General features: G+C 34.0%; 3 protein-coding genes across 3 annotated transcripts; 2 read left to right on the top strand and 1 right to left on the bottom strand.

Annotated features, from left to right (window-relative positions):
• The first annotated feature begins 21,323 nt into the window (after positions 1-21,323).
• LOC149957328 (uncharacterized) lies at positions 21,324-65,939 on the top strand. The gene is made up of 9 exons (XM_090166971.1): positions 21,324-21,338; positions 21,401-21,709; positions 44,255-44,313; positions 55,362-55,422; positions 55,489-55,671; positions 57,582-57,753; positions 60,506-60,726; positions 61,782-62,092; positions 65,693-65,939. Exons 1-9 carry the CDS (start codon positions 21,324-21,326, stop codon positions 65,937-65,939), a joined length of 1,578 nt encoding a protein of 525 aa, XP_090023097.1.
• On the top strand, positions 52,872-54,157 carry LOC149957329 (uncharacterized). Its single transcript, XM_090165249.1, has 3 exons — positions 52,872-52,935; positions 53,219-53,438; positions 53,997-54,157. Exons 1-3 carry the CDS (start codon positions 52,933-52,935, stop codon positions 54,155-54,157), a joined length of 384 nt encoding a protein of 127 aa, XP_090021375.1. The 5' UTR covers positions 52,872-52,932.
• Positions 65,940-71,048: 5,109 nt separating the features above from the next.
• LOC149957327 (zinc finger MYM-type protein 1-like) lies at positions 71,049-71,981 on the bottom strand. The gene has a single exon (XM_090166970.1). It carries the CDS (start codon positions 71,979-71,981, stop codon positions 71,049-71,051), a length of 933 nt encoding a protein of 310 aa, XP_090023096.1.
• Between the last annotated feature and the right edge of the window lie 108 nt (positions 71,982-72,089).

The following is a 72,089-nucleotide window of genomic DNA, read 5'->3' as shown; positions in this document are numbered from 1 at the left end:
ATTACATTTGCTTGAAAGAAAAGTATATACAATATCTGCTCTAGCTGAATTTTTATAAAAGTTATTTCGAACATACCTAACGAGTAGTTCACATTTTAACTTTTGAACCATTCTGAACCCTTTCTTCATATTTAATCTGATATGAAACCTTAGCTTGAAAAATAACGATGTTGCTCTGTTGTAAAAAGAATTGTAGTGCACTACTGTTTAGTAATCAACTATAAAAATAATTGTAGTACACTACTGTTTAGTAATCAAATATTAATATAATTGTAGTACACTACTGTTTAGTAATCAAATATTAATATAATTGTAGTACACTACTGTTTAGTATTCAGCCCTAAAAATAATTGTAGTACTCTACAGTTTAGTATTATCCTAGATGGTCGTGTAAATCCAAGATTTCATTTATTTATATGTATAACGCAATGATTAGTAAGTTCCTTAAACGATTTGTACTCAAATTAAACATTAAAATTATTATTTATTAGAAAAAGTAATTTTTTCAGCATTTGAAATATAAATGAAAAACAAAATATTGAGAGGAACAGAGATAATCGAAAAAATTATTACTTACTAGTTGCTTAGAAATTTTGCCATTAAGAACTTGATATGATAAATTTTCTTTGAAAAAATACTAAAATAAATGAAATTGATTATTGATTAAGTAAGATTGAGTTTTTATATTATATTTATAATATTAAATGTATTTATATATTAATTTCGTTTGCGAAATTTACTAATAGACTCAAAATCGTTTACAATTGTTATTTGTTCTCACGCGATAACTTATTATTTCTACAAAACGAAGAGATGTTAGTAATACATTAACTGATACACCTTTTTAATTATAGTTTTTAGTGTAATATAACCTTAGACTAATAAATGTTATCACATTTATAAGTCTATGATATAACATCCCTGTCAACAGACCACACCGAATAAATTGTATAAATATTAATAAATATTTGATTTTTTTTTAAATTGTTCCAATTGGTGAAACAAACAGCATCTATATCAGTTGCTTTGACAAAGACCTTCGGGTTGAAATCTCAGTGTGTAAAGTATTGGGTTTTTTTATACACCCCAATAAAGTTAATTAGATCCATGCGTGTTTCACTTAATTTTCAAATACAAATTTTAGTTAGTTATTTATTCCATGGATATTTTAAAAAAATTCTCAATTTATAGCAGCTATATTATATTATGTTTCCTTCGTTCGTCAACGTCATTCTGAAAGGACGTTCCCTATGATTTTAAATTCTTCACGTGCGCCGGTTGAGCTTTATTTAGAGTCATTCTGATGTTTGGTCTAAAAGTTTGGTATGAATTCTCAAAGTGTGTGCTGTCCGATTTTTTTTATTAAAAAATCGTGAACTTAAACATTTAAAAAAATTAAATTTTGGAAAATAGCGGTAAAGCACCCTCCCGCGTAAAATCAGCGTGCAATACTAAATCAAAGGTAGCTGTGTTGAAAACTCGGCAAGGAGGTCTCGGAAGAGTACAGATTAAGATTCTGTAAATACCTTGGCCTCGCCGCTTAAGCTCCATGAAATGTATCTTTGTATTTTTTGCCTTGAATTGGCGGGCAATAGCGTGCCGAAAGCTAACTTAGTAGGACTCGGAAGAGTTAGAATATATTTTTATCGTGCCTTTGACTTTACTATTCGTGGTTGCTCAGATTTTGGTAGATCTGGTAGTATGTATAAAATAAAACTCTGAAGCGTTATTCTGAATTATTCATACTGTTAAAAATAAAGGTCTTATTTTAGACCTCTAAAGTGCTTAAAACATTTTCCAATATTTAAGACCATTCAGGGTCTTATCATAGAACATATTTAAACCCTCTGCTCCTAAAATTCAGTCCTTTTGTGGAGTGTTTAAGTACATATTTTACACTCTTTTATCCATTTTACTTCATAAACAGTAAGAAGTTAATCCTTTTTAACTTTATTTTCAGTCCTTTATAGGGCCTTATTTAATACTTTTTTTATTATTATTCAATGGAACTCAATAGATTAACGATTATCATGGCCAGATTAAGCTGGTTTTCGCTAGGGGAAAATAGTCGTTGAACGAAGGGATTTGATCACGTAAAGTATCATGTAATACTTTCAGTTTTTGATATACACGTAGCAAGAATTCTGTGGTGCCGATATTTGGGTTATAATAGTTTGAAGCCAAATCAATATCCCCTATATTTAAATCTGTTATCAATTTTTTAAAGACTTAACCTTAGTTAAATATTCCTGGTGATTGGAATTTCTCCGCATTATGTTATTTTAAAGAAAATATAACAAAAATAAATAACGTAGTATTCAAATACTAGTCTCGAAATTGGTCCATATCATTTTTTCTTCGTTAAAGGGAATTAAATGGGTATTCAAAAGGACTAAATGTTAGAACATAACATTTTTATACCTTTACCACCAGGACTGGAAAAGGTTTATTCTTAGGGCTCGTTCCCTTTCAATACCCCAAAAGGTATCGTATTAAACATGAAAGAGTGAAATGGGTCTAAAATAATTGATTAGACCGTTTTCAGTAATCAAATGGTTTGAAATAAATTAAAAGTCCAATTTTGGTTGTTTTATAAAACTTTATTTTTAACAGTGCGGAATGATAAAAGTAGCCCTGCATTGTTTTATTCGAAAATTTATCCAGTTTGCTTGAAATTAAGACACTAAAAATGGCCTATGCAAGGGCAATATACTGATAATGAACGACGGGAGAGATAACATCATATGAGCGGAGATTTAAACACCCTCACACAAGGGAGAAGTGGTATTCATTTCGCGGGTAACGCCGTCTGCTTTAAATATGCCCTCCAGAAAAGAAGGCTGTTACCGGTACGAAATCCTTCCACAATAACGAACAATAAAGCTCAGGCTCAAAATCCCGAAAGCGTTGGAATATAATTACCAGAACCAGTGTACCCAGCTCATGGCGAACTATTCGTAGCGTTTCTCAGAGGCGTACCGAGGTTATATAGCACCCAGTTAAAAATTTTAAAAATGGCGCCCCCCTAAATAAACAAAAATACGTAAAGAGACGAGTGTTTTTGGTGCCCCCTACGTGAAAGACAGCTTGGTGCCTGGTTCAAAATGTAACCCCTGAACCCGGGTCATTACGACTCAGACGATTTTCACTAAAAACGTTGTTGTAAAGAATATTTCTGACTAATATGAGTAAACAAATACTATAATGCTAGAGCATAACCAAAGTTGGTCGGAAAAAAATTTACTTTATTTAACCAATTCTTGGTCTATTATAACTTGTTCGCGTTTTTTAATGTTCACCAGTTTTGCCAGCTTGGATATACATCATATTATCTGACTGTTAATAATCCTGGCCTGGAGGGTCATCCCGTTCTCCGTGGAGTATTACTTTGGCCATTCGGAATCATTTGCACTGTCATAAATTCATTTTATTCCGCTAATTCGAGTCAAGCGAAAACTCATGGATTATAAGAAAATTATTCTTAACTATGTAAAAAGTTTAAATGATAAAAAACTAATGTACGAGATTTTAGTCTTATTGTAACTATATTAAAATGGGTTTATTTTTTGCTCTGACTGGTAATTTTTCTCAAAAAAACAAGATTTACGAAATTCTTCGGTATTATATCTCGTATGAAATTCTTAAAATCCGAATTTTCAGAAAACTTTTCATGTTTTTGAAATATATTTTTTTTTCTCGGAAAGGTGCTAGACAAAATTTTCCAATGCGAGAAATGAAGAGCACTATCGGTAATGTACAATGAAAAAAATCCATGAAAAACACCAATGTTTCATGAAGATACGAAGGGATGAAAAAACAAGTTGTCCATATGGGGCGATATCCAGTTTTGTGCGCAAATGTTTGAATTGTTTTTTCGTACAATAACATCAGAAAATGTACATGTAAGGTTCAATGATATCTCCGTTGGCCACGATGAATGTTTCGGCACGATGGAGCATCTCTCGAGACGAGCCGGTGATTATATCGAGGGAGAAGTGGGAAGGCTGCAATAATTCGTTTTTCGTAAATCATCTATGCTCGCACCGAGCATCTCGTAAACTCTTTCTTTGATGAAACCCCATAAGTGAAAGGCCATCGGCGTTAGGTCTGGAGACCTCGGAGGCCCTCGAACAGGACCGTTTCAACCAATCCAACACTGAGGGAACTAATTGTTAAGATGCTCCACAACACATCGAGGTTGATAGTGTGGTGCCCCGTCATCTTGGTCCCATAATTGTCTGTAAGTTTCCAACAGAATGTCGTTTAATGCATCTGCTACTTCGTTCTGCAAGAACGACAAGAAATTTTGTCCATTAATACGATTCGAAATTAAAAATGGGCTGGTAACTTTATCTCCGACCAAACTCGTCCAAACATTCAGCCAATATTTTTGTTGGTGATGGTAAGAGAAATCCCATCACTCCACATGTGGTTGTTTTGGCTATTGAAAAGGCAATCTCTCTCAAAGTAAAACTTGTTGGTCACCAGAAGATGAGTGATGAAATTTGGGTCATCATTTGACATGTTATTAGCCAGTGGCAGATATCATATCATCGTTCCATATCTCCTACGTGCAGAGCTTGGTAGAGGGTAGCTCGTTACGGACGAAAGCTGTTATCGTAAAGAGGTCTCCAACGTAGCTCCTTGATAACCTAAGATCATCGCTTGCACCTCTATTACTTGCTCGAGGGTACGCAGCATATTAGGCTAGAACGATTTATTCCATGTTGAGGTTTTGATGACCTTGTCCTCGGAACCTGGGATTAATGATTCCGTAGTTGTCGAAGTCTTAAACAGCTTCGAGAACGATGTTACGGCTTGGTATTCAGTCAGTATAACGAATACTCAACCCTCGTAAAATAACTCAACCATAAAGCGCACTGCTCACGATAATAAAGTGGCATAGTTGTTGATTAGACCCAATAAATTTTAGAGAATAGTTTATAACTAAAATAATTCGTTTTAAATAGTACCTGATAATCAACCTTTGCGCAAAAGCAACAAAAAATGATTTATTAGTAGGCTTTTTTACATTTGGATAAATCACATGCACAAACCTATTTTAAGACATTTATTTAACTTTGAGCACCAGACTGGCTATTGCCCCATATGGACAGCTTGTTTTTTCATCTTCGTGAAACAATTTTCTTTTTCAATTTATCGACAGTGCTCTACAATTTTATCATTGAAATTTTTATCTAGTACCTTCCCGCCAAAAAACAATTTTTCATAACACCTTAAAAATTTCGTAATTCTAACTCTCGTAAGTTTTGACAAAAATGTCCATTCATTCTCATGCTGAAGACCGCCCGTAGTGTGGTACATTCTGCTAGTGTTTTACATCGGTTAACATTGCTATAGCGATCACACCATGTTTTTTGATGATAATTTGATTGAAAGTTTTGGTAATCGAAAAACCATCATAGCATTGAAATTCGATTTCATCGAAATGGGCCTAAACTTCAATCTATAATATTTTTTAATAATTTAAAACTATCGATTCACTTGAAACGTTGGCATTCCGAATATACAGGGTGTCTCAATTTGCTCGATCACGCCATTTTTCTCAAAATGTATTTATGCTAGTGTTCTGAAATTTTCAGGGTGTATTTGTTAGGTATGGAAGGCTTTGGTTACTAAATTTCAGAAAAACGAACGATTTGGTGGCGTTTTGGAAAATTTATTTTTTCACCGGTAGGTGTCACGCAAAATGTTTCAATAGGAAAGTTGTAGGGCATAGTCGAAAGTGAAAAAATTAATTTTGGTTCGGTTGAAAAAGACCTATTTTTCACTGAGTTTGGAGGTCGGGGGAAAAAACAATATGTACTAGCAGGCAATAGCCTTTAAAACAATCGTACATAATCACAACACACATGTACATTTATTTTAGGGAACTTATGCTTTCAGCTTTGTAGTTAATAATCAGATCTGCAAAAAGTTATTGTTAAAGAAAATTATTACGTTCAACACCTAATTAGACAAAGTAGACAAAGACCGCGTTTTCCATTTCGACGTGGTTACGAGTAAGATCATCAAACAAAGATTTGTAGAACAAAAATTACGCTTATTTTTCTTTTGTTGTTTTTAACGTGAAATATCAATTGTCCGAGTAGTATTTAAAGCGTTTACATTTCAAAGTTAAAACATTATCTCAGCTTGGCCGATTGTTGTCCAGTATGCCTCTTTACACTCGAGATCAGCGCGCTCATATGCTAGAATTATTTTACGGAGAAGGTCGTCGTAATGCTACTCTAGTAAGTCAGTTATTTAGACGAAGATTTCCCAATTGCAAACCAAGTCATACGACGGTTCTTAGAGTGGTCCACGACTTCGACAACTGGGGTAATATCAATCCGAGGTTTCGTGGTCGTGGTCTCCAGGACATCGACATGGAAAACACCATACTAGTCTACTTCGTCGCCTATCCTCGAGCGAGCGTCAGGACTGCCAGCTTTGACTTAGGGTTGGATCGAAACTACGTTTGGAGAACACTCAAAAGACACCATTTTCATCCATATCGAGCGAAACTTCACCAAGGACTGCATGACGGTGATAGACAGCGCCGACTCGACTTCTGCAATTGGTTTTGCCTCATGGCTAACGCACACCAGGATTTTCACGATCAACTACTGATGTCCGACGAATGTTCATTCGGAAGAGATGGGCCTTTCAACCGTCAAAACCAACATATGTGGGACTACGAGAATCCACACTGGCCATTTCCTCACCGCCACCAAGGTCAGTTTCTCTTAAATGTGTGGGCTGGTCTGTTAGGTGACAGAATTATTGGCCCGTTCTTCCTGCCAAATCGTCTGAACGGTCAAAACTACTTGGAGTTCCTTCATAATGAAATATCCAACGTGTTGGACGACATTCCCCTGGCCGAGTACAGACGCATCTGGTTCCAGCAAGATGGGGCGCCACCTCACCAATATCGTGACGTGGTTGCTTATCTAAACAACGAGTTTCCTGGAAGATGGATCGGAAGAACTGGTAATGTTCGTTGGCCCGCAAGATCCCCTGATCTATCACCACTCGACTTTTTTCTTTGGGGATTCATAAAGGACTACGTATACCAAACACCTGTGACGAGCGTTGAAGATTTACGACAAAGAATTATCGAAGCATGTCGCCGGGTGACTCCAGAAATGGTTCGGGGAGCATTTCGCAATATGCAACATCGTGCATATTTGTGCATTGCATCAGAAGGTGGCATTTTTGAAAACATTTTGTAGAAGTCACTAAAAAACATTTGTCACTTGGGCTAATTATTATTTGTTTATTTTTCGAAATCTTATAACTGAAATGCATGTTACCTACAATTCGTTAAAGGCTATTGCCTGCTAGTACAACTTGTTTTTCCCCCGACCTCCAAACTCAGTAAAAAATAGGTCTTTTTAACCGAACCAAAATTATTTTTACACTTTCGACTATGCCCTACAACTTTTCTATTGAGACATTTTGCGTGACACCTACCGGTGAAAAAATAAATTTTCCAAAACGGCACAAAATCGTTCGATTTTTCTAAAATTTAGTAACCAAAGCCTTCCATACCTAACAAATAAACGCTGAAAATTTCCGAACCCTAGCATAAATATATTTTGAGAAAAATGGCCTAATCGAGCAAATTGAGACACCCTGTCCACTCTATGATTATTACTCTTTTTATTTTACTTAGAATGTAATCCTTTCTATGTCACCGTCGTGAAGTTGTAGAATGTGTTATTCTTTATTTTCGGGAAGGAGCTAAACAGCAGCAATTATATTAGAAAGAAGAAAACAACCCTTTTTAAAAACCTTTTCAACTTCCGCCCCACATTTTCTATTAAACATAATCCCCCGAAAACCTTTCTACTTACAAATAATTAGCTAGGCTTATACCCAAAGTATACCACTATACAGGGTCTTTTTTTTTGCTCGGAAAAGTGTTTTTTTTTTCAAAAACTATTTATAGTACCGATTTCAAATTTGGAAGGTCAATTCTCTATACCGGGGGACATCAGTTTGAGAAATTTGAGCGTTTTCGGTAATGTTTTTCACCAATTTTGAAAAATTATTTTTCGACCACTAGGTGCGAGATAAAAAATTTCTATTATAAAGTTGTAGGCCGTCATCGAAAACCCTTAAAAATTGTTCACTCGACGAAAAACAATTTATTTATCAGTGAAAATTCGAGCTTGAAAAATTTACAAGTTGGTGAAGCCAAATTACGATTGTTTGAAACGATAATTGAAACCGAATTACCTAATCCAGTTGAAACTTTGGTTAAAAAAACGACCGGATTTAAAAAACACGAGGCTATAGGTCAATCCTAAACATGCATTGGGTATTTAAAGGAAAACTTTGGGAGATTATTATCAGTGTTTGATAATATTTCGAACAATGCCTCGTTATTCAGTAGCTGAGCGTACCGAGATAGTTGCCATTTACTATGGAGAAGCAGCGCAAAACCTTAGAAGAGTGACTGAAATCTTCGCAGAAAGACATCCAAATGGAGCACCATCTGTAAATACAGTAAGACGAGCAATTCACGATTTCAATCAATTTGGTAACTTGCAACCTAGGTTTCGCGGATTGGGTCAACCGGATTTAGACTTCGAGAACAATGTACTCGCGTACTTTGTGGCATATCCTCGTCACAGTTGCGCTAACGCCGCTGATTTGGGTTGTTCTGCAAATCGTGTGTGGAAAATTCTTCGTAAGAATCGCTATCACCCATACAGAGCTACGCTCCACCAAGGACTAATTGACGGAGACCATCAAAGACGTTATGAATTTAGCAACTGGTTACTAAATGCTGTCCAAGAAGATAGACAATTTTTGCGCCATGTTTTGTTCTCCGACGAAGCGTCATTTTCTAGAGATGGGCCCTTTAATCATCAAAACAGCCATCTTTGGTCTGACATCAACCCACATTGGGGTTTTGAATATCATCACCAGGTTCAATTTGAACGGGTCAATGTTTGGGTTGGACTTGTTGGAAACCGTTTGATTGGTCCCTTTTTTCTGCCGACGAACCTCAACGGCCAAAGGTATTTACATTTTCTACAGAACGAACTGAGTGACGCAATCGACGACCTTCCATTGGCTGAAAGACGTCAGTTGTGGTTTCAGCAAGATGGCGCCCCTCCGCATTTTTCCCGGCAAGTAACTGAGCACCTCAACAACGAGTTTCCTGAAAGGTGGATAGGGAGAAATGGTCCAGTGCATTGGCCAGCAAGGTCACCTGACCTAACACCGCTGGATTATTTTCTCTGGGGATTCGTTAAAGCAAAGGTATACGCCACGCCCATTGAAACTAGGGAGGAACTCATTAGACGAATAATCAGTGCTTGCCGAGACGTCACACCAGAAATGGTAGAGAAAGCGTTTGAGAACTTAATTGTCCGCGCACAAACCTGTGTTGCAGCCAATGGTGATATTATTGAAAATGTTTTGTAAAAATTTATGTGAATAAAATATCTGCATTTAAAAACCAAACGTGTACATTTTTTCAAGTGTGAAAACTCTACTACGTTTGTATTAGACTTGTTCCCTTTTCAATTATCGTTTCAAACAATCGTAATTTGGCTTCACCAACTTGTAAATTTTTCAAGCTCGAATTTTCACTGATAAATAAGTTGTTTTTCGTCGAGTGAACAATTTTTAAGGGTTTTCGATGACGGCCTACAACTTTATAATTGAAATTTTTTATCTCGCACCTAGTGGTCGAAAAATAATATTTCAAAATTGGTGAAAAACATTACCGAAAACGCTCAAATTTCTCAAACTGATGTCCCCCGGTATAGAGAATTGACCTTCCAAATTTGAAATCGGTACTATAAATAGTTTTTGAAAAAAAAACACTTTTCCGAGCAAAAAAAAAGACCCTGTATAAGGTCTAAATCAGCGAGCGACCTTCAATACCATTGTTTCAGGTGATCAGGTTTCAATATAATGCTGGTTGCTGGCAAGTCCTTATCACGCGAGTAACATATTACTGTGAATTTCAAAATATTTTAATAAAAACCGGAAACTAATATCAATTACCCAATATCTTAACCTATATTTTGGAAGATCTCCGTGTATTCTAAACTATTTTAAGAAATAAACCCACCTTTTATAGGTAAAGTCTATAAAGGAACAAACCTTTCCCAATGGAGATTCAATCATAAGTCCTTCACACGAACTTTTCCAGTCCATCTAAACCTTTTTCCTTTAATATCCTTATATTCCACGATTACTTTTCGTCCAAATACATTAAACAAACCATTAGTATCATTTTCGCTTTTGCGCATAAAAACCTCATTTGATTATTTTATCGGCTGGTCCTTTTCTTCGATCGAATGAACTTCGATCCGTTAGACCCCCATTCGATCAATCGGTCTTCGGCCCATAAGTTATATCCCTTCAGATAAAAACAACAAGTCTTGTGAATGCAGATCATAAACTTAACAGTTTGTGTTAAGAAAATATTACACTTTAAATACTTTTTATTTATTGGTGCTTTAGAAAAAATATAAATTTATAAACCCTATAGCGAAGTACGAAATATGGAATATCAAAATATTCACAATTAAAATTACCTCTGATTTTCTTCTCGCTATTGACCATAAAGTGTAAATATGCGTTCATTCTCTTCTTATTAATGTTTATCCTGGATTGATATATTGATTGAGGTTAACGGTAATAGTTAGTTTAGGAAGCTGTTGGCTCGCGTGGCTTCCAGGGCTTCCCACCACCCTGCTACACATTGTAACCCGGCTACCTAAATTAATGGCTTCAAAAGTGGCTTGATGACTTAGGCCTAAGGTGGTGCCTTGGGTATTAGCCTAGCTGATTATTATTATTATTATTATTATTATTATTATTATTATTATTAATTAATTTCCTTCTCACTCTTCTTTGTATAGATCTTAGTAACTAATTTCATATATCTCACTTATGTTAGTCCCCAATACTGGCTAGTTTGCGTTAACTCAAAGGTTTACCTAGGCAACAACAGGTGGCGTATTCAAACGCTCACCCCGGAGAAGGAGACCTACCGCGTTTAAGAAGAGGAAAACAGAGAATTTGGGTCAAGCGTTAGAGGAATAGGTCACTGATAATTTTGGTTCAAGTATTTCTGGTATATTTTATTTATTAACGCATCAATCACGTAGAATATGTAAAAATATGATACTCAAACTTTTGGGACTTGGCATAAGTCTTTGCATTAACTTCTTTGTGAGCAATTTTATGAAATTCTAGGCATTTTCCAATTTTAGATATTCAACGTTTAATAATAATAATTATAATCAGCTTGACTATTACTCAAGGCACCAACCTAGAACCCAGTCATCTCCCGACATTTTAAATCAGGTGGCCGATTCGTAAAAGAACCTGTTTTTCTTTCAAAATACCAAGTATAAATCAAACCGAAAACAAATATTAATATAGCCGCGTTCACACTAGACACTTTGGAACCGTTTTTAAACAGTTTCGAAAGCTAAAATTGAACATTTTCGGTGTCAACTGTATTAATAGTCGTACGATAAATACATTCGACACAAAAATTTTACAATTTGTACTTTCGAAACCGTTTTAAAACGGTTCCAAAGTGTCTAGTATGAACGCGGTTATTGTATATAAATGTTTATATTTCGTAATCTATAAGTAAGAAAATTACAGGTAATATTGTATTAATATAAGTTATTTTTGTACTTACACCAATATGGACTATTACAAACGTGCATTTCATTCGCATTGAAAAATACACGGGCATATTGTTTCAACAAACATGGTCTCTGAAACAACGAAACTTTATTGGAAATATCGATTTATTTCTATTTCAGCCCTTCTAGATACCGGTCGTTCGATGGACTACTTTCTTTCTACTAACTGGATAGGCTGACCTCGACGCGGCTCTGGAAGCTAGTTCAGTTGATAGCAAAATTCTCAAAAAACCTCTGAAGACACGCCATCAAAAATATCACAAACAAATTGGGGTGGCCACTTTAACCTCAAATCAATTGCCATTTTGTCGTAAAAAAACATAAAATTTATAAAAACGTGATTTGAAAATTGAAATGAATAAAAAACACTTAAACCTTAAATCAATTGTCATTTCGTCATAAATGGACGCGAGTAAAGTCATTACGTCCCGTCAATTGTTGTTTTCAAAAACATAAAATTTATGAAAAAAATAAATTTGAAAAATAAAAATCAAAGCGACAATAACGATCTGGAGACTTAATCAGACACTTTCGCATCAGCATACGGATTTGGCGGTTTTTTGAAATTTACTTGGTCTTTTAAATTTTCCTTTCATGGCTTTTTAGGAATTTGTTTACATTGGCGAGGTGTTGGAGTCTAAGGAGAGCGCATGTGGTCTTAAACACAAAAACAAGTCGTTAAGACCCCTAAAATATTTGATACCGATCCCTCGCGATGGTCCGAGTATTCTGCAGCGATCGAGTCATAAACCGACCGTGGGGTATAATAGCTTAAACTTTTTTAAATGACTATTGATTAAACGTCTCTAACTTAACGCATAAAATATTTAAATAAGTAGCCTGTTTGTTATGGTTTCGTTTTAAATTCGTGTAATAAGCATAGAGAAATAGCGCACTATTACATTTCTTAATCTACTAAAACACCATTCTAGTAGGTTTTTCATTAATACTACGGCGTACGGTGAGATCTATGTGTTGTTTTAATATTTCAAAATTTTTATGCTGCAATTTGAGATTTTAAGGCCGCGATTTCTCTAATATTTATACATTTTAACCTTCTTTTAGTATTTTTTATTGCATGATTATTGTTTTTCTAGATTAAACAAAAAAATCCCCAAGAAAGGTCTTACAGACTTGCTTGACTTTTGCCATTAGGTACCGAGAAGTGAATTGTGAAAATTTAGCTTCAATGTTTTATTCACTGAAAATTAAATTAAATTTTAATGGTACAATTTTACCGTGGTAACAATTATGGTTTTTAAAATTTACGTGTTTTTCACTTTTCAAATAGTTTTGTTTTACAATAAGCCTTGGTTGATCTGTCAAATGACTGTTTGTGACGATTTCTAATGTCCCATTACCTGGCAGTTTCAAAGATAAGTAACGACTCGTGGAGATGGTCGGTCATTAGACTACCATTAGGGTTGAAAAGTGTCAAATGATAAGTATACACTAAGAATGTCTAAGACACCATTGCCAAAAGCGCTGGAATTGCGTCTGAAAAAATGGCTGGCACTTCAACTTCGTAAAATATAACATGAGCGGCGTATTTCAATTCTATGTCTATTTGGATGCGGTGCTTTGCTTAAGCTTATGAAAAAAGTATGTATTATTTCCTGTTCATGCTTATAGAAATTATGATACTTTTGTCATTGTGATTGTTTCTTCATTTTGTTGGGTTTAGTTAATATAAATCCCAGTTTTTATTTTACTTACCGCTGGGTAACACTTCTTTTCCCCCATTCAAATCCATAAATGTGCCATTACTGCAGCCAATTCTTGTACCGCAAAAACAGTTCATTGTGCAAACAGCACCAGGCACCCAACAAGAACAGCCATGCCTTTTAGTGCTAAAACAATTATTTACACATTGAGTACGCCCTAAAAATTGCGATGAAATCATCGCACTGACGCGTCTTCAACTGATTTCCTATTTCCTTTAAAACAAATCCGTCACCAGTATGGTGCTAGTTAAAGTGTTTTCTCTTTGTGACCCAGTCCAAAGCACATTTGCCCCCGCTTATAGCCAATGTCACGGGCTGAGTTTTATCCCCGGATGTTTCCTCCAAAACGAAACCAAAAGTGGACAAAAAACCTCTGAACCCGCGCAAACACGTAGAGCCAACGAAAGGCGACCTTTCTGATGCGTGAATCTCGTCATCATAGCTTCCACAGGTTGGATACCTTCTTTCCTCCAAGGGTCAAGTCTCATTTTTCGCGCCGAACGATACCCTTCCGCATCTGTATTTCAAAAATTACTACACCTATATTACTTCTATACCTCTAAACTGTGTGCAAGTCTCAGCTCTGTCAGGTAAACAGGGGGCGCAATAGCCCCCCTTTTTCTATTTTGGGCGTGATATTTGTAATTGATTTACTTTTAAATTCTGTTTCACTTTTCTTATTTAGGTTTAGTTACTAACATAACAAAAATTAAAACAATTGTTTTGTCGTTTCTTCAAAGTTTTATTATTTATTTAATAAATTTATAATTCTCAACATTAATTTCATTTTATTATCGTCACGACGACCCGAGTCATCCGGCCTTTGACGGCGACGCCCATGTTCATGTTGACATCCATTTCGAGGTCGTTTTGATGTCAATTTATATATCAAACGATAAGAAATCACGTAGCCTCAACAGCTTTTGTATTTGTTTGCCTACCTATGTCGACTAATGGTGTATGGACTTGCCGGTCGAACTAATATTACGGCCTGGGCCGTCTTGTTCTTTAAATGGTAGCTACAATAATAAGTAATACTTCTATTTGAGGAATTGAAAATAATTTCTAACGAAATACTAAATCGATGAATTAAAATTAACTGTAGATATACGGGTTCTTAGTTTCAAAGTCATACCAAGCTACAATAAGTTTTGCGTAGGTGTAGTTTTCTACAATATCTTTCTTTCTTTCATCTTAACGTTAAACAAGTTGGCAAGCCAAAATATACCTCTCCTCGGAAGAATTGTCCCTAGTTGTATTAATTTATCGAGATGACCCTTAATGATATATCTCCACAATTCAGAGTTATTTACTGAAAACGTAATCCTGGATCGATCCCACCCGGTATAAAATTTTAATTTTAATCAAAATAATTGAGACGAAACAACAGAGTTTAATTTATTCGGAATATTATAAACTAAGTAGTTACAACAGTGAGTTAGACGTACTAAAACAATGTACAATTGAGTTTAACCCTCTTAACAGTACAAATTTATCAATTAATACGAAGCAAATTTCAATGAAAGAAATATCTACGGAGGGTATTTGCTATTAGGTTTCTCACTTACGCAATACTTGAGGCATCTTTAACGCTAATTTTATTTCAACACTCGCCCATGATGAAGATAACCTCGGTAAAACCGATACCCTTTCTTAGTTCTTCTTTAGATAAACCCTCGTCTCCTGCCATCTAATATTCAAAATTTACTAACTCTTATTTAAAAAGCACTACACCAAATTCAATAAAACAAACCTCGTGGCATAAAACAATACCTTAATAACAACAAAAAAACCTACTTTAAACCATTTCACACAAAGAACAATAATTTAATGCTAACAATACCGCCCAAAAGCTCAACACAATCAACAAATTAAAATACAAAAGCCCAATCGACCAAATTTCGGAGCCAAAATTACCAAAAGAAAAATAAATAATAATAACCCAATCAGACTTCAGAGCAAAAATAATTCATAGAAAAATTTATAATAATAACCCAATCAATCAGACTTAAGAGCAAAAATAACAAATAGGAAAATATAAAATAACTCAATCGATCAGGCTTCAGAGCAAAAATAACCTATTAAAATATTTAATATTAACCCAATCGATCAGCCTTCAAAACAAAAATACTTAATAGAAAATATATAATATTAACTCCATCGATCAGGCTTCAAAGAAAAAATAACCGGAATAAAAATATAACGCAATCAAACAACAAATTCCTTCAAAAATTTAGAAACCAAACAAAAGAAAATTTAATTATAGCAAGAAGTGCGACACCTTACCATTAACAAACAGGAATTTTTGACGTTATTATTATGAAACCGGATAAGCTAAATAACACGACGTACACACTGTAAAGGTTTCTCCAAAACTGGACGTTTTCGTGGAAAAAAATAACCTCAAACAAGATTTGACCTTTAAATTTTCATACGTAAAATATTTAGACTTTAACAAGTTCACAAAAATTAAAAAACAAAGTTCAATAAAAAATATACACAGATATTGTATTCATCCGTTTAGTAAAAAACCCCGCCTTATCATAATGGTTCCTTTACTTTACTATTTTCCCTAAGGAAGTCAATGACTCGGCGTGAACTATCCGCATGGTAACAAAGCGACCCGAGTACAATTCCTGATCACGATAAAATTTTACATTAACATACTAAAATATTTAATTAAATATAAGATTAATATAATTTATAAATATTAAATTAAATATAAGATTAATATAATTTATAAATATTCAATTAAATATAAGATTAATATAATTTATAAATTATTAAATTAAATATAAGATTGATATAATTTATAAATATTTAATTATATATAAGATTGATATAATTTATAAATATTGAATTAAATATAAGATTAATATAATTTATAAATATTTAATTAAATATAAGATTAATATAATTTATAAATATTTAATTAAATATAAGATTAATATAATTTATAAATATTTAATTAAATATAAGATTAATATAATTTATAAATATTTAATTAAATATAAGTTTAATATAATTCATAAATATTTAATTAAATATAAGATTAATATTGAATAGAATAGAATAGAATAGAATTACTTTATTGTGTAATAAATCAGTTATAAAAAACCAGCTAGTTATTACACATTGTCGGTGTTACGTTACATATTAAGTTAAAATACCGCCATAAAATACAAACATAGATAGCAAAGAAGAAAAAAAACAAAAACAGATCCAGAATAAATTGTTTAACAAATATTTACAATCAAATTAACATTTTCCAAATTTACCGAATTATTTGACAAAGATCTTTGTAAAAAAATATCATTGCCCAAGCCATATTTATTATAATTGGACATCATTCTTTCCATAACCAAAGGGGTATTTGTACATGAATAAAATGGCTTCCGATTGCGAGAGTTATGCATACTACAATTAAAAGTTAAAAAATTTTAAATTTCAGGACAATCGATTTTTTTTGGATTAATCTATGTACAAATTTTATGTCTGATTTGATTAAACTAATTTTGATTGTATCGATGATTGGTTTTTTCGAGTTTGAAAAATTATTATTGCAAAGGTAAATAAACTTATGTAAAACTTTTTCTAATTTTAAAATATTGGAAGCGCAGGTGTTACTAAAAACTACGGAACAGTAAAGAATTGAGGACATCACTAATGATTTAAATAGAGTTAAAAAACAAACGCGTGAATTTAATTGTCGTGAAAGTCTAAAGGAAATTCCGAGATGTTTCTGGCGTTTTAAGATTATTTGTTCAACATGGTGTGTAAATAATAATTTGCTATCAAAATAAAAACCCAAGTCTTTAAAATTTTAGAATTTACTTGGTAATTATAAAGAAATCGATCAGTTTTTCTTGAATACGTCATTACTACCGTTTTATCTTCGTTCATAGGTAAATTATTATCAAGGAACCAAACATTTAACCTGTTCAAGTCATCTTGAAGTTTATAACAATCCAATGGCGAAATTATTTCATTGATAAGTTTGTGATCGTCAGCCAACTGCAGGAGTTTACAATTTTCGACTACAGATGGCAGGTCAGCAATATAAATATTAAAAAGTGAGGGCCCAAGTGACGACCCTTGAGGGACACCACAAAGGACCGGGTACGAGTTCCTGGAAATTTCTCCATTGCATTTAAAAAAGTTCGAGCGGTTTGCGAGATAGCCCTTAAACCAAGATAACAAGGTTCCAGAAATTCCATAAGCGGATAAATATATTTTATAAATATTTAATTAAATATAAGATTAATATAATTTATAAATTTTTAATTAAATATAAGATTAATATAATTTATAAATATTTAATTAAATATAAGATTAATATAATTTATAAATATTTAATTAAATATAAGATTAATATAATTTATAAACATTTAATTAAATAAAAGATTAATATAATTTATAATTTTTTTATTAAATATAAGATTAATATAATTTATAAATATTTAATTAAATATAAGATTAATATAATTTATAAATATTTAATTAAATATTAGATTAATATAATTTATAAATATTTTATTAAATAGAAGATTAATATAATTTATAAATATTTAATAAAATATAAGATTAATATAATTCATAAATATTTAATTAAATATAAGATTAATATAATTCATAAATATTTAATTAAATATAAGATTAATATATTCGAGCGCGAGCAAAAGGAGGATTTCAAATCTCTCCAAAAACAACCGACAATAGTTTTTAAAAATAGGCCCAAAAATTCACAAAACTACCTCTATGAAAATAAAAATAAATACACAAATATTTCACCGATAGAGGTATATGAGGTATTCAATGTTGACAATATATATTCGGAGTGCGTTTAATAGTGTATAATTTTGCACGTTTCCCGTGCCACGTATGTTTATTATTTGATTGACATTTGTGTTTTAAAATATTTCTAGGCACCTGTATATTGTGTCTTAAATGTTTTAATTAGTTCCGTATTATCTTATTAGAGTTATATAATTTCTCCAGACAGTCATTTTGGTGAATACTGAATTTGTCTTTATTGGCGTGACAATAATTTGCCAGTGTGTTGCTGTAGCGATCACCTTTCGCTAAATTTCGCTGTCTTAAATATTTATATGGCGCCTTCAAAAGATCATTGCTTGAAATACAAAAAGCACTTCTTTGGTAGACAATCTAGTGCTCCTTGTGCCATCTGTAAGCGCCGAATTCATAAAGGTTGCGCTACGCAATTTAATAACGCACAATTTGAAGCATTATGGGATGGTATTAATCCAGAAACAAGCAAATACACTTGCGTTGCTTGTAATACTAAAATGAAGAAATCAGAAAAGAAATCTACGCAGTCGAACACTCCTTCGGGGTCGCTTTCCTGTACCAACAATTTTTGCGATACTCCAAACATAAGCGTTAACCTTGACTCAAGCCAGGCAACGTCTTCGAGACAAACAGCGTCACCCATGGGAGACATCGTGGACATACTTATCGAGTTTTTCACAGTTGACAGCTTATCGCGCACCAAAGGCTCTATTATCGACTGCGTCAACTCAAATGTTACTCTTCTTTTCGACATTGTCAGGGACCTACAAGGTACTGTTTCCACCCTTGAAAAGGAAAACGCTGACATTAAACTTCAACAGGAGCAAATGTATCATGAGAACACGCAGCTTCGTTCTGATGTTAACCATTTACAAGAACACATTGGACTAAATCCCACTGCTTCTTCAATCGTTCCTAGTTCTGCCACATCGGTAAAACAACCATATTCTTATAAGGTTTCGACAAATCAAAATAAACCCCTCAGAAATCCTAGTGGTAGAGATACCCTGGAAATAATGTCTCCAAATACACTATCACGTTCAAATAAATATGTTGCGGACCGTTCGCCAGTGGCTCCTTCGATACCACACGGCAATAAGGTCGTTAGAGAAAGCTTTAATGGGACCAAGAGCCAGTCAAAATGAAAGACTGTCGTAAGGCATGTGAAACCTCGAAGGAAAGCCCTTTTTTTTTACTAGGCTTTCTCCAGACCTAACGGACACTGACCTTCAGGAAATTCTTAATCAAGACACAAATTTGAAAACATTCAAGAGTGTGAAATTGAAAACCAAATTCAATAGTTACTCGTCTTTTCACGTTAGTTCGGAAAAATCGGAGTTCCCTGAACTCTTCGACCCTGATATCTGGCCAGCCGATTGTCTCATCATGGAGTTTCGAGGAAAACTGCACGATGATCAAAGATTTGACTTCCAACCTGAACCCATAAATGACTAGGAGACTTCAAATAGGATATCAAAATACTCGAGGACTTAAAACTAAATGCGAAATTTTTAACACAAATATAAGTTTATCTAGTTTAGATGTCGTCTGCTTAACTGAAACCTGGTTTAATGACACACATTTTGATCTTGATTATTTTCCAAGTACCTATTCTATATTCCGTTCGGACAGATTAAGAGTTACTGCCAATGATATTCGAGGAGGCGGAGCCCTAATCGCAGTTAAAAATTCTTTCACGGTAATTAGACGGACAGATTTGGAAATAATACCAGAATGTGTTTTCGTGGAAATCAAAATTAACTCCGTAAAGTCACTTTTGATTGGTAATATTTACTTCTCACCTGGATGCAGCGCAGAATTATTCGACAACCTAAGCAAACATTGGCAAATTAACGCACTAAATTTACAAAATGATATTTTAATTTTGGGTGACTTTAACCTTCCCAAAGTTGACTGGCTGGATTATGATGTATCTCTTTGCTCATTTTATAACCAGAAAAAAGCAAGGTGTGTTTTTGATATTTGTTACGCCAGTAACCTTCGTCAAATTAATAGCATAGTAAACCACTTTGGAAACACTTTGGACTTGTGTCTGACAAATATGGATTCCCCCATTATTTCTCCCTTTCTGACCCCCTTGTTTCTATTGATAAATTTCATCCCCCCTTATTAGTTGAGATTCCCTTAATTTTTGATAAATCGGTCCCTTTAGACTATAAATATTTTAATTACAGTAAAGGCAGTTATTCTAGTTTATACAAATATCTGCGCGATTATGATTGGTCCGACTTTTATACACAAGCTAATGTCGATACTTGCGTAGATTTACTAACTAAATCTATCGAAACTGCTATGAATTTATTTATCCCCAAAAAGAAACGAAAAACCTTTAAAAATTTCCCAGATTGGTATTCAACTGAATTGATTAATGTTTTAAAGCGTAAGAAATACTACCACAACAAATTTAAGCGAACAGGCTGCGTTTCAGACCGTTTACAATTTTGTCAATTACGATCTACTTCAAAACATTTATTAAATAGAGACAAACAAAACATGAATTATAATTTATGTGAAAGTGCCTTAAAACATCCGAAAATGTTCTGGAGGTACGTCAACCGTAACATTAATAAAAAGCCTATGGCCATCAGGTTAAAGCGCGATGATAAGTTTGTTACCAGTCCCTATGAACTGGCTGAAACTTTCCTTGATAATTTTAGTAACATCACCGTTGATCATGTAGATTTAAACCAACCTTTTAAGTATGATACTTCAAACTCCTATTCGGACACCTTCAGCAATTTATATATTACCGAAAAAATGATTCAAGAAGCCATCTTGAAATTAAAACTAACATTTTCTACCGGAAACGACAATATTCCACCGTTTATTGTTAATGGCTGTGGTGACATTTTTATTCCATTACTTCAGCATATTTATAACCTTTCAATTAAGACAAAAACATTTCCGGCTTTTTGGAAGATTGTACTAGTTATCCCCATTTTTAAAAACGGTTTTGCTGGCGATGCTAAAAATTATCGGCCGATCTCTCTGCTTTGCGTGTTCGCTAAGATATTCGATAGTATCATGCACACAAATTTGTCAAATTGGTTCAATAATTTTCCCAATGATGGTCAACATGGTTTCTCGAAAGGTAAAAGCGTTGAAACAAATCATATCTCGTTTATAAATAACATTGTATCAAATTTTAATCAGAAAAAACAGGTAGATGTGATATTTCTAGATCTAGCGATAGCCTTTGATAGAGTATCACATAACTTTCTCATCAAAAAACTTCATCGCTTTGGCCTTCATGGTGACCTTTTGGAATGGCTTAAATATTACCTGGCTAACAGGATAAATGTTCTAAGGTGCAATGGAGTGACTACGAACGTTACTTACCCTGCCACCTGTGGTGTACCGCAGGGTTCTTCGCTAGGTCCATTGCTCTTTAACATTTATATTTATGACCTACAGTTCAAACTTTCTAACCCCAACATTTATCAGTTTGCTGACGATAATAAGGTATGTCGGACCATTCATAATTTGGCGGATTGTCAGCTACTACAACACGATCTAAACATAATTTCCAAATGGTGTCTTAAGAATAATTTACCAATTAATCCGGCCAAATCTGTAGTTATATCATTTAGTAGAAAAACATCGCATATAAGGTACACTTATAAAATAAATGTTGACATCATTAATAGAAAAAGTAGCGTACGTGACCTAGGTGTAATTTTAGATCAGGGCCTTTATTTCAAAGAGCATATTCAAAACACTGTAAGCTCGTGCAGGCGTCTATTAGGCGTCATCCTTAAAATTAGCAAAAATTTAAATTCTAGTCGGCATTTCATATTATTATATCAAAGCTTAATTCGATCGAGAGCTATGTACGGATCAATTACTTGGGGTGGCTGTAGTGAATACCTTTTAAATAACATTGAAAGTATTCAAAGAAAATTTATTGATAATTTATATTTCTATTTCCTAAAACATAAATGTCGTTATAATTACCAAAATATTCTCAAAGACATTGGTTTACCTACGCTTTATAAATCGCGAGAGAAATCAGAACTAATATTTTTGTATAAACTCCTTCAAAATTACTTACCATGTTCCAATATTTTATCAGAAATCAATATATGTGTACCTAACTATAACACTAGAAATTATACGATGTTTAAAACGAATATTAGCGAATTACACCCATTAAATCGGATACTAAAAACCGCCAATAAATTTGGTCAAGTAATTGATTTTTTCGATTGCAAATTGAAAGATTTGAGAAATTTGTAAATGTTCTTCAATTTTGTGTTCCCTAACTGAATTCGACTTTGTATCGTTAATTTACTCATATTCCAAGGAAAATATTTTTTACATATACCAAATTGTTTAATTAAGAGAGTACTCCATGTTACTTTTCAACTTTCTGAATACATTTTTGTAGTGTGTGTATCAACTTGCTGATACAATTGTATTGTTTTGGTACACATTAAACCCCGTTTCTTTTCATTTCATTTCAATATAATTTATAAATATTTAATTAAATATAAGATTAATATAATTTATAAATATTAAATTAAATATAAGATTAATATAATTTATAAATATTAAATTAAATATAAGATTAATATAATTTATAAATATTTAATTAAATATAAGATTAATATAATTTATAAATATTAAATTAAATATAAGATTAATATAATTTATAAATATTAAATTAAATATAAGATTAATATAATTTATAAATATTTAATTAAATATAAGATTAATATAATTTATAAATATTAAATTAAATATAAGATTAATATAATTTATAAATATTAAATTAAATATAAGATTAATATAATTTATAAATATTTAATTAAATATAAGATTAATATAATTTATAAATATTTTATTAAATATAAGATTAATATAATTTATAAATATTTTATTAAATATAAGATTAATATAATTTATAAATATTTAATTAAATATAAGATTAATATAATTTATAAATATTTAATTAAATACAAGATTAATATAATTTATAAATATTTAATTAAATATAAGATTAATATAATTTATAAATATTTAATTAAATATAAGATTAATATAATTTATAAATATTTAATTAAATATAAGATTAATATAATTTATAAATATTTAATTAAATATAAGATTAATATAATGTATAAATATATAAAATTATCGGAAAAAGCTCAGCTACGCTGAGAAAAAGGGGATATATAGGTACACCTGGGAATTTTACTGCGGCTAAGAAGGGACAGGTATTAGTGAGGATGGTATTAATTGAAAACGCCCTAACTGAAATCGTACCTAATGACATCTTATTTAGTGGCATTGTACGAAGGGACATTGCCCTTAGTAGAATCTACCTAGTGGTATCGCCCTAAATGGCATAGAGTACCTGGTGGCCTTGCCCTAAGTGAAATTGTACCTAGTGGCATCGCCCTAAGTGGAATCTTTATCTGGTACTGAAGTATGGTGTGTTTTGAGAGGGGAAATTCCTTTTCAGCCTATATATCACGGCCTTTACAAACTAAAATTTTTCCTAAAAACGTTGTGCACTAATAAAGCTATTGTGATGACGTAAATCAATTTGGAAAACTTCACGATACTTAGGGGACTATATATTTTTGACAAACGTTGTATTATAGAATTCTTGACTTATTTTATGGAAATATATTTTGTATTTAAATTAAACATGCAAATAGTAATAACACTGCCATAACAGAAGATAACTTTTAAATATGGGTAAAGTTTGACTACTTAGTTTGTAAAGGCCGAGATATATAGGCTGAAAAGCAATTTCCCCTCTCAAAACACACCATACTTCAGTACCAGATAAAGATTCCACTTAGGGCGATGCCACTAGGTACAATTTCACTTAGGGCAAGGCCACCAGGTACTATATGCCATTTAGGGCGATACCACTAGGTAGATTCTACTAAGGGCAATGTCCCTTCGTACAATGCCACTAAATAAGATGTCATTAGGTACGATGTCAGTTAGGGCGTTTTCAATTAATACCATCCTCACTAATACCTGTCCCTTCTTAGCCGCGGTAAAATTCCCAGGTGAACCTATATATCCCCTTTTTCTCAGCGTAGCTGAGCTTTTTCCGATAATATCTGACGCTTCATCTGAACTGAGGAATAAAATAAAATTTCAGGAGCATTGTACTAGATTTTAATGTAAACAATAATAAAGATGGTTTAAATTTTACAATAAAAAAGCTCCTTTTAAAAAGTTGTAATTCGTTATAAGTTATTTATTTTGTCTCCAAATAACACCAAACAGCTGATGTACTGTTATATTAAATGTAGTAAATTGAAATTAAAATATGTACATTGAGATACAAATTTCATTGTTTATAAAATTATAACATACACAGATGATAACTTATTATCATGTTTATACTTGTAAATCAAAACAGCTGCTGATTCAATATTGAAATATATTATTTTTGGTAATAAATTTGTCATTCAAGAAATAAAATAGTTTTCAAAATATGTGCAATGTTACTTTTCAAATCAAACCATAAATACATTATGAGTGAAATTCTTATATTATTTTGCAAATTGCATACAGCAACGTTTCTCTCCATTTAATTTAATTATATTCTATCTATAAATGAAAATAATTTTAAACTTAAAAGTAACATTAAACCATATTTAATAAATTTTCTGGTGCCAGATCGTCATTAGAACCATTTTTTGAAATGAAACGAGTGGCACCTTGGAAATATCAATTATAACTAAAGGAAGGGGTGTAACATTTCAAACTAACACTAAAATACTAGTTCACGAGTTCAACAATTAAAATATGTCCCAATAAAAGCCTCTGTAAAACTCCAGTGCGAGAGTCTGTAAAATAAAATACAACACTTTTCATGTTGTGGTGTGATTGATAAATTTCATTAGTTTGCTGTCTTGATGGTGTGATTTAAAAAATTAGACAGTCAAAAGCCAAAAAAGCAGTCATTAAAACTTGCAAATAAGTCGCAAGATGACTTCGGCCTCCAACCTCAGCTGTAATTAATTAATCAAATTTTATTGAGTTGAATTGTTTAGGAAGATTTGTGAAAATACCTTATTCAGGTTTTTCTAACAAGAAATAGTACAACTTTGTAAGCTCACTAGAATTCTAATTTCGGCAATCGCTCAATTCTACACACCTTTTTTCTTTTGGATATCCAACTGATATATAAAAGAGAAATATATGGCAGCATCTGCACAATGAGTTATAAATAGAGACGAGTCGGGCCGATTTTTTTTCCGGCCCGACCCGAAAAACGTAAAAATAAATTTTGCCCGATCCGATCCGACCGACCCGAAATAATTAAAATGAAATTTTGCCCGACCCGACCCGACCCGACCCGACCCGAAATTTTTAAAATTAAATTTTGCCCGACCCGACCCGACCCGACCCGTAAAAAATTAAAATAATTTTTGCCCGAACCCGACCCGACCCGATAAATTGAAAAATCGATTTTGCCCGGCCCGGAAACCCGATAAGACCTGAAGAACCACCGCAACCCATAGCATGAAGCTTTTTTTAAAAAAAAATTATAATAAAGTGTAGATGTAGATATTCAATACAGAATATAACAAGAGGCATTTATTTATTTAAACAATTGTTACCTCTCCGAGGGGACTTGGTACCCTAGGAGGGGTTATACAACCACCGTGTCTGTCTGTCTGTCTGTGGGTCTGTCTGTCAGGCCTGCGAACGCGTTCAAATTTTCGGGGCAAAGTGTAATCACTGCGTTCGCAGTTTCTTGGAATTAGGGAAAAGCTTTTTCCAATAGAGCCCCCTTTCTGTCATTGGGTGTAATATAAATTGATTTCAATTTGGGTTAGTATCGGGTGGGATTCGAACCCGAGCCCTCCAGCATGACAGGTGAGCGTTCTACCACTGAACCACAGATACATGTTACGCTTCAATGATAATTAGAAACTCTTCCGAGGAGAGGTATATTTTGGCTGGCCAACTTGTTGTAAAGAACAGTGGCGAAAGAGTTGAACCTTTTAAATTCGTTCTTCGAGGACCAAGTATGAGTCCCGTGCTGGAAAATACACGTTCGTCACTCGTTTGTGACGCGGGAATATCTAGAATTCTTTTACCTATATTTTTTCAAAGTACGCCGAGACACAATTTGACGCCGTGAAATCGAAAGTAAAACCAAAACGAAACGTAAGAGAAGCTTAGGCGAATCAGACGACTGAGACGACCTTGAAATAGACGCTAGTCGCGTTGCTCGCAGAACTCATTACGTCTATCTCTCTTCGTACAACACCCGAAGAGCCGAAACATTTCACACGACCTACGCAATACGCAGTGGCGGGTAAGGGTCGGGTCGGGTCGGGTCGGGTCGGGTCGGGCCGGGCGTTTTTTAAAAGCCCGGCCTTTTTGAAAATTGGCCCGGCCCGACCCGGTCCATTTAATATTAAAATATAAAAAACCCGGCCCGACCCGGACCCGATTGAATATTAGCCCGACCCGGCCCGACCCGAAATTTTCAAAAAATAAATTTGCCCGATCCGACCGCACCCGTAAAAATTAAAATTTATTTCTGCCCGACCCGGCCAGAAGCGGGCTCGGACCGGGTCGGGCATAAAAAGCCCGACTCAATCGGGGGCCCGACTCGTCTTTAGTTATAAAGGACTAACTGAGTTCAAATAAACCACTTTCTCAGCCATTTGATGTCATCTCACAATCAAAGAAAAAAACGAGTATACGGCGCTAGTCCAATGACATCTGCTAATCATTGTGTATCCATTCCATTGATGTCGTATGGACTTACTGACTTGAAATAAACTGGTCTCCGGCCACTGGATATCAAAGAAGTACACCACTTCTCCGACCAAGAGAATATATTTACAAGGTCTCTTTTATTCTCCGGTCCCCACAGTCCCATGGGTTAGACAAATATACAGCACTAGTCCAATGACAGCTGCTTTACATTGTATAGCAATTCCAGTTATGTAGCCGCACGAAACCTTTACTGACTTAGTAGATGAATATTTGGCAGTAATTGAACAGTGAATTATACAGGAATGAATGATTTGAAATAAACTGCTATCTAGCCATTTGATACGAAGAATTATGCCACTACTCCCATCAACAAAATATTTTTACAAGATCTTTCATATTCTTCAGTCCCCACAGTCCCACGGGTTAGTAAAATATACGGCACTGGTCCAATGATATCTGCTTTGCATTGTTATACCACTAATTTTACAGTAGAAAAACGTTTTCTTTCTTGATTGTTACAACAGCATTTAGTATATGAATAATTAGTAGTGTTTGTGAAGTAAAATATTGTTGTCTAGTCAAAGCAAGCTAAACAATTAATCAGTAACTCTTAGTCCTATAGATGATTAGTTGTAAACTTTCAACAAAACTTAACCCTAAATGCATTATAAGAAACTACAATATACGGGGACCAAATTCAAATTTAAATATTTACTAGAAGAATACAAAATCATTCGACGTTCTTTCACTTTATTTTGGCACTGAACACAAGGGTGTTTAAACAACTCCCAGTAGTCCAACAATTCATTAAAACTTTTTAAAAGTTTTTTTTATCAGCTAATACATTAACAAAGAAAACATTACCATCATGAGGTTGCTGATTATAAACTCTATCATTAGGACAATTTGGACATCTACTTTGATACTGCATACGACATGAAAATAAATTATCAATAAGAACATTTTAATCTTCAAGTTTTCGTAACAGATTAATCAAAAATTCCAGTGGGTCTATGAAATTGTACATCAAGTGTACCCCTGACAATAGAAGTTCCTAAAAGTGAAATATCAGGATCTTCCCTCTGATGCAGCAATTGTTGCAATGCAACATTTGCTGGTCCTGGATAAATAACTTTTTATCGAATGCTTCTGACAAATTCTGGAATTTGGAAAAAAGCTGGTAAAGTGGAGATAGCATAGCAGGAGTTATCGTTATTCAAAAATCCTTTAATAACCAAAAGTGAATTACCTTTAGGAATATTATAGCACTTACAGATTTAGGCACTCTAGCCTTGGAGGGACCAGCTTCATTGCTTACAACAGCTTCAATACCCAAATCCATTTCATTCCCAGTTTGTTCAAATGCCGTTATTGACACGGGTAAGATTGTTTTTGCTGATCTTTTTAGATTAAAGGTTATTTGTGGTAAATCAGGCCTAAACTCAATTCTTAGGCGATTATAATCAACTATTGCTTTACAATCAGGATATATTTTAGACGCATCAAAATCAAGCAAATGAAGGCCATACAAAGATGTGACTCTCGAAAGAGCAACGTATGCCATGCCACTTTGAAAGACACTCGGTCCGATATTTATCAAAGCACATTTAAATTGTTTCTTCAATGGTATGATTATCAAATAAACCAATAATCGTGAAATAAATCCATTCGAACTCTTTTTAAACCCATTTACAGTACCCATGGCTCCATTAACAAGTCCTTTGTCCATATCAAGATTTATCCTTAACATAATACGTGCATTTAGGCAAAGCAGAAGTCTGGATTCTAATCCTGCGGTCACTGATAAATTGCTTTCAAGCTTCCCAAGCTGCTCTTTAAATGTTTTATGCATTTCTCGCTGCCCATAGGCCTTATCCACACTCAATATTTCTAAAATAGGATTAACACATTTTTAAAGCATAGCACTGTTTATGTCATTGCACATGTTGATGGTTTGTAACAGACAAACAGGTTTTTTACCTTATTTGCACAATTTATCATAATAGCTGGCAACCTCCTCAATATTGTCTGCTTTTGGAATGAGGCGTATTCAAAAGATCAACATCTTCAGAAGTGATCTTCCCAACCCTCAGTCTACTCAACATTTCTACGTAGGCAAAGTCTCCCTTCTGTCTTTTATTAATTGTTAACTCATCAAATTTGAAACACTGACGAAATAAATTGAATCGACCAACTGAGCCAATAAGTTTAAGAGCTTCTATATGAGTAAGCATAGAAAATACCCGATCCCCTTTAACGGGTTGTAATTGCAACAAATCCCCGAAAGCCAAAATGGAAATGCCACCGAACGGTTTTTCTTTACCAGTTATCTCACATAATCTTAAATGGATATAAGCTAGCGAAGCCGAAGATACCATAGAAAACGCATCAATTATTAGTAGCTTCAAAAGGCCCAGTGCTGCATCAGTGGCGTAACTAAGGTCCTCGCCCCCCCCCCCCCCCCGCGAAACTCTTTGGGGCCCCCTTATATGACTCTTTTTGCGAGACTTTTGTTTTCTAGTAATAAACAATATGGCGTATTTAAGGAGGGTTTTGGGGATTTAGCACTTTCAAAGCAATACTTCCACCACCTTTCCTTTTCTCCCAACCTTCCCGAAAAGCGAAAACAGCCCCGAAATTTGATTCGTAGATGCCTCCTAGCTATGAAAATGTAACTCAGGGCAGGACTCACTGGCTATGTATTTAAACAGAATAAAATTGTTTGCACGTGTTTGAATTTTCGGTTTAGATAATAACTATAAAGGGTTTCAAATTATATTCTTCCAACATATTTTCTGTAGAAACTTAGAATAAGTAAGAACTAAAACGGCTTATATACAGGGTGTTTTGAATTCCTCTGACTGGGCATTTTTTTCAGAAACTGCAAGAGATAGAGTTGGGTATTATTTCTAGTGTGGGATCGCTTTAATACCTAAATTTCAGAAAAATCGGAAATAATTTCGGGTTTTTGAAAAAAATGAAAGAAATGTCTGAAAGATTTAATTGAACATTAAATTTGAATAAGCATAAGAATTTTACAAGTGAGGTTCTTTGATACCTCCGTTTGCCGCGATACATGTTTGGGCACGATGAAGCGTGTTTTGAAACGAGGGTCTGATCATATCACGAGTGACAAGTTCGAAGGCTGCAATGATTCGGTGACGCAAATCTTCGATATTCTCAACGGGCATCCCGTAAACTTGTGCTTTGATGAACACCCACAAGAAAAAGTCCATCGGAGTTGGGTTCAGAGACCTCGCAGGCCATCGAACGTGACCGTTCCTGCCAACCCAACGCTGAGGGAACTCGTTAAGATTCTCCACTACACATCTTGGTACGTGGGGTGGTGCGCCGTCATGTTGGTACCACATCTGTCTGTAAGCTTCCAGCGGAATAAAAAAAATAATCAGCTAGGCTAATACCCAATTCACCACCTTAGGCCTAAGTCATCAAGCGACTTTTGAAGCCATTAATTCAGGTGGCCGGGTTACAATGCTATTTCGTTCTGCAAAAGCCTTGTCCATTAAGACGAGCTGGGAGGGAAAATGGGCAAATAACTCGATCCCCGAGCAAACCCGCCCAAACATTGAGTTGGAGTTGTTGATGATGGTGAGGAAACAGCAGTGAGGATTTTAGTCACACCACATGTGGGCGTTTTGATGGTTGAAAGGCCCACCTCTCCCAAAGGAACACTCGTCGTTCACCAGCATTTGATTGATGAAATTTGGGTTCTCATTAGACATGGTTATTAGTCAGTTGCAGAAATCAAATCTACGTTCCATATCTCCTTCGTGCAGAGCTTGGTGGAGGGTCGCTCGATACGGATGGAAGTTTTGATTGTGAAGAGTGGTCCACTCGTAATTCGTCGATAACCCGAGATCGTAGCTTGTACCTCCGACGCTTGCTCGAGGATACGCAACAAAATAGGCTAGAACGGTGTCTTCCATGTTGATGTCTTGACGACCTGGTCCACGAAATCTGGGATTGATGTTTCCGTAAGTCTTGAAAGTCACGAACAGCTCCAATAACCATGTTATGGCCTGGTCTTCTATCTGAACAATTCACTAACCCTATGCGCGTTACGATTGGATTCACCATAAAATATCTCGAACATAAAAGCACGCTGATCACGAGAATAATTTAGTGGCATGTTGATGAGACTCAATAAACGTTAGAGAATGGTTGAAAAAAAGGTTTCACATTCAATACTAATTGAAAACTTGACCTTTGTGCGTAGTTGGCCTACTGATACGTTTTTAGGTCTACTGTAGGCCTAAATTGGCATTTTGGTAAATTATATGTACTTTTTTTAAGGAATTTAATCTTTTAATGTTATTTCTTTCATTTACGTACAAAAATGCGAAGGCTATTGGCCCCTATGGTTAGCTTTTTTTTCATCAGCTCATATCTTCGTGTAATATTGTTCTTTTCCAATGAAACCAATTTCTTTGAACATTTTCGACAGCACTCTACAACTTTCTCATCGATACTTTTTTTCTTGCAACTACCGGTGAAAAATATTTTTTACAAAAACCCGAAATGATTTTCGATTTTTCTGAAATTAAGGATTTAAAACGATCCCACACTAGAAATAATACCCTGAAAATTTCGAAAACTATCTCTTGCAGTTTCTGAAAAAAATGCCCAGTCAGAGCAATTCAAAACACCCTGTATAACGGTAGATTAGTATTACCATAAGTAACATAATACCCCTAAGTATGACATTAGGAAAATTTTCTACTGCATCCTTCCTTCACAGTGACGTCCAAAATTTTTAGAAATAGCGCCACTCGGTAGCGGCGGCATTAACTAATCTAACCCAACTTCCGGGAACGTGATTCCCGCGGTTTTGAAAACAGTAATTTTTAGGCTTAAGGCGTATATCTGCACTAATTTCGTTTTCGCCACGGAAACTTTAACAATGGAAGAAATTAAAGAAATTGTATGTATTTTCCCCAACAATATTAAATCTTTATATCGGGCAAATGGTATTATATTAGAAATTCACCAACAACTTGAAATTTGTGGATCACTAGTGTAGTATATTGAGAAGATCAATCTCATTGAAGTTTATCAATGTTACGCACCAAATACTGCAGACGTTAAAAAACCCTCAGCTTGTTACGTGTTTAATGTAAAAAAGGTTTCTCATTTAGTTTACGAATATTTGATTACAATTTCTTCCAGATTTTTACTCTTATAATTTGAATATATTTGTATTTTGTACCTGGATGAATGCCTGGTTTTGTCCGCTGCGATCAAAATAAAAATGAATTGATGAATTAAAATGTAAGAATTAACCTTTTTAAAACTTCTGGAATAACTTTTACAATTGCTAATTACGCAATAAAAATATTTTTTCAGTTACAACTTTGAAAATGACTATGTAATATTTAGTATTTAGGTATAATTTTCAGATAGAGTTAGGCCTAATAAGCCGACTACCAAAACGGTTATTTTATTTCTTACATTTTTTGGTACTTCATAATATTTTGTAGCGCTATATGATTGGCTAAATTTGAACTCCGACTCCTTTTCGATGACCAATAAAAAAAATCGAATCCCAAAGAGTATAAAACTTCCGTGTTACAGAGTTGCTAGTCGTTTTTCTGATTTATCGTTGGTGAAGAAAGGATGTAGTAATAAACAAGTTGGCAAGCCAAAATATACCTCTCCTCGGAAGCATTGTCCCTAGTGGTATTAATTTCTCGAGATGACCCTCTAAGTTATATCTCCCCAATTCAGAGTTATTTATTAATAACGTAATCCCGGTTCAATCCCGCCCGGTATAAAATTTTAATTTGAATTAAAATAATTGAAACGAAACAACCGAGATTAATTTGTTCAGAATATTATAAATTAAGTAGTTACAACAGTGAGTTAGACGAACTAGAACAACGCACAATTGAATTTAACCCTATTTACAGAATAATTTTATCAGTTAAATGTAATACGAAGCAAACTTTAATAAAAGAAATATCTACAGAGGGTATTTGTATTTTTATCGCTTACGATATAACAACACAGAAAACCTTCTTTAAACCACTTCACACGAAAAAATGATAATTAAAGCCAACAATACCGCCCAAAAGCTCAACACAATCAAAATTAAAATACAACTAGCGGTATTAATTTCTCGAGATGACCCTCAAAGTTATATCTCCCCAATTCAGAGTTATTTACTAATAACGTAATCCCGGTTCAATCCCGCCCGGTATAAAATTTTAATTTGAATTAAAATAATCGAGATGAAACAACCGAGATTAATTTATTCAGAATATTATAAATTAAGTAGTTACAACAGTGAGTTAGACGTACTAAAACAATGCACAATTGACTTTAACCCTATTTACGGTACAAGTTTAGCAGTTAAATATAATACGAAGCCAATTTTAATGAAAGAAATATCTACAGAGGGTATTTGTATTTTTGTCGCTTACGAAATACTTGCCGCATAGTTAACGCTCATTTTATTTCAACGTTCGCCCGATCAAGATACCGTAGATATCTGGTAGTGGACGACTCGTAGACTGTCGGAACCATCCGGTTGACGTTGTGACACATACCGCATGAAAAAGACCAAAACCGTCCAATTTCCAATATCATATAATGACTCGCACACCCAGGATATCAATGACTGCATTAGGAATCGTAGATATCCAAATATCCACACCACCAAAAAACTTATTAACAAGAAGCGAAAAACTTACGATTCACAAAGCACAGAAAGCCACTAGACTATACGTATATCAATAAATGACCGTAGAGGGAATAGTTAGGGTTCTTTATAAATAAACACAAACGAACCCAATTGATGAACTGCATTAAACATCTTAATCAGCCGAGAAAACATTAAAATAAATTACGACCGAGTTGAAAACCAGACCAACTTGATATGTTGTTAATAAATGAATTATTAAGCTTGAAAACCAATACGCTAAACCTAATAGATAAGAATATACGACTGAAAAAACTAAATAAATTACAAAAAACTAACGGGTTCTACCCTTTATCTTATCTGCTGACTGCGCTAAAACAAGATTTGACCATTAAATTTTTTGAAAATGCGACGTATACACTTTGAAGGTTCCGTCAAAAATTATCCTTTCCCAAACGTAAAGGTTCTCAAAACATTAATACACAAAAAATAAGTAAAAAGGTTCCTCCAAAAAATGAACCATTTTGCGGAAGAAGTAAATAATTTTAAAAGAATAAAAGATAAAACAAATATACAACCGCAAAAATAAAACATCAAATAATAGAAGAAAAAAATCTTTAACTCCATTCATTAAAAAAACCCCAAACAAAAGTACCAAATTGAAATAAAGCAACTTATTATATTAAATAAGATTAAGTCTTTATAATTTTTTCGTAAAAAAACCGCATTAGGCCTTCACAATTTCATTCGTAAAAAAATTCAAGACTTTGTTAACTATTATGCTTACAATGAGTGTTTTATTTGCAATATAGCTTGAAGTTATCGTTGGTTCTGTGGTAGAGCGCTCGACTGCCTAACTGAACGGCCCGGGTTCGAAACCTGGGTGACGCATTTGTTTTTAATCAAATGAGAAATCGCTAAATTAGAATTTCTTCGATGCAATAATTTAAATCTTCCACGAAATCTTGCTCTATTTCAATTAAACCAAAATTTCATACTCTATTAAATACGCTTTCGATAAAGCTGAAGGTCTAATTTTCAATGAAACGTAATAAGTGTCGGTGGTTCTGTGGTAGAACGTCCGCCTGTCAAACAGGCGGTCTCGGGTTCGAAACCCGCCCGATGCGATCGCAAATTGATACTAAGACGAATACCGTGAACAATTGGTGGAAACCCTGCCATTGGATGTTGAGAGGTAGCATTACACTAAGCACTCGGTCCGTCCCAAAAGTCAATAAGAAAGAGTTGGAGAGATACCACCCGTACATACACACCACAAACTCAACACCCACAAATGTCATAACAATAACACAACATTACCACCCTACACATAAACATTACAATAGCGAAATATCCAAACCACTGAATTAAACCTGTCGTGACGGCGAGCGTTGACGAAAAAAAACCACCAAACCAACCCTGACTGCAAATTAATCCGTTAACGCTCACCGTCCCATGGTGGTTTTGCAAACACGGTTTTTCGACTTTGTTCCCTAATTACTAGCAACTGCGAACGCAGAGATCTCGAGAAACTGCGTACGCAGTGATTACACTTTGCACCGAAAATGCGAACGCGTTCGCAGGCCTGACAGACCCACAGACCCACAGACAGACCCACCCACAGACAGACACGGTCGTTGTATAACCCCTCCTAGGGGACTTTGTCCCCTCGGAGAGGTAAAAATGCATGAGCAAGGCTACAAGTATCATACTTAGGGGTATTATGTTACTTATGGTATTACCATAAGTGTATAATATTTTTACATAAGTGTGACACTTCCTATTCTTCACATGCTAAAGTTTACTGAGAGCTATTCACAAGACAGCCTGCATTACGGGCTTCGTCGCCATTTTGCGTCACACGTAGTCTTTCACAGCGCCTAGCTAGAGGGAGATTTTCTACTTGTGATGACGTCACTCCGTTACTAGCTCTCAGTAAAATATTCCCCAAAGTGACAAACTTATGAAACAATAATATAGACTTATGGTATTACCTAAACAAATATTATGTCGTCTTGCGTGGTCGTGCACACTACTACATCATAAAAAATATGGAACGTTTGAGGGAAACGATAGTTTCAGTTTCACTTTAGGTTATGTAAGATTTTCGATTTAAAAGGGTTAATTCAAGATTAATAAGCTTGGTTACCAATTTACAATATGTATTATCAATGTCACGTAAAATAATGAAGTAATATAAAATATAGAAAAGAAAAAACTTACAAACTTTAATGTGTCAAATGAGTGAACACAGTAAAGAGAAAAACTATCCGAATAATCCGTTTCCGTTAATTTAAAAACTGAACACGATCGGCTAAAACTTCGACGGAATCGGAGCAACTTCCATCGACGGTTATTACTACGTTAGTAGCCGCTGTACTCAGGGAAGCGTAATAATACTAATACAGATGCATTTATTTTATATTATTAAAAATAAGACTACTTCCTAACACCGCCACTGCGCCAAATAAAAAAAAATGTTTACCTAATAGAACTAGAAAATTTGCGCCTCCAAAAATCTTTGCACCCGTACACAGTTGCGTACCCCATTTCGCCACCCCTGCACACGTTTTTAAGAAACTCTGCTAATGAAGTTTCTTGACTTTCTTCATTTATAATTATCCCCGATTTATCGGAAATGATGACCGCGAATATTTTCCTACAGACTGAAAAGCTCGTGCCGTGATAGAACAAAAGCAAGGTTATAAAACGAACTAAAAATGGGACCCCTGGAACTACGCCCCCCCCCCCTCCCCGCACCGTGGGGCTGCGGGGGCCATATTTACGCCACTGTTCTGCATTATCTACAAAGTGTCTGGACCTAATTTGTAATATTTCGCAGTTCTGCCACGTTGGACAGGTAGCATTAGCAAACGGTGCAGAGTAACTCCTCCTATGTTATGAGCAGCCAATCCAGTAGGAGCTACCAACGCCACACAAAGTTTAACTTGAAAGTGCATGAGAGCATACAAATATTCAAAGAATTACATTTATAATAACTTAATAACATTTATAATAATTTAATTACATTTATAATAATTAAATTACATTTAAAATAATTAAATTACATTTAAAATAAAATCTTTTACATATATATTAATTTCATTACATTTAATATTTATTTAAAACATTCGTACTGACCCGGATTGGATTCGAACATCCTAATGACACTCATTAAACAATTTTCGCCTTTGTTAGATTCGAACTTACCACATTACGATGAAATCTATCGCCTATAACCACTACACTACAATTTACACCGGTAAGTGCTTATTTTTATATCACATATTTTTTTACTAAAAGACCAAGGCTTACGATTCTCGAGCTTATGCATCGCATATGGACGCCATTTTATTTTATTTTTCATGGACCAAAGTCAGAAAAAGAGGCTAACACAACAAGGTTAAAATTTCTGACCAAAATGTTACCGCCATCTGGTGAGACCTATTTGTATTTATCTGGAAATATTAAATATTTTTAGAAAATTAATTATAAATTTTCTATTTAAATTAAATAGAAATTATATAGCAAAGGCACTCAATGAAACTATAATCGAAGTTCCTTTAAAACTTTTACCACTATACAACAACCCCTTTTACCTGTACCCGCGTGAAAAATATTACTATAGTAAAAAAACAAAATGGCATCTCACCACCCAAATCGCCTACTTTTTCCCTTAACTTTCCCATAGCGTGAAGGCAACGTGTTTAATGTTAAAAGTCGAGGTAACTATATATAACCAGGCGACGACTCGCCTGGTTATAATAATGTAGATTAATTTATAGTACCTAACGTTATAACTTTGTAAAGGACATTCGCCAATGCTGTTTTTTAGAAAAAAAAACCGTAACATAACAAGCGTTGGTGGCTGAGTGGTTAGAGTAAATCTCTGGCAAATTGATACTAAGACGAATGCCGTGTACAACTGGTGGAAACCCTGCCATTGGACGGTGAGAGGTGGCATAACACTCAGCACTCGGTCCGTCCCAAAGTCATTAAGAAGAAGTTGGAGAGAAAACACAATCACAACAAGCTCAACACCCACAACCGCCATAACACGAACTCAACATTCACAACCTACACATAAACATTACAATAACGAAATATCCAATCAAACTGAATTAAAACTGTCGCGACGGTGAGTGTTGACGAAAAAAAGCCGATCCAAACTAAACCCAAACCCAAACTCAAATCAATCCGTTAACGCTCACCGTTACACGGTGGTTTTGCCAACCCTTCGAGAAACTGCGTACGCAATGATTAACCTTTGCACGGATGATGCGAACGCGTTCTCAGGAGAGACACACAGACAGACAGACACGGTGATTGTATAACCCCTCCTAGGGGACTTTGTCCCCTCGGAGAGGTAAGAAAATTTAGAACTTTTTATTTATAAAAAACTTTTCAACATTTTTAATAATTGTTTTACTTTAATGCATTTCCTTGCTACCGGAAAGTGTATGTATTAACTTCACAAAGTAAGCTAGCATGGTTTAGACTTACTTAATGTTAATCGGTGTTTGAAAAAAAAATAAAACAAAATTACAGTTTCATTGAAAATTCGCTAAGTGGCTAATGTTGAAGTTATTTCTGTAAACTCAGAACTACTTTATTTATCTCCCCAATAGTTAGAGGGGTTTCCCCTTTCATAAAAAATTGTAGAAGTTAACGGTAATTGTGAGTGTAGGGAGCTGTTGGCTCGCGTGGTATGAATGGATGGCCACCACTCTCCTACGCATTGTAACTCAGCCACCTGTTTAAACGCATTAAAAGTCGCTAGATGACTTGGACCTAAGGTGGTGCATTAGGTATTAGCCTAGCTGATTATTATTAGTTAGCATTAATAGATCCTTAACTTAATGATAGTTTGAAAAGACCGGTGAAACACTGTTGAACGAAAGTAGTTCATCCAGCGACCGTATCTAGCCTAGTTGACATAAATCGATAATCCCAATAATCGGAACGGTTGTTTGTTGAAAGAAATGGCGTGCATATTTTTCTATAACAATGAAAGTCATCTAAGTAGAATAAAGTTCGATAATTTTTCTACCGGAAAATGAATTTTCTATACATAAACTTATCAGATATCTTTTATATTACTAAATATAAACAGTTTTGTATTTTAAAACTTTTTAAGTGGACCAAATAATTTAAAAATCGGAAATATATCGTGCCTGTTGAAGTACGCTTTCCAGATAAAGTTCAATTTCCTTATATATTTCGGCATTAACCGAGGGGTAAGATACTCTGCGAACTCGGTGTACACTGCCGTACCTTTGACAGTGCTAAATGGAACTCGCGAACTCTTGAAAATATGTACCTTTAACAGTGCTAAATGCAGGAACTCGGTGTACAGATTATCTGAGTCTGTCTTACCCCTCGGCATTAACTTACAGTTCTATAACGGGTATAAACTAGGGTTAAAACTAGTGAGCCTATCCGAGATCCCATAAAATGAATTGAAACTAAACAATACAGTATTGCCAAGTCCATTTGTTTTTGATAATTAGGGCTTTCAAATCTGTAAACGACTACTCAAACCAAAGAATGTGAATATTTTAAAATATAATCGGAAAAGGTAAGCCTTGAACCATTTTCATTAGGTTTTATGCGTGACTAGTTGATTTGAAATGATTCTAATATGTGTCTTTGCTTACTATAGTTTTAGCTTTAACTAACACAATGTTTTATATCAATGGTTCGAAGATATTATTTAATCACAGAATTGGTTTGATAGTACCTGAACATCGCCGATGCAAATCTGTTCGAGATTAGTCGTATTTCAGGAAGACCTAATGATGCAATTCTAGCTACTTGCACAAGTATTACTAATTCAAAAACGAAAGGCAACGATATTTAAAAATATCACAAGAAAAGATACATAATTTAATCAAACTTGATTTGGACTCGTTAATGTTAATATTGTTTTATCGGTTTATCTATCGGTTTATCTATTGACTTTATACAAGGTGTTACAATTTAAATAAATAGGAGAATACACTTAATGTATTATAAAAAGGTTTTATAAATTAACGCTTAGTTTCACATTATGTCTGAGTCTGACATGTCAGCAACAACAGTTTAAGAAACATCCGTTAAGAGTCAGCATTTTTAATTAGAACAGTATGTAAACATCAGTATATAGATGATAGAAAAAACCAACGCCTATTTAAAATTCACAATGATAAACCCGATTTAAAATGCATTGCATACAAGTCTATACAGAAGAATGATTTTAGTCTATTGGTTTAACCATGAATAAAATAACATTTTTTTAACTATAACTGCGCTATGATGTATCTTCTGCGACCGTTTTAAATAGAGATAGAGGTCCTATAAGTGACATATTTATATCGAAGCTTTCTTGTCTTTTATTTTATTGCGAGGGGCTAGTCACTCCGCGTAATCGGTGTACAAGCCCGTACCTTTGACTGTACTAATGACATTACGTGTAGTCTTTAGACTATGTACCTTTATCAGTGTTGAGTATGATTAATCGGTGTACAGGTTAGCCCCTATAGTTTGATTGCAAAAGTGTAATCGAAAGATTTAATGTTTAAAAGCTTCAGATATTTTTTATTATAACGTCCACAAGGTGTTCGTTAGAACGAGTTTTTGAAACTTCTTTCCACTTGTCCAATGAATTTCTTTACGCATCTGTGTGGAGTATATTCCCAGCTTATCTTCGATTTAATAAAAGAAAAAAAGTAATCAGATAGGCTAATACCCAAGGCACCACCTTAGGCCAAAGTCATCAAGCGACTTATAATGCCTTTAAACAGTATGCCGGGTTTAAATGTGTAGGAGGGTGGGGGCAAGACCTTCACGCCACGCGAGACCACAGCTCCCTACAACTACTATTACCGTTAACCTAGACAAGTTTTTATGGAAAGAGGGAACCGAAGAACTCGAAGAAAAACCCCTTTACAAGGTCTTTTAAGATTTTAGGTGGTTAAGAATTTTAGGGTAAATCAAGCTTCAAAGTGTAAATCGATAATCGATGCCGCTCACCGGATTTGTGTTTAGAAAAAGGTTAGATAAACAAATTAACACAGAACAATTTTTCAATCTGACATGTTTTCCAATATAAATACGGGTAACGTTTGTTTGAAAATCAAAACAAAGTTAATCGATTTAAACAAAGCTCTTTGTTTCAGGTTAACCAGAGAAATATTTTTAAGAATATTCGTATTATGGTGCAGGAAACATTATGTGAACTGTACAAAAGGTCTGTAAAATTTAACTTAAACCGGGTTAGCTTTATTTGTTTCAGATTCAAATTCCCTGGCCCTTTTAAAAGATTTGCCATCATTTTTAAGGCCAAAATTAGACACATTTTAAATTTATATTTTACTTTTATCAGACATTAATAATTTCAAATAAATTTATATTTCAGTACAAATGTTATTGCAAAATTAAAAAAATAGCAAAACTGCCAAGGAACTAAATAATAATCACACAATGTGTAAAAGATCTAGAGTAAAATTACCTTCGAAACGTATCAATATAAAAATTAAATTCCTGAATTTTTACAAATTCTTAAAATTTCCTGACCATTTCCTGATTTTTTAGGCATATTTTAAAATTCCCTGAACTCTCCCTGATATTTTAAGGCCTATTTACAAATTCCCTGATTTCCCTAATGTGTGGCTACCCTGTTAAATGAATCCAAGGGTGTCTATATTATAGACACGCGAATAGATAGTAGCAAAATGCAAATTTCAAAGAGGCCACTCAAAAAATAGTTCCGAAGTTAAAATTTCAAAGAGCGCACTCAAATTGGGGTTTGAACACTTTTAACACGTTTAGATTCATATTGGATAATGACTTTGAATATTTTGGCATTTTAACTGTGAAAGCGCTTCAAAAATGGGAAAAATAATATTATAGTGCTTGAATTGGCAATGGTTCTTTTTCTACGGCTATTTTTTAAATTATTATTTAATGGGCTATGGTCGAAATCCTAAATCAGTGATGAAAGTGCAAAATTGCGCATGAACCAGAAATGATGTGCTCAGAAACTTAAGCGAAATCTCATAAAATAAAATCAATCGAAATTCCTAAATATTTAAAGATCGTCGTAAAAAACCCTACATTTGTGAAGAAGCCTCACTTTTGCCTTTCGGTTTAAAGCCTGGGCTAAAAAACAGCGGAATTGGCGATATTCCGCGAACAAGAGTGGAATGGAAGTTCTATTTTTCGAATTTTTAAAAGGCAACGCAATGCGCTAACCAATCAATGTAGATCGTGCGTTGACGTCACTAGCTCATTACTCTCGGTTTGATTCAATTTGTTAGGCCTAAAAAGCGACGCGTTTAGTTTATAAACATTGTTATTGTAATTTAGTCAGATTGTCACGATGACTTCCAAACAAAAAAAAAGAGTGGTAGTCAACAGGAGTTAATCATAGAAGAGGTTCGCGCTTCTCCTTTTTTATATGACAAAGCAAATAGATGTTTTAAAAACAATGAATGAATGAATCGGTGGACTGCTATTGGAGCTATCTATGGCGTCCATTTTAATTCTGTGAGTCAGTAAAGATACAATCTTCAGCGCGTGCGCTATCGAAACCGCCAAATTACAAACCGCGGAAAAGCCTTGGAAAATCCGCCGGAAATATATTTGCGTAGAACAATTTCCGCCGTTTTTTAGCCCAGTGAAAACCAGGCTTTAAGCGTACAGTTTACAAAAGAAAGCAATGTGGTAAAAGGTACTTCCGTAGGCCGGAAAATAAGTTCGATTAAAATTGGAAACAATTCTTGGCATCCTTGAAAGCGCTTTTTTAATTTTATGTATAATTTATTTTACTTTCAATCTGCCGAACAAGTGCAGTTGTTTGTGAAAAGAGGTTGCAAAATCCTTTTTTTATTTTATAAGACAATATATTTTAAAAGGATGATAAAATACGGGAAAAGGTAGATTACTCCATAATTAAAAGGGATAATATATCTAAATCCTAAACAAATTTGAAGAAATTAAAAAACTTACTAATAACTCGTACCGATAGGTCTTCGAGCGAATCTCGGATCAAATAGATCGTCGAGTAATAAACTACATAAAAACTAAATAAAATAGCCAGAAATTCCCGCACGGTACTGATGAGTTCCAAATAGAACGAAACCGGTCTACCGTTGGAATTTCTGGCTATTTTATTTAGTTTTTATGTAGTTTATTACTCGAAGATCTATTTGATCCGAGATTCGCTCGAAGACCTATCGGTACGAGTTATTAGTAAGTTTTTTAATTTCTTCAAATTTGTTTAGGATTTAGATATATTATCCCTTTTAATTATGGACTAATCTACTTTTTCCCGTATTTTATCATCCTTCTCACAGTCCATAGGGGGTCTCTTCTAACTTAATAAATATTTAAAATACAGGGTGTCCACTAAAAATGAACCAGGGCGAATATCTCATAATCTGTTTTAGGTACGAATTTGAAATTTTCAGGTCACATAGAGCGTGTAGCGGGAACACCTACTATGAAAATGTCGATGACCTTGAACCATGTCTTCAAGGTCACTCAAAAATTATCTCGACAGCCGTAAGTGTTAGAAAGATGGTTCCAATTAGAAACGTATTCCACGTCACGTTTTACGTCTAAATTACTTTTACCCGAACAGATTTGACCAATAGGAAGTCGAGAAAATATTTACTAAAATCACTAAGGTCGTAAAAGGGAAAAATGCAAGAAGCGCTAATAACTCGAAAACAATTCGTGTTACATTATTGAAATTTGCTAGACAAGTTCATCGACATTTTCATAGTAGCTGTTCCCCTTACACAATCTATGCAACCCGAAAATTTCAAATTCGTACCTAAAACAGATTTTGAGATATTCGCCTTGTTTCATTTTTTAGTGGACACCCTGTATATTGTCTAATAATTTTTTGCTGTCTGACAGTATTTGACGTGTAGTTTTGGTTTTCATTCAGTATTTCAAATAGAAACTTTAGCCAGCCCGTCGTACGCTTGTTTCAATCTGCAGTAAGTAGATCGATTCTTTGATATCTTTCTGATTTCCTCGCATGAACGCTTACACTTTCCATATCATATTGAAAACAGATACCTAGGTTTTTTTATATAAAATAACTTGTTTTAAAGTATCTCTTACGTATCTTTATTTGACAAGTTAACGAGCACGTGCCAGATGATTTTCGGAACGTCCAGCACATTTCAAAACCGCGTGCATTGAACATTATTTCGTTAAAGCAATGTCTTGTAACGTAAAAGCAACATTTCATTTTATTTTAAAGAAACATTTATTTCACATCAATACGCTACTTATTTGTCACATGACAGTTTAGCATATTTAGCTCACGGAAGCTTATATGACAAGATGTTATAATTAATTAATAAGGGTACTAAAAGGGTCACTAAAGCCCCATTGATTACAAGGGGCTAACCGAAAAGATATCAGCGTGGGAATTTCAAGAGAAGCTATAGACTGTTCATGGGGGTAATATATTAATATTTTTGAGTAGTTAATTTAAATGAAAATGCATGTAAATTAAAGTTAGGACACACAGAAATCCTAGCTTCTAAATAATTTAAAATTTTAAAATAAAAAAATCTTGCAAATGATTTTAAAATTATGTTAAATTTAAATAGTCATTAATCCAATCTATATTTGGCTGATTTCAGTATGATTTCAACGAAGGTATACCACATCAAATATTTATGATAAAATTCCTTAACAACTAGTAAGTCGAAATTTTGCAAATCATGTTATCGTGGAAGTACCATTAGCCATTTTGTTCTAAAAATTCAACTTTATTTTAGCTTTCCTTTATCTTAAAGCATTTCTAACCAATTTTCGATTGGGACATTTGCTTTGTTAATTTATTTCTGTAACTTCAATTTTGTTGTAATCCGAAATCATATATAAATAATAATTGATTTTAGTTCAAAAGTGGTTTAATATTTCAATTATACTGTTGAACTAATGGATTCTTTCCGTAAGGAACATTTTGTTTACTCAAGGATTCTTCATAACAGGATGAGTTGCATATGATAAAACCTGTATTAGAGAAACTGCGCGAGCATCCTGGGGATTAATATCATGTTCTTAGGGCGTGAGCATCTTGTTTCGACAGTCTGAAGGACAAATTCCAGTCTTTACTAAATGGCGCGTTCCTGGAATTTTGTGATTTTATGAAATATCATACACACCCTAGATATTATTAATTCGGACTTCGCGGTTTTCAAGGGCATTGTAACTGCTGATAATTTTGACAGCACTTACAATGGCGGATTTAATCCTTCCACGTGGAGAGGTCGGGAGAGCGAGCTGACCATACATAATTTTAAGTGTCGTCAATGTTTGTCAATTTTTCTGGCGCTATAAAGCCCGAGACGTGGAAATTTCCTAAAGGGAGTATAACCTTAGCAGAGTAGGTCTGGCTTCTCTCCATACTTACTCGTAAATGTTGGCGGCAGCAAGACCTTCCCTACTAATGATGTACTCCCTTTAAGAAGTAGCAGAGGACAACGCATACGATATATTAGGTAACAAAACCAAGAGATAAAATACAACATTACATTGGGAGTTTTTTGGGGCTGTGGGAATATAATTACCAAAATATAGTTATGATATTGTAATTTAGTTAAATTTTTGAGAAATCCTAAAACCGAAACGTGAAGAAGAAAGTGGTAAGAGGCGATGGTTGTACGTTTTATCTCGGACATCAAGTTGTTCAACCTCTCTATTGATTTCATTGAACCTTAGAAGTCCAGCAGAAAGCAGCAAAATTAAGGAGTTGGTAAAATTAAGGAGTTGGTAAAATGTTAAATTGAATTATAAAAACTATCTTATAAATTGTCTTCCACAAAGTATATTATCCTAATTTTGAGGCTCCATTAATTGCTTCATTCTCCTGCAATTCTTCTGTGGTTGTTAAAATCCCAAATTGGTTTATAATTTTTATATTGTTGCATTTTTTAGTATACAGTAAATTTCTAAAATAAATATATTAATCTTGTATAGTGTGGTCTGTGTATATAAAATATCCCACAAGTCTCAAGATCTTAGGTATTTGAAATCTACCTCTTCTTAGAAGGCGCTTGTTAGAGGAGCCTAGCTATAAGAGTGGTTGTTTGAAGTCGTGTTTATTAGCGACCAAAAGCTATTTCTACACCCTCGTTTGGTTTCCGTCGAAAACTAGATAGGAAGGAGACGCTATTACCAGCCAGTGGCTGAAGTATTTAGTACGCATAGAAAACAAATCGTGTCGAGTGCCCTAATCTCCCTTTTAAGATATATCACGAACCAATCAGATAATTACATCCAAGGTTATGTAGAGGATTCTTAATTTTGGTGGCCATTTTCGATGATGGCGGATTTATAACCGTTCTAATAGGCGAGTAAAGAAATTGTTTGCCAGTTTTTCTCTAATTTTCACGTGGAAGGTATTTTGAAAAAGCGGGGAAAAAGAGGGTTATCCAGCCTAGAAAGAGGTTAAAAACAGATCCCCACGAGGCTGACAGTTCATTCCGCTTCGTATATTTATACCGTTGCGATTAGTGTATTTTTATTCGTTTTACCCTCGCCAATATCATTTGAGTTAGTTGTTTGGTTTAAGAGTTAATTGTTACCAATGTTTAATTGTAGGATCTTAAATCCCTTACAAAAACTTTCTTTAGAAATCTTAAGAAAATCCTATAGGGTCCTATGGGGCTCTAAGGAACTTAACTAAAGGAATTTATTTCTTAAGAATTCTTAACAAAATTCTACAGCAATTTTAAAGAATAGAAAGTAAAAAAAAATATATTTTTAAAGGAAAAATGACACTTATATTTTCTTAAAGAATTCTTAGGAACACTTTTGGAGACATTCTTTAAATTTATGAAAGGAAAATATCTTAAAGCTTTTCTTAAGAAATTCTCAGGAAATTGTATGGATGCTTTCTTAATGGTTTTGAAGGAAATAGGTCCTATTCAATTTCGTAGGAGATTTGTAGTAATATCTTAGTAGGCAGCCTGTAGGATTTTCAAAGGAATATTCCTGTTACAGGTTCTTAAGTGAATCTTAAGAAAATTTAAAGACATTTAGTGAGAAATTTTATATTAAATAATATCTTTGAGAAGGTCTAAAAGCGATTATCTTTATATTATTTTATATTATATATTTCATATTAAATTTAAATTGTATATTATATGCTAGAAAAAACATTTTACGATTTTATAAAAAATATTTGAGTTGTATAGCAATATAAGGAAATAAAATGACTAAGCCAGTGAAGTGATAAGGTTCAAAGTGGACCTCTCAATGACTCAGTTTAAGAAATCTCACAGATTAATTTACTTAAAATAAATATTTGGTTTAACTGGGCCAAAAAAGTTGTTTAGATTTCACAGAACTCGTTGTTTTTCTTCACGCATAACCAGGTTTTCACCAATATTTTGGAAATAAAATAACTAAGTGAAGTGATAAGGTTCAAAGTGGACCTCTCAATGACTCAGTTTAAGAAATCTCACAGATTAATTTACTTAAAATAAATATTTGGTTTAACTGGGCCAAAAAAGTTGTTTAGATTTCAGAGAACTCGTTGTTTTTCTTCACGCTAACCAGGTTTTCACCAATATTTTGGAAATAAAATAACTAAGTGAAGTGATAAGGTTCATTTGTGGACCTCTCAATGACTCAGTTTAAGAAATCTCACAGATTAATTTACTTAAAATAAATATTTGGTTTAACTGGGCCAAAAAAGTTGTTTAGATTTCAGAGAACTCGTTGTTTTTCTTCACGCATAACCAGGTTTTCACCAATATTTTGGAAATAAAATAACTAAGTGAAGTGATAAGGTTCAAAGTGGACCTCTCAATGACTCAGTTTAAGAAATCTCACAGATTAATTTACTTAAAATAAATATTTGGTTTAACTGGGCCAAAAAAGTTGTTTAGATTTCAGAGAACTCGTTGTTTTTCTTCACGCTAACCAGGTTTTCACCAATATTTTGGAAATAAAATAACTAAGTGAAGTGATAAGGTTCATTTGTGGACCTCTCAATGACTCAGTTTAAGAAATCTCACAGATTAATTTACTTAAAATAAATATTTGGTTTAACTGGGCCAAAAAAGTTGTTTAGATTTCAGAGAACTCGTTGTTTTTCTTCACGCATAACCAGGTTTTCACCAATATTTTGGAAATAAAATAACTAAGTGAAGTGATAAGGTTCAAAGTGGACCTCTCAATGACTCAGTTTAAGAAATCTCACAGATTAATTTACTTAAAATAAATATTTGGTTTAACTGGGCCAAAAAAGTTGTTTAGATTTCAGAGAACTCGTTGTTTTTCTTCACGCTAACCAGGTTTTCACCAATATTTTGGAAATAAAATACAGATTATTTATACAAATGACAGGTACACTTTAAATACATTCTTTATTCCATTTATTTTGAAATTTGCAATCTGAATATCAATAAATTTCAGTGCAATTCTTTATTAAAACATGTTCGGTTTATAAGGAATATATACAAAAATTCTGATTATATTTAAATAATATAAGAGATTTAAGATAATTAGTTATCAATTGCCCTCTAAAACAAACTTAATTACAATCAAATAGTCGTTAGAATCACAATTGGTTCTAATGCATTTCGTAATGCTGCATTCTTTTAATGAAATTAGGAATAATTTATTGGTTACTTCCACCTTATGAAATATTTGGCAAAGCAGGTATTTTTTTTTTAATTCTGTTATACTAAATATTTTTAAAACTTTACCAGACATAAACACACCACCTTGATTATTGGAATAAATGTTGTATATTTTGCCATATATTACTTCTCTAGATCTTTCAACAAAAATGTAATTGTTTTCAACTTTACTACTTTTACATTTTGCGCTAAAAAAATTGCCATTTAAAGTTATGTTTTTATGAACAAGTAAAGTAGAGGGATCAAATATTTTCTGACCTAATAGAAGCTGATCATTAATCTCTTGTTTATAAATTGGATTTGATTTACCCAAAATTATTTGGTTACTTATAACATTTTTTGTTGAAGGAAATAGACTATAATACTTAGTTAACGAATTAAAAAATGATTCCAAATGCGGTTTTTTTGAGAATGCCTTATTTTCTTTAACAAGTGAAGGTAAGAACTGTAAATATTGAAATTTCTGTGTAATTTGTAACTGAACAAACTGTGTACCGTTAAACAGTTTGAGGAGACGCCCATTGTTTGATTCAAAAGGGAATGCTGAATATGACCACAAGGGCCCCCAATTTGATACACATTCCATTAAATGATTAATGAGATGCACATTATATGACATATTTTGTAAGCCATAATTCACTTCGTAGCCCAATAAGAAATCTGATGTCATTTTTCTTATTTGAAATATAATATCACTTGAAATAGTTTTTGATAGTAAGATTATCGAAAGTTCAACTAATTCAATCCAGTTGTTATAGTATGGTGGTTTAAGTATTCCTTTTAAAACAATAGGTGAGTAAATTAAGGCCCAAGATCGCCATTCGGAAGCTTTCCAGTATGCCCTTGTTTGAAACGATCTGGGTTTACGGGAAAATTCTTTTGGAACTTTAAAACTGAGAAGTTTTTGATCTAATTGGCTAACTTTGGTTCCAATATAATAATCCTCTTGGTGGTGTTTTGAATCTAACCACAAATTTGTTGTATTTTTAAATACTCCCAAACATAAACAATGCATATAGTCAACCACTACATCTTGTACAACGTCAAAATGATTCATATCTAACAGAACAGAAGGCCCCTTAACGCCATTACTATACTCTTTGGTCACAACAGATTTTTTTGCATCATTTAAAACACTTTTGTGTGTACGTTTCTCTATATTTTCATAATTTATGAATGGGTAAGATCGGACATGCCCCCCTTTAGTGCCCGTAGATACTATGACACCTGGGTGTAGACACCACGTGCACCCGTATTCTCCATTAAATTGGGTCATGTTGAGCATTTGACTTCGAGCGATTGTATCGACAGTGCAAGGCCCAGGGAAAATTTTTGATCTAACTAACACAGTGTTTTTTCTGGTCCACCTTAATCCTTCACTAGAGAGCTTGTTCATAGTCTTGACAAAAGGTTTTAAAAAACAATTCATGTTTGGTTTGTTATATCCAAACCAAAGGCCAGCAACTAAAGTATTCCGATCCCGAATTTTAATTGGTAGCTCATTAATAGTTAAATGAACTGGCCAGATGTTAAACTTAGAGGACTCGAAAACTGGTACACCGTCAGTATTCCACGTAACCGATAAATCAGTTTTTGCCGTTATTTTTTTTTTATATCTTAAAGATTGGGTTATGTCTGACACGTCGAAATGGCTTTCTTTTTGATTAAAATCTGGATTTATTAGTTCGAGCACATTTTTAATTTGGCTATATATATCAAACTCTAAAAAATAATTACCATTTTTTAAAAGAGTATCAATTTCAAGAGATGTACTACAAATATTACAAAACAAATTATCATCGTCACAAATTTGACCTAAATAATTTTCTTCACATTTCGTACAATAAAAATGTGGTTGCACGAATGAATTTGACCCCCTAAAATTTTTAAAGAATAAATACTTCGTTGTGGGGAAAGTCGTATTACAACCCATAGGCAAATGCCAGCGAATTAGTTCCAAGAGACTCGTTGTGGCTTCTTCAGATGTTCCAAATCGCAAAATGTATGCCATTATTAAAAGCAAGCTTTCTTTTTTGGTCACGTGACTGCCATCGAACAAAGGGTCATCCTAAAATGTGCAACTAAAATTAATACTTTGTAATTTAAATTTACTTAGTTTGTTTACTTACTAAATCTGTTGTAGTATTTTCTTCATTCGCATGTTCATTTTCGCAATAAAAATCTTCATTTGAATCACTTGAATCAAAATTATTATTGTCCTTGTTGCTTGTACCGTTCATCTCACTTAAAATATTTAAAATAAATATTAGGCATACGTAGAGAATATATTATTTACACAAAGTAGAAATGTTACTCACATGTCTTCCACCTTGTTATCATCAATGTTACTATTAACATAATCATTGTTTGTATCATTTTCCGAATTTGACTCTTGATCAGAGCTTGATAAATCTGATAAAGTCTGGCGTGCCGCCCTCTTTCTGTACCGCGAGAGGGATCTTTTCGGTATATCACTCATCAATTCTCCCCTTGTATTTAAATAGCCGCGATATGTCTCATTTCGTACGTAGTTATCCATTATTTTAAAAAATTATTTCGTAATATTCAACTTGATCGTTATCAAAACTTTCCCTTAGGAGCGAAATGGGAAAACCGCAAAAATAAATCCTTTCCTAAGTTCCTTTGCTTACACGTATGAAATAGAGGGTCGGAAGCCAACGCGCCAGAAGACTGACCGTCGCTTTCAATAGAGGCGTTATGAGGGGGGGGGGGGAAGAAAGGTTTCAACTTTTTAGCAGCACGGTACAAATGAATTTTTCCATCGTTGGAAATTCCTTCGGCTGAAAGCAAAACCCACGTAACTTTTATTACTTTGTTTTTACTTTAAAGAGTTATCTAATTTTATTAGGAGTTCTGATACAAATTGTGAAAACGCGCAGTCCAGAATCACAAATATTAGAGTAGATATATAGTTTTGAAAACGCACGTGCCTTTAATATGCGCTGCCTTTTCAAATATTTAAATCCATATTTTTCAAAATGCTCGGCTAACATTTACGTGGATTTTGCTGTTAGGCGAAGTTGTGGACTTTGCACTTTTGGGAAACCCCTTTCGAAACGACCTCGAGCAGTATAATAGTATAAAGGAAAAAATATAGTTCTTTATATTGCTATCGGGATTCGTTTCCAGTTCGTGAGGTCCGGCCATTAGTAGTGTCGTAAAATTGGTTCGTTTGCGAGTGTCGAGGAAATTAGAATTTAATTTTTATCTGCAATATGGCTAAGTCAATTCAAGGACTACACATGCTTATAAAGTGGGCTGATGGTAGCGAAACATATGATAATTATTCGGTGAGGTGTATAACAAATGGTGACCTTGCGTCGGAAATTGCTCATGCTGAGGATTTTAAGAAATTCATTAACATCGTAACGGACGTAAAGTGGAGAGATGAATCTTCGCCAGCTACTTTGTTAGCTTTCGGTAAGTTCACTTTGTTTCTAATTATATAATTTTTCCTACTTATCCCTGTTATATTTTCGCTAATTTGAAAAAAAAATTATAAAATTTTGTATAGTACAATATATTTCAAAGGAAACTGGCATAGTCATTTTTTTCAATTTATAGAAATAAAAGTTTTAAATATTAATTATCAACTATCATGTTTAGGATCCTATAATGAAATGGAAAAAAAAATACTTAAACTCATTTCTGGAGATAAAAACAGCAGGACAAAAAAAGGGAGACGACAGAAAAATTCAGCGTTGATTGAGGTAATAATAAGAAAATTTAATTAATAAATGTTTAATTATAATATGGAACTATAACCGCTTGTTCTACGTCGTATACCTTCCTATTTCTGGCTACTTCGGTGTCATACCCTCAAAATTAAGGGTTACTATTTATAAAATACTAGTTCATATTGTATCAACATTTGATAGAATACATCCATTGCTAATAATTTAATTGAATAATTAATTTATTAATTTTTGTATATTTATGAAAGTTTTTAACATTTAAAATTTTGGGGCTGTTTACTTTCGTAAAGTTTTCCAGTTATATCAAGCAACTGGTAGTAAAATATATCTATACTCTATATAAAATACTTTTTGTATTTATTATAGCATAAGTAACATAATACTCATAAGTATGACAATTAATATTAATCTAACACTATTTTAGTAGCATATCGCGAAGAATTATCATTTAATAGTGTTTGAGGGATCAACTAAAGCAATTGTTTGTCATACATTTGTTTATGATATTACTTATGATTAGAGTGATATTTTCGAGTATTAATTTTTATTCACAAAACCTTTATTTTGAATTATGACATAGCAAAACCAAATCCTAATGGAAGAAATAGAAAGTTGTCCCGAGGTGAATCCTGAAGTGTTAATGAAGAAAATTGAAAAACTGAGAGCTAAAAATATAAAACTTAAAGAAGAAAATGAAAGCTTGAAACAAATGACTGGTAATTAAAATTATTAAAAAATTATTTTACTAATTTTTTTTTAAACGTAAAACGAATCTTAATTGTCGTAAATTATTTATTTTAATTTTTAATTGTTTTTCTTGGTTTGTTTTTCTTGGTACATACAGATGTGAATGAATGGATTAAAACATTAAAAAAAATATCGAAAAAATTCGATAAGACAAATAACTCTGCAGTATCCTGTTGTGCTGACGTTGCAGAAACTGATGAAATGGTAAAGTTTTCCTATCTAATATTTAAATTAGTCTGTATATAATTTGAGATATGACTTCGATAGAACTTTAAAATATTTCATTCAATTGTCTTTAATTTTAAAATTAAAATCTTCAAAAATAATTAAGATTTTGTGCTAAAGAGGATTAAGTTATTATTTTTGTATTAACTTAAGTAAATATATTTTTTAATTTGTTGATAATTTAAGCTCTCATTGAACTCTACTAAAATATGTTAAATCTATGTAATTTATCAGCTTTATATTTACTATTATTTTAATTTAGATAAACATTGGAGACGGAGTACTTGTAAAAAAGTCTGACATCATTCAAGCGGAATTTGCTTCTAATGGCAACGGGCGTTTTTTCGCAAGAAATTTGCTGTTAAAGGTTTTTTCCGAAGTTGAAATTGTTAACACTTCACTGACCGGGAAACAATCAAATGCATATCGAAATATTCCAGCTAAAAAGCAATTGGATCCAAGAAGAGTCAAGGCCGTTCTATGTAAGATATCAAATCTCTGCTTGAACGATAACTAAAAGTTGCATAACAATAATTACTTTCCTTTAAATACTTGGATTCCCTAAATTCTAATGTCATTGTAACCAAGAATTTATTTATTTATACTCAGGGAGAATGATTATGTCGAGACAATCGTTGGGGAGCTTGATCCCCTGCCCCCATCACGCTAACGGGGGGGAAGGAAAGGAGGTGTCATTTTTTGCGTCGCTCGCGGCTGCTGTTTGCAAACGCGTCGAAAGACGTAATTTTTAGGGAACCAATGAGACTGCGGGAAAATTTGGTTTATGTTATGCGGGGAAGCATCCCCGGGGAACCGAGCCGTGGGGAAAGAGAAACGTTAAAAATAATCTCGACTTATTCATTCTTCCTGAGTATAAATAAATACATTCTTGTTGTAACATTTAATAAAAATAACTAAAAAAGGCCAGGGCCGGATTGTTTTATGTATTTGTAAACAGCCCTCTATAGTCGATCAGATAGGTTATGTTTTTATGGTTCAATATTACAGCATTTGACTAACTATATTTTTAAAACTTTCAGGCTTTGTAACAAGAAAGTTTCCGGACGTTCCGAAATCGGCAATAAAACAAACCATAGGAGATAAAATTAAAGAAATTAATGAAAAAGCTGAAGGGAAAAGAACAAAAAGAGGAAGATTTCCAGATATCGAACAAACCATAGAATGTAATGAAATTAAATAATGTTATTTTGTAAAGAGTAGTTTTAAAAATAAAAGTTTAAAAAGAAAACTGTAGAAATTAATAAAGGATTTGTGGGAATAATTGTCGTTAATAGTTAAGGAAAATGTTAGGAATATATAAGGCACTTTTAAGGAAATCTGTGGGAATTGGTAAGAAATATTTAGGCAATTTCTTAGGGGTGACTTAAGAAAACCTTTAAGAAATCTAGGGAATACATTAGGAAAGTTTAGGGAACATCTTTGGATTTGCTAAAGAAAACCTTTAAGAAATCTAGGGAAAATGTAGGGAATGGATTAGGAAAGTTTAGGGAACATCTTTGGATTTGCTAAAGAAAACTAATGATATTATAAAAATTTGTAAGGGAAATTTAAATAAATTCTTAGGGGTGGCCTAAGAAACCCTGAAGAATATCTACGTAAAATGTAAGGAATAGATAGGGAAAATGTATGCAATATCTTAGGATGGCTTAAGAAAACGTTAAGAATATTAAAGGTTTATTTTAGTAAAATATTAAGAAATGTTTTAAGTAAAGTCTAAGGATTTCCGCCAGAAAAAAAGGCCAAATTTCTTAAGAAACCTTTAAAGTTTATCTTAAGAAATTCTGTATAAATTACTTAAAAAATTTCTTCAGAATTCTTAAGAAAGTTTTTATAAGGGATTGTAGTATTTATTATTAAATGTTTAGTGTATATTTGTTTTTGCCTCCGCTTCGTTAGAGCCAGAGGATACCCGAATTTACAGACTTAGGAACTGATCCCATAGTAAACCGTCAGAGACAAAACTTTAATTAATATATGGTCAAGTAGTGTATTATTTTATTTTTACTTACCCTGGACTCGCCAAATGGAATTATTTTAGGTATGCCGCACTTGAACTACTAACAATAAATGATAAAAACTGTTTTAAATCTTATCTATGTTAATTAATTAATAATTACTTTGAAATAAAACGCAATAGACGGTATTTTCCAAAATTATATTACGGGCGCGGATATACTTAGGAATTCAACCGTAAACAGGCCAAATTCGAGATTTCCGACGCCGATTTACCGTAAATATGTGCTAGCACCTTTCCGCAAAATATACTACATATTTTGCCTTTCTTTACCTGCAACTGAGTATAGAAACTGTTTCTCATTACTTGAAAAATTTAAATGAAAATTTCAAAGTCGTTATAAACTTATTATATTTTTACTGTTTTTTAGCGGCATTGATGTGAGCTACTGTCCAATCCCAAAAGGAAATAGATTATGGTATTCCAATAAAGTGAGTATTTAAAGAACCAACTTTCTACAAAAGCCAATTCAAAGATAAAGCGTATTTTTTTGGCAGAATATGGATGTGGCGTACAAGACATTTCCATATTTCAACCCGGACAATATCAACAACGTAAATGCCGTTCTACTCGTCAACTTCACACCGTGTTTCTTCAATTACGAAGACTCTTACATATTCTCCACGCATCCGACAGCAACAATTAAAAGAACTTTCAATATCATTCAAATAGAATGTAATGTAAGTTAGCTTAGACAATATTCTACGCGTCCAAAATTTAAAGGAATTTAAGCAGGGGTCCTTTATCTTTTTATTTATCGATTTTTAATAAATTAAGATCATTATTACTTAGATTGTATCTGTAATTCAACTAACAATTAATTTATTATAAATAGATTTAATTTCTATCATCAGAAATATATAATATAAATGATTTGAAAGTGAAACATGTATCTTCGAAGGCTCAAAGCTGATTTCAATGAGATCTATTTTCCCGTCAAACCGCGGAAGTTTATACCACATAACGGCTCAAAATCTGTCTCATTTATTGTTCAAAATGTCTAAATTACACTCATAGGGATATTTCCTTTTTTATAATGAAAATATTTCGGATTAAATAATTTTAGAAATTTACTAAAATAACCAATATACCTTTTTTCCTGAAACGCATTTTTAAATATCAACGTAAGACGACGAAGGTATATATTTTAAACGAATAACTTTGGGGAGATAAATACTTCTCTGTTTTCATGAATTTATTCATGTAAAATAATCCTACAGGCTACACGTTATTTTATATGTTTGAAAAAAATTGTTACCGACCCAAGTTTTTTTATCGTTAGATATTTTTGTATGGAACACATTAATGATTATATTTCATTCATTTTTGGGGAAGAAATGTTTGGAAACGCTATAGTGAATCAGTTACATTGTTATTAGTTAGCAAATTAGTTAATTCTAAACATAACCAATTATGTATGTATTTATACTTAGAGAGAATGACTAAGCTGAGATCAACCGCGTGCATCAAGGAGTCCATTTTATTTATTGGGGGAAGGAATAGTTCTTTTTATAAAGTAACGTGGCCGTTTTGTTTAAATGTTGTTCTTACATCACAGTCTCTTACTTTTACAAGTCTACGAGCGCGTGCTACAGTCGCGAGGAATATAGCTTTTTCTAGTGCGCGTGCAAATTGCTCCTGCGATGAATATTCGAATAAAGCTGGGTCTTGTGACGTAAGAGCAACATGTTGAGAAAATCCACTTTTATTTAACAAAATCAAGGCGGGTGGAACCGGGAACGACATAAAATATAATCTTAACACAGTCATTTTCCTAAAAGGGGAACGGTCAAGCTTTAACCAGTAAGATAGCCCTATAGCCCATTTAAAACTAAAATTTATGGCGTAAACCACATTAAAAATATTGAGTGGTTAATTTTTTAATAAAATAAAGAAATTTCGGGAAATCGAAAAGCGCGCGTCCACCATGACACCTGGTGAGAAGTCGATGAGACAGAAAAACATCGTAAAAGCGCGCGCTGCTGAAGACGCAATAAATATGTTTTGCACGCGCGGCGCGTTCCAGTTATAAGAGACCTAAGCCTAAATTGTGCGATTTTAAAAGTAAGGATAGTTCGCAAATCGCTCATACGGGGTTAGGGGCACTGGCGGCAGCCCCTAAGATGGCGGAGAAAATTCAAACCCAAACACTTGGCGCTTTTTTTCGTTTCAACTTGTTAGGCCAAAAGCTATTTTTTAAGACAAAAAAGGTACGTGTTAGCTAGGAGTAACAAACACAACGCCCCACACAAGGAGAACGCAACCCGTCAAAAGTCGTGGATTTTCTTGTGTACGTTTTTCATTGGCTAGACGCTTTAGCGCCTGCTGCCGTCGGAAGGGGAAAATTCTGAAATTGTCTTCCCCCACCCGTAAAACGTTCAGCGTAAAGGCTCGTGACGCTCGTCCAATGAAATTCGTACACAACCCTTTGTTAGCGTGTTTAAAGGCTAGCTGCGTTCTCCTTGTGTTAGTATATTGAACGTCTTGTTAATCTTTTGATACGGAAATAAGGCCATATTTGGAAAAGCTTGGCCGTTCCCCGTTAAGTTTAAATTAAGTCATTATTGATATAACATTATTTAATTAATAGGTAATCTTCCTCTTGGTGTTATATTGTTTCGTGGTTGTCCTATTTGTATTACCTATTGAGCTCAACTCACTTGATGGTGGTTTATGTAACATGTTCTATCAAGTGCGAAATCAACCATTAAGAGCCATAATAATATCGGCTTGGGAAACATTTTCTTTGTTTTTTTCTGAACGTAAGTAAACTTTTTTATATTAAAGGTTAAGGTTAACGGAATGTGGTTAATAAGTTTGAATGAAGTATTGAAAGCTATATTTTGTGTGCAAACTAAACTGCGGGTACAGGCTCTATTGTTGACGTAAATCTCACACTTTTTCACGTGTCAAAAACCGTTTATATGCGACGTGTTATTTAGGTCATGTGACGATGTTTAAAGACTGTGTGATACAAGGCACAACTAAATTCACGAAAAGGTAATGATAGATAATGTATTATTCCAAAATTGATGAAAGCTAGGAGCAAAGAACACAAGGAGAATAAAGACTTAACGTTAGTTAAATATTCCTGGTGATTGGAATTTTTAAACAAAATATTAAAAAAATAAATAACGTAGTATTCAAATACTAGTCTCGAAATTGGTCCATATCATTTTTTCTTCGTTAAAGGGAATTAAATGGGTATTCAAAAGGACTAAATGTTAGAACATAACATTTTTTATACCTTTACCACCAGGACTGGAAAAGGTTTATTCTTAGGGCTCGTTCCCTTTCAATACCCCAAAAGGTATTGTATTCAACATGAAAGAGTAAAATGGGTCTAAAATAATTGATTAGACCGTTTCAGTAACCCAATGGTTTGAAATAAATTAAAAGTCCAATTTTGGTCGTTTTATAAACCTTTATTTTTAACAGTGTAACATTGCCTTTATTACTGTTGCTCCAACTACTCTGCCAATGCCTCTTGGTAATGCCTCTCAAAATACTTTTAATACTACCCTTATCGGATTTAATATAATGGATCACCTGATTCGTTAATGCGCTCTTGGCCAACGCATCCGCTCTCTCGTTACCTAGAATACCACTGTGTGCTTTAACCCAATTAAGGGTGATTCTAGCGCCATGATTATTAATCAACTCCCTAATGTTAGCACACATTCCATTAAGGTTGGAAGGATTTCCAATGGCTCGTAGAGAAGATAAGCTATCACTAAAGATAGAAACCTCTTCGCCGTGGGGTCACTCCCTAGCGAACCACTTAATGCTCTCCAATATGGAGTAAAGCTCAATATAATAAATACTAAGATTATAATTCATGTCTAGACGAAATGTCTTTGACACGAGTTCCAATCCATTAGAGAAGACCACAAATGCCGCAGAAGCGGCATTCTCCGATAGCGAGCCATCGGAGATCTCTAAACCTGCATTAGTGGGAAGAGCGTCTCCACTTGAAATCTCTACACGAGAGGCTGGGTACCTTGCCCAAGGGTCACCCGGGTAAAGAAAATTTCCATTTATAACATTGTAATAACAGTGTTTAGCGCACATCTGCTAGCCTGGGCAGCCTTCATGCAAAGCCCCTCGTCGGAAGACAAAACACAAACTTGCAGATAGGATAATACTTAAAGTGTTGGTTGCACGAAAAATCGATCTAGTCATAAAAACGAATGAATGCGGGCTTGTTTTGAAGCCCAGGACGTTCTCTTTCCAAAAATGTCATTGTCGAAACCAATTACCAAGCCTAAGTGTATTAACTTTGAGTCCGAAACTGACCTTTTTCGCTCTCCAAAATTCTGAAATTTTCGGCGAATTTTCTCCTCCGTAGCACGAGCAATTTGGGGCAAATCAAAGCTGTAGTTTTATTCCTAAAATAGAAGTGGAGGGATTCTGTTTACTTGTAGAAGTTTTCCAACCAGTGGTTTTTAATCATAATATTAGGCTTATTATCGAAATAAAAAATATTTTTTTTGCGCGCGCGCTACGTGACGTTTTAAGAAGAATTTACAAGGAGCCTTCGGTTTCATATCGTTTTCTACTACGTAGGCTTGTGTATGCCTATTTCAATTACTACTGCGTAGGAATTTTTCCTGGGTGTTAAATAAACCCGCTTTTAATCCCAGATGTAAAGAAATGTATTACAGACAATTAGCCAATGATACGCTTTGCATTTTCTGCCGTCATGGGTGCCGAGAAGTCTGGAAATTCGCCGAAAAACTCGATTTCCACCATTTCGACTTCTTTTTATAATAATTCCAAGACCACTTAAGCGATTTTGATGAAATTTTCTGTACTTACTATAAAATGTTTGCTCTTTCTAATGAACCATTAGTAAGCCATAGCTAAAATTTCGTGCAACCAACACTTTAAGAACTGACACGGTGACCAAGTCGCCACCAGTCATCATGTTATCTGAATTGATAGTCTGATAATTATTTACTAAGTTTCATAGTCACAGAGATTCAAGGCATTCTTTAAAACTTTTTGTGACTGTGATCCTGGTTTTAGGTAGATAAGACTGACACTAGGTGATTGTAGTGAATTGTCTATTTTATAAACAAGATAACAATATGTTTCTTAGGGCGAAGATTTTAGCCTGCATGTTTATTCTGCCCATCACAAACCAAAAACGTCAAATATGTGACGAAGGGAAGTAGCGTCACTAGGGGGCTGTGGAGGTTTATGAGGTGAAGCAATAGAGTTACGGCACCGGTGGTCACCAACTGTGGGGACGCCACTGTGAATGAAAAAGACGTTTCATGGAAAACTAAACTTCATTAAACGGTTCAAACGCAGTACTTGCGCAACTTATTCATTATTTAATTTGTTCCTTAGCATTAGGTTTTCCATTTGCCAAGAATGCCTGTCGAAATACGATTTCTTTTTAAATAAAAACTAGGTTTTCTCAAATAAAATGGTGATTTTTACTTCGAGTTATACTTTAGTTAATTATTGATTGTTATCTTTCTGCTTTCGCTGGTATTATTTTGGCAGCTCTGAGACGAATTCCGAAAAGAGGTCTTGCTAGAATCGTGTTGGGGTCGTGGCTCATTTGCGTGACGATTATGAATTTCCTTCTGATTTCCCACCTGAAAGAGAAGTACAGCGCCACGTATTACGAGACGGTGGAACGAACTGAGGACGTCATTCCGTTTTCTACCTATGAACCGATAGTTTTCTATTACACGTACGAAAGATATTTCTTGGAGAAATGGGTAACTACTCAATTTTCACTATTTTTTACAACATGAAAACTTATGTTTTTAAAATAGGTTTGAAGACTCTAATAACAAAACAAAATAATCAGCTAGGTTAATACCCAAGGCAACACCTTAGGCCCAAGTCATCGAGCGACTTATATGACCTTTTAACAGGTGGCCAGGCTTTAGTGAGAGGTTACAGAAATTTTCATATTTCAATAGTATCTGGCGCTAGTCTATGGAAATGGAGAAGGGAAAATAACGAATTACGATTTTATGGATAAGCCGTTAAGAGAAAAAAAGGCGACTAGCTCCCTGAAATTCAGGTTGAATTTCTCAAATGATTCAGTGGTCCTTCATTGTTGTTAAAAGACAAACAGACCACAAAAAATATTGGGTTAATGTTAATTGTCCAAACATCTTGAGACTTTCCAGAAACCTTCCTACCAATATCTTATAGCTCATTAGCAAACTTAAATAGTCAGTGCTTTTGTATCAACGTATCAGACGTAGACGGACTGGCGACGTTTAAATAACGTGGGCATGGTGGATTAGCTGTAAGTAATTTAGATTCCAATTGAAAAATTCGAAGCTACCTTACTCCCCCCGTGCGTTAACCTCTGCGTTCCTAACCTCCGGCCCACAAAGCAAAATCTATCCGTGGCCCAAAGTGGGATTTCGATTATCTACCCTAGTGACCAACGCTTCTAGTAACAGGGATACCCAGACTAATACATTTAAAAAATGTTTATTTACGAAACGTTTTGATAGACGAGGCCTATCAACATATCTATATAAGATATTCATAACTCATTAATAGGAACGTTTGATCCTCTTATTCCAGGCTCCCATTCTGGAATTTATAAGAAAATAAAATACAATTGCCCAGGTTTTTGGGGCTTACATATGTTGTTAGTGTGACCACGGTAATAAGTGAAATGTCGGCATCTAGGTATTGCTACCTAAGAATAAATTTCAGGCTTTAATAACGAAATAATTGGACGGAAAAGTAGACAATATTATCAGAAAATATTTCGGTTATAAGCATTTAACTTCAGTTCATCTTCCAGGTAGAAAGAAATATTGCTTTCTGGCCAAAATATTTCAAAGAAAACGTGAAACTGATTGGAAATCCCGATATTGACATTGTTAGGTACTTAAATGTGAAGAAAGGGTCATATTTTTCAAGTTTGGATTTTTTCAACATCAACTTGGAACGCTTCTTCTCGAAAATCAGCTGGTGGAAGAAATCATTTTACGGAACCACCATCCAAATTAGTAAAAACCCCTACATGAAAGCTTTACTGTACATTCCCATCTCCTACAACATAGATACGAGGACTCCGAACGGCTTGAAAGCATTCGAAACCATTTTGACCAGGTATGCCTTGCTTGCATATTAGTTTAGTAAAGTCAACGCCTGTATGTAAATTTAAAAGATTTTAAATAAATTTCTTTGCAAAATAGTTAATTATTTAGGGTAATAACTAAGGCACTACCGCAGACCAAGTCATTTAGCGGTTTTTAATGCATTTAATTAAGTTGGCCATGCTATACTGCGCAGGACTCGACGAGGGTTTCGACTCGCTAAACTAACCATTATCACTATGTTTTATAAACCCGTTTTTGCGGCCAAAACTCTAGATGGCACATAGAAAAATTATTTTTATAAAATTAGTTCCTGTATAAAATTAGACATTTTTGAAATTCAAAATTATTTTTATACGCCACCTAGCGGACAAGTTAGCCTTGTGGTACTTTTTTGAGTAATACAAGCATCGAAATCAGTTATGAATTAGTTCCATATCTTATATAAAAAATTTCATTGCATCATGTCCTTTACTTTTGAAGTTATCGAACAAAAACCACTAAAAAATGCACCAAATCCGCCATTTTAGTTTGGGTTTTACTTGAGAACCTGCTGGCTAATTTCGATTTCGTTTTTTTAAATTAATAGAAAACAAGTGATATTACTATAATATTTTGAAAAATCTTTGCGATCTCTGAGGCAGTAGAGGCAATTGCCTTTAATTTTCAGTAAAACAATTTCTGGTAAATAGCACAAATATGGCCAGAAATTGGGCTATTTATGGGCTAGAAACTAAAATAGTTGGCGAAAAGTTGAAGCATAAAAATTAAGAACCGTATTGTCCTAAATACGGATAAATGACCAACAGTTTTCACTTATATCATTGTTAAAGAGACATTTGTAAACTCGCGACGAAACTACTAAGATGTTAGACTAAAATTAAAAGTAAGTTCCCGTTGGTATGTTTAAATCATTTATCTTACAACCATAAAAACTTTTTAAAAATTAAAATTTGCAATATAATAATGAATCACACAAATTAATTAAAATTTGACTTTAATACATTTTTAATAAAAAAAACTGAGGAAAATTGAACTTTTTGAATTTTTAACATGTTCTACTTCATCTTATCAACTGAATTATATATTAGTTAGATTTTTAACTATTTGTATACATCAACTGGACGGCGTCATTTATCATTCATTATCATATTGCAAATTTTAATTTTGTAAGTTTAAATGGTTAGAATATAAATGATGTAAACATTCCGACGGGAACTTACTTTCGATTTTAATTTAACATGTTAGTGGTATCGTCGCAAGTTAACATATATCTCTTTAACAATGATGTAAGGGAAAACTGTTGGTCATTTATCAGTATTTAGGACAATACGGTTCTTAATATTTATGCTTCAACTTTTCGCCAACTATTTTAGTTTCTAGCCCATAAATAGCCCAATTTCTGGCCATATTTGTGCTATTTACCAGAAATTGTTTTACTGAAAATTAAAAGCAATTGCCGCTACTGCGTCAGAGATCGCAAAGCTTTTTAAAAATATTATAGTAATATCACTTGTTTTCTATCAATTTAAAAAAACGAAATCGAAATTAGCCTGCGGGTCCTCAAGTTAAACCCAAACGAAAATGGCGGATTTGGTGCATTTTTCAGTGGTTTTTTGTTCGATAACTTCAAAAGTAAAGGACATAATGCAATGGAATTTTTTATATAAGATATGGAACAAATTCATAACTAATTTCGATGCTTGATTTGCTCAAAAAATATCACAAGGCTAACTTGTCCGCTAGGTGGCGTATAAAAATAATTTTAGATTTCAAAAATGTCTAATTTTACAAAGAAACTAATTTTATAAAAATAATTTTTCTATGTGCCATCTAGAGTTTTGGCCACAAAAACGGGTTTATAAAACATAGTGCATTAGCATTAACTTCAAAAAGTTTTCAAAACAGTTGCAACCGTAGAACTCGTAGGAGAAAACCTTTTTAAACAGTGGATACGCAACACCACAATTTCGGATCGTAGCCGGCTTTCCTTGCTGCAGAACGAAAGTGTTAACTACTCCACCACCGCACATTACAAAGTTATTATATACATATACACGTTCTTTAATAATTTTATTATTTAATAATTTACTAGTTTGTACTATCAAGCAAAGAAAAAACTGAATTTTGCTATAGGTTATTTAAACCGTTTTCTATTCTATGTATATTCGAAGCACCGAAAATCCTGACCGAATATTGGTAGGAAGTAAGAGAGCTTTTGTAGTGGCAAGCTTTAAATAAAATATTGGGACGCAAGTATTGGATGAAAATAAAATTCGACTATGCATGTACATGCACCGTTAAAATAAATTCAAATTTATTTCCTTATATATTAAGAAGCCTGGAAATTGTCGGCTTATGTTTAAGCCATGCACGAGAGTCAAATCTCAAAATTTTATTTTTTTTTGATAAAATATATATTTCCCAAAGTTTACTGAGAAAGGCAACAAGTAAATTGCTCTAGAGGAGCGAATAGAAAAGTATTCCGCTCGCTAGGTGGCACTCCGGAACAAAGAAAATATGGGCCAGTGTCCTGACGCCCGTTATATAGTGTGCCCCTAGGATGACGCTACCGGTCTCCAAACTAATTGGCTGGAGAAGAAAGCCCGCCAAGAAATCTTAGCGGACTCACTGCGATGCGATACTGAGCGTCACCAGCGGGGCCTTAGCTAGCAAAAATGGCACCCGTGGTGAGTGAGAATTTTGGCGACCCTAGACCCTAACGCGACAGTGGCGCCTGGGTTGGCCACCCTGCCCACCCCTGCCTAGCCACGGCTCTGGTCACCGGTGACTTAAGCCCGCTCTTAAACCTTTGGGTCAGAGGTCGCCACTTTCGGTGAATTCCAATCGAGGATGAGTCATATCGGCCTACCCGGCAGAGTTGGCCCAATAAAACGAGAGAGCCCTCTGAAGTAAATGGAAAAGCTGTTAAGCAGCGTTCAGACTATGTGAAAATATTACGTTTGTGTCGATCGTGTCGGTTTTTTCGATTTCTTACACCGTTCAGACTTCTCAACAGAGACTTCAAATTTTCGCGCGTGTCGTTTACATTTTTGCATTTCGTTGCAAACTGCCTAGATGGCGTCTCGGTTTAAAGCTCAAAACGTTCATAGCAGACAATTAGCCTTATGCCTCATCAGCGCTGACTCTAGGTAGTGGCGACCTTTAGAACCATCGAAATACTATAACCAATCAGAGGTGGATAAAAAATTATTTCAATTTTTTCGCCGTTATTACTGAGCTCTGATTGGATGAACAATCACCTTTTATGTTAATTTCCGTGCAAGGTTGGTTCCTTTCTGAACCATGAAATGAACAAACCGACGCGACCAACATAACCGAAACGACACGACCGATGCTAACGTAATATTTTCACATAGTCTGAACGCTGCTTAAGGGACAAAGCCTGCAATTTGCAATATCAAATGGTATTTTCTGGTTAAAATTTAAATAAGTATTTTCATAATACGCGAGGAAATCTCTTAGCTACTGTAACTGGGTTTTTTTCTGCTTAGCAGTGGAATATCCAGAAGCTAATTAAACCTTTCGCGTTGGTCGCTAGAAGGCCCTAAGTTAATTGATAGAAATAATTGGATTCATTTTCTATTTCAAGTATAATGCTACCATTTGAAACCAAAGTCCTGGATTCGTCTGTATTCAGGTACAATTACATGCTGGAGCTAATTCGGTGGAAGAAGACCTCACCCGCAGTTTCGTCGATCGATTTCTCCAACTGTTTCCCGGAATTCTCTTTAATGGCATTAGGATTAGCAGCTTCTAGCCTTATGTTACTGTTCAAATTTCTGTATACTTTTTTCACCAGGACAATCTTCAATTTAAAAAATAATAAAAAATACTAAATATAGAAAGAGCGTAAGGCCTGAGTTTACCTTATAACTTACAAATAAATGGTTTCAATTGTCTATTCCAAATATTTTGTTGAGATTGAACATTTTACAGAAACACTAACGGATAAATAAACTAGATCAACTAAAGTTGTTACCATAAGATATAGTGTTTTAAGTCAGAAAATGCCGAGGTCTTTTTTCTGGAATATTTTCCGTATTTTCCGAAAAAAATTAGAAATGTTTTCATTCCATGATTAGTCTAATATATTGTTTGCAAATTTAAATAAAGTGGCATTTTCGGCTTATTTTTTCGAATCTAAAGGTAATACTAAACCAGTTTAAACTGATTAACAATTTAAAACTTTTAATGTTTACTGATATATATAGATAAAAATTTAAAAAAATTAAAAACTCTTAAAAATTAATTTATGTTTAAAATTTGTATTTTCCGATTTTCAGAAAATTTACCCTATTTTATTTTTCCAGAAAATTAATAACACTGATAATATACTTTAATGTTGTACACATTTTAATCAGAACTGAAAACCATTTGAATACAAAGTAGTCCAAATTCCATGATCTTTCCCCCGATATATTATAACACTAAACTGAAAGTGACGCATAATCTTTAAATGTTTCTAATTGTCTGCTTTCCAAAATCTTGGTCTAAGATGCTTTCGAACGTCTCAAACATGCTTACGCTCGTTAGTCACCGATATTTACTAGCCAAAGCGTTGGATACGTTATTATACAGACACGTGTCCGGGAAATTTCTTCAATTCTTATAGGGTATTTTAGTTTTAATTTAAGTGAATAGTTCCTGTCGTATCTGGACCCCGTTGCTTAGGTAAAAGTATAGATTCGACTTTCACGAGTCAAAACCCGCAAAACGTTTGGGTCGAAAAGCGAAAACTGTTGAATTGTAAACAATTTTCATTTTAGTTTACTTTTTTAGCTTCTTTAAAAAAATCTAATGATCAGAATTTAAGAAAAAGGTGACGACACATTACATAAATTTACGTGATTTAAATAACATTTGTTGTTTTGCCTCAACGAAAAAAAAATAAGGGTAACTTTTTCAAATTCCCATAACTCCGTCGTCGAGAGGTGTGCACTGATCTTTAGGATAGCATGGACAATTTTCTTAGTTAACATTGCTCCATATTCAGTGTACCACTCCTTATTTCCTAGTCAGAGCTGCCGAGAGCGAGCCCGGCCCAAGTAAAATAGTAATTACAGGCCCTAAAGGAGCCGTTACTTTTTCAGGGATAAACTTGGGAAACGTTTACCTCAATTGCTCAAGCCCGAGCCCACAGGTTGCACGGGCACCGGTTATTTGTACCAGCCTAACAAATCTGTCGAAGACATTGGTCTCTAGAATTTCATACCTATCAATTCGAATATTAATGAGTGGATATACACTAAAGACTCACAATTAACTTGCAATCCAACCATTCAGGGCCCCTTCAATGAAATTGTTTTCGCCCCAAACTAAAAGTTAGTGAAATTAGCCTACACATATTTGGTCACTGTGGCCTCTATTTGAATAAATTAATTAATAAATAATTTGAATAAAAACAATTGTAACGTATACGTCTAACCTGTAAATCCCCAATTAGGCCACTTCGAACTGAATGGAATTAAAGCACAGAAAATTTAAAGGTCGCAGTAGCCTGACTATGCTAAGGTAGCATAATCTTCAGCAAACTCGATTTTTGAACGTCAAATACTAAAGTATAGTAAACGAAACGCTGGTTTTGAACGTCAAATGCTAGATCACAGTAAAAGAAACGCTCGATTTTAACGGCAAAACTATAGAAAACTACAGCATCTTAAATGTGGGTCGAATAATACTATAGTAAACTTACTCGGTTTTGGAACATGAAATGCTTCAGAAAACTTGGCTTGCGAATGCCAATGCTATGGCATACCATAACAACTTCGTTGTAAGTCAAATAATGCTGTAGTATAATGTATCTAATTCGGTTTTCGGACGTATAATCAGGGCCGGACTGGCTAGGTTAAGGCGCAGGGGGCGATTTGTCTAAGGGCGCTTAAGGGGGTGGTCGATTTATTTTAGTGAAAAGGTCCAAATAAAATATTAATGAAATTAGTTTTCAAATCAGGTCTTTTATTCACATAAAAGCTTTCTACATTCAATTGATGAGTTAGCAAATATTTCTATGATGTTAAGCACTTCTATATCGTTTGTAGCTTTTCGCTCAACTAACATAATAATAAATGGCTCAAGCAAATTTTGCGATAGTGATGATCTAAGTCTATTATTGATAATTTTTAATTTAGGGAACGTTCTTTCGCACTCAACTTGGGTGCACGGTAAAGTTAGTACAAACTTGTAGACCTGAAATATAGTACTGTATGTGTTTCCGTGTAAATTATATTTATAAAACCATTTGTATCAGCATAATAAACATTGCCCACAAGCTTTATTGGTCGAGCAGCTTTCGGAATACTTTTCGCCATCTTCGTACTCGTCACCTAAACTCTCACATTGCTCGGCTTCATCTGTAGTTGAAAGCTTTGTAACCGGAGCAGACAAAGATTTAAATGCTTCGGCGAAGTGTAAAAGTTCCGATGAAAGCTTCGAGCTGTCAACATCAACAACTTTGGAGATATACTCAACATTAACGTATTTTTTATTTTTATCGTCAAACCTTATGGGACGGAATAAAGACATCTCTTTAATTAATGGCAAATTTGAACTACACCGATCTCTAATTTCCATTCATATTTTATCTATAACATAAGAAAATGCTGTATTCTATATTTGTTCCAAGGGTCGTTGCTCGTTTCGCAATATTGTTCACCAAACTGATTTTTTCTCTGACGATTTCGTTTCACAGAAAAATCTGATTCTATTTATAAATTCACATCACCATCAATATTTTCATTTATATGGGAGATAATATTTATTGCTTTTTCTTTAATTGAGGAAAATTCGTTGCGTAACTTCTCCAATTTAGGAATACAATCCTGAATCATTCGCCACGCGGACAACGTGTCTAATTTCTTTGTCTGAAGATACGTCGAAACGGGGCTTAAAATTTCAAAAAATCGAAGAAATATTACACTGCAAATAAATCGTTCACCTTAAGATCGCTATTGTACACATTGGTAGCACATACATGTGATCTGTATATGTTCTACAAAGTGATCCCATGTGTGCTTTTACGATCTCTGAGTGTTCACTCATTTGAAAATATCGCTTATAAGTGATCTCGTTTCACCTATCAGTGTTCTTAAAGTGATCAGGGTGCCCTTAAAGAACGCATAACACATTTAGAACACTAGTATCAAGGGTTTGGTACACTAAATTATCACTTTGAGGACACCACGTTGTAAAATTTGGTACACCACATAATATCTTTTCGAACACTTTAAATTTATAGTGCCAATTGGTACACTAAGCGTAACATCTAATTGTTTATATATATCCTCTTAGCAGACGCTAAAGCTTGAGCGTCGCTGCGCCACCTAGTCTAATTTCGGTAGCGAATTGAAATTTCATACTTTTGTTTTATCCCCATTAGCTACTGAAAACTTTCGTTATGCCCCCTTTCGGCGGCCATCCACGACATGTAGAGGATACAAATACGTAATGAAGTCAAAGCTACGAGAACAGGGAGCTTAACAGACGTTTGATACACGGTGATCCCACTTAGCAGAAGCTAAGCAAAAGCTTCTGCGTCGCTGGGGCCACCTAGATTCGTTTCAGTATGGCTAACACACTTGTTTTCAAACACGGACAGTAGGCGCCGTCTCTTATTCCTGTTTTTCTACGCACGGCGTCTATAGGCCCCGTGCATGAAAAGAGAAGATACAAGTAAATTCAAAATCGTCTGCTTAACTTTTAATTTATCCAAGGACTATAGTGTAAACTTAATAAAGCAGACGAAAATGAGAGCCACATGTGGTATTTTTCCTCATTGCGGATAGCTTTAATGCTGCCAGATATCTAATCTACGCCAGGGGCCTATTGCCTTACATATTTATTTCCTACCCATATCGGTAAAACCAAGATTTTTAACGCACGGGGTCTAAACAATTTTTTAGATATATCTGTAGTAGCAGAAAAAGATACTTATATCATTCACGTTAATAAATTGCAAACAAAAATAATGCCGTTCAATATTAGAGCACTAAATGATCACCTGCACAACAAAATTGGCTCACCTGTTCACTTAAAGAAATAAGGGAACACTACTGTTTAAGTGTTCTACTGTGTTTCCGGTGTGTTCTTTAATTGAACAAGTGAGCCAATTTTGTTGCGCAGGTGATCTTTTAGTGCTCTATTTTGAACTGTTTTGAAACACTTTCAGAATGCCAAAAAACACTACAAGATCACTCAGGAACACTAAAAACACACCAAAAAAACACTTAAACAGTAGTGTTCTCTTATGTGTTTCCTAAGTGTGCTTTAAGTGAGCAAGTGAGCCAATTTTGTTGCGCTGGTGATCTTTTAGTGATCCACCTGTACACACTTTTGAATTGCTTAAAGAACGTATTATTCACGCTTGTAGATCACTATAGTACACTAGTTACACACACATGATGTACTATGTTCCAAATGTGATCTCTTGGTGTATAGTGATCCGATTTTGTTGCGCACTTTTAGCGTGCTTTTAGTGATTTACTAGTGAACCTTTTTTTTGCAGTGTAGACAATTCAACACAGTTTCCAACTTGCACCAATTAAGTAGAAGCATGGACACTGTATCTCTAACCGGACGGGAAAAGCAGCCTAAAAGAGGTACCCCCTCACTGTCCGTTTGCGTCCTACTTCGTATTAGCTGAAATAGTCGGCCGTACTCGATTCGCAGGGCCTTCAAGGTCATTCGAAAGAAAGTAGACCCCATTTCAAACGGAACGTTTTGTCGACCACGTGACGAATTAAATGGCCTTGACAGCCCGAAACTTTAAAAATTCTTGAACCTCCCCCCCCCCTTTACAGAGAGACGGTGGCGGCGGCAGGTGATTTTGTATGGTGGAAGCTACAGCTTTTCATGTCCGGTAAGAGATACAGTGTCCATGGTAGAAGCGAACCAGCTTCGGAGCACACGTCAGCATTATAATCTGGGCTACCTCTAATATCGTTTAAAACTTAAATTAAAATATTGAGAGTTCCTTTCTCAGGTGAATCGAATCCGTAGAAAATGTGAAACAATGCACGATATTTGCTCAACCATCTGGTTTTTCCTATATTAACCAGGCGAAGCAATTTTTCTCTGCCTTTTAATATATTGGTTCGTTTCTCCCAAAGAGCAACCCATTTATGGGATTCTGATGGAAAAACATAGGTCTTTTGTAAAAAGCCAAATAAATTCTTTGCTGATAAAACGCAAGATGTTGCGTCTACAACTACTAAATTTAAAACATGTGCGTAGCACCAAGTGTAAATGATATTCGAGTTCAAGTTCTTTTCAAGCCTAGCTTTTAGTCCGAGCTCGTCTCCCCTCATGTTGGAGGCGCCATCAAACGAGCATCCCACTATTTTATTCATATCTAAATTATTATTCTTTAGTTCTTCTTTAATCGAGTTGAAGTATCCTTCACCAGTTGTCGATTCTAAACGAATAACACTCAAAAGGCTTTCTTTAATTGGATCAGAAATTTCCATTGAAATGAATCGAAGAACTACGGCACATGGCTCATGTCCAGATATGTCTCGCGTACTATCTACCAATATACTATATTCCACACTTTCACGAACAGCATTGACTAGTTTTTTCTTAATTTCACTGCCAATTATCTGAATTAATTTGTTTAAAGTTGACTCGCTTAAAAACTTTATTTTAGATCCCCGCTCTACTGGTCCACTCTTTGTTTTAGCAGTCTTCTTATTTTCCTTAATAATTCTTTGAAAATGTTGATTTAAAATTTCATCATGTTTGGAAGCAGTAAGCAAAATTTCTAATAAATTTCCGTGATTAATACTTCCATCTGACAGATATTTGATTGATTCGAAATTTCCTCTATACGCAATTCCTTGTATTCCGATACAAATAAGCCAGTTTACAATTCTTTCTAATAACATTCTGTTAATTCTATTTTTTTCGTTTCGGAGTAATCTTACATCAATATTTATTGCCGACTCAATATCTTTGGACTTTTCGGCTAAAATTAGAGTTTCAACCGATTCTTC

The sequence above is a fragment of the Leiobunum rupestre genome, chromosome 2 (genome assembly GCF_980474605.1).
Source record: "Leiobunum rupestre chromosome 2, qqLeiRupe1.1.hap1, whole genome shotgun sequence".
Classification (NCBI taxonomy): domain Eukaryota; kingdom Metazoa; phylum Arthropoda; class Arachnida; order Opiliones; family Sclerosomatidae; genus Leiobunum; species Leiobunum rupestre.
The sequence above is the reverse complement of the archived record's forward strand: the minus strand, read 5'-3'. Positions and strand labels throughout refer to the sequence as shown.

What these genes read in the sequence shown, in the direction of transcription:
- LOC149957328 (XM_090166971.1), top strand. An exon ending in ATAAAATTCCTTAACAACTA is followed by an intron (nt 44,314 to 55,361) that starts GTAAGTCGAAAT and finishes ACTGTTTTTTAG; the next exon opens with CGGCATTGATGTGAGCTACT. An exon ending in GATATTTCTTGGAGAAATGG is followed by an intron (nt 60,727 to 61,781) that starts GTAACTACTCAA and finishes TTCATCTTCCAG; the next exon opens with GTAGAAAGAAATATTGCTTT.
- LOC149957329 (XM_090165249.1), top strand. An exon ending in AAGAGTCAAGGCCGTTCTAT is followed by an intron (nt 53,439 to 53,996) that starts GTAAGATATCAA and finishes TAAAACTTTCAG; the next exon opens with GCTTTGTAACAAGAAAGTTT.
- LOC149957327 (XM_090166970.1), bottom strand. Translation starts at nt 71,981, where the DNA reads ATGTTATTAGAAAGAATTGTAAACTGGCTTATTTGTATCGGAATACAA.